Source organism: Suricata suricatta, chromosome 3, assembly GCF_006229205.1.
Source record: "Suricata suricatta isolate VVHF042 chromosome 3, meerkat_22Aug2017_6uvM2_HiC, whole genome shotgun sequence".
Lineage (NCBI taxonomy): Eukaryota > Metazoa > Chordata > Mammalia > Carnivora > Herpestidae > Suricata > Suricata suricatta.
In genome coordinates, this window is record NC_043702.1 from 154,816,772 (window position 1) to 154,888,860 (window position 72,089).

The following is a 72,089-nucleotide window of genomic DNA, read 5'->3' on the forward strand; positions in this document are numbered from 1 at the left end:
CTCCATACCCGGCTCCCATCCATCCCATTCACACCCAACCTACTATTAAAATAGAGGAAGGTGGACCAGGCTCTTGATGGTATCCTCCAGATTACATTGTTCCACACATAATTGCCCCCAGGCCTAGCCCCACTCACTGCTGGCACAGCTCACTAGTACAGGTAGTCTGCGACAGCTTTAGTTTAAATGAGTCACTTGCAAATCTCTTTATTCCTAAAGAGAACATGCACAGCCTTCGGCTGCTAATTTCTAGTAAGAGGACAGACTTTTACCCTCTTGATTATATTCTTTTCATAAATCTCACTTTTCCACACAGATCCAAATCTCCCACAAAACTGTGCTTTGAGGATTATGTTACTACAAACAAGCTGTTTTGTTTCATTTCAATTAACTTATTAATCGGGTTTCACTTCCTCACTCTTCCTGGCTACACTGGTCCTCTGAGCTATGCCTCCTCCCTTTCACCCCAGTGGACTAAGAACAGTTTCCTTATGAGCATCATTCACAGAGGACCTCATGAGAATCTCACACCAATCCTTTTTTTTAAAATCTTTATTTATTTTTGAGAGAGAGAGAAGGAGAAAGAGAATGTGTAAGTGGGAGAGGAACAGAGAGAAAGGGAGACACAGAATTCAAAGCAGGTTCCAGGCTCTGAGCTGTCAGCACAGAGCCCGACGTGGGGCTCGAACTCACAAACCACAAGACCTGAGCAGAAGTTGGATGCCCAACTGACTGAGCCACCCAGGCGCCCCAATCTCACACCAATCCTACGAGGCAGACTCACTAGTCATCTTCCCAAGGTGTTTTGTCTCTTGCTTCATAGACTATCTTCTGTTGAGATTATGATTTTTTAAAAGAAAGTTATAATAAATACAGACGAAGACCTTTTACACATCAAAAATCTAGAGTGTCCTCAACAGAACGTATCCCTTGCAATCCAAAGATTTCATATTTTAAAATTAGTGCAGCGACTTCTTGCTCTCAGCTCCTTACCCTAGAAAATGCTCAACCAATGTGATGTCATTAGTAATGAGCGGTGTTGAAATAATTTTAACAGTAATAATTAGAATGTCAATCATACAAATGATTTACTTTCTCTTCTAAATTAGAATAGATTCAAGGTTATCCCCTGAATAGTACCACTCTCTCACTCCCAGACTTTCCTATCTGCTTTCTAAGATTGGGAGAAATAGTTGTAGTTGCAGGTAGAGAGAATTAGATGTAACCTGCAATTTCTTTTTCCTCTGCCGCATCCCTTAGTGAGCCATCATTAATGATAGCCATTAATAACTACAGCAACTATGAATCATTATAGTGCTCTTGGTGCTGATTTTGTGTTTGGTTCCATTTTCATTTTAGTTTTACCCATGGATAAATTTTTATGAAGGAAAGAGAGATAAAAAGAACATAGCAGGGCACCTATAGCAGAAGTTTTCAAGTATCTTCTTTGCAAAGGAACTTTTTTCAAAGCAAGACTTTTATCAAATCCCAAAATATAAAACAGATAAATGTGAAATCGCTCTGACTCAAACCCTGGGCAGGGGACGAGGCTGCCTACTTAACCCTCTAGCCGGTAGTCTTTGCTGACATCAGAGGCACATCCACAGAACCCCAGGATCCCCAAGGACCATCATTTTAAAACCAGTGATCTCCACTGACTTAATAAGTGAGTCACAGCAATGCTGTTGACATTGATTCACAGTTCAAATGATCAAATCAAATGAAACCCAAATGATGGTGACGATGATACTAGCCATGATGGTTTTCATGTGATGAGTTAAAAATACATAAAGATTCTTAATGAGCAAGAAGATATATTTGATAATAGTGCCTTCTTAAAAAAGGTGTGCACCCCCATAATTATTACAGAATTATTCACAAGAGCTAAGATATGGAAACGACCTAAATGACCATCAACAGAATGAATAAAGAAAATGTTCACATATCATGCATACATTTATACAAATACATACACACACACATGCAATGATACACACACAGTGATACACACGCACAGTGATACACACACCCAAACACACACTGGAATATTATTCAGCCTATTTTTCAACCTTAAGGGGAAAAAAAGGAAATTCTGCTATATGCAACAAAATGGATGAACCTGGAAGACATTATACTAAGTAAAATAAGCCAGACACAAAAAGAAAAATACATCATGATCTCACCTAACCTATATGTGGAATGTAAAGGAGTCAAACTCATAAAAACAAAATAGAAGGGTGATTGCAGGGGCAGGGATTGGGTAGGAGAAAATGGGGAGACATTGGTCAAAGGTGCAATGGAATAATTGCGAATAGTATTTGTTGCTTTATATCTCTATAACTTTCTCAGAAGGTCAACATCCAGATGTGCCTATTTGAGTGTGTTGGGGCAAGAAGCGAACATGTTGAAATAACACATTTCCATTGTTTGAAGCACTTATTCTTAATGCACTTTGTCTTTTATTATCCTTTCTTTCAGGCCTTGATTTAATTGTTGCAAAATTGAATCAGTGAGTTAGCAAAATAGAAAAATGTTATACTTTAGACAATTTACAAAATTAACCACAAAGCAAAATGTATCAGGAAAGAAAATTTGTCAGAGAAGGATTTGTTCTAAAATAAAATCTTTTGCATTTAGAAGTCAGCAGATCAGAAAAAGAGTATTGAATTCAGTACAGATCTACCTTAATTTATCATGGGATTACATTCCAATATCCCAATAAATCCATCATAAGTCAAAAACGCATTTAATACATCTGACCTACCTATCATCCTAGCTTAGCCTAGCCTACCTTAGATGAGTTTGGCACACTTACATTAACCTACAGTTGGACAAAATTGTCTAACACAAAATCTATTTTATAATGAAGTGTTGACTACGTCAGGTACTTTACTGAATACTGTGAAAGACAGTGAAAGTGAAACACGGTACGTTGCTATCTGTACAGAACAGTCATAGTTTACCCTCATGATCATGCGGCTGACTGAGAGCTGCCCAGTGTCACAGGAGAATATTTTACCACATATGACTAGCCCAAGAAAAGATCAAAATTCAAAATTCAACGCATGGTTTCTACAGAACGTGTGTTGCTTTTGCATCATTGTAAAGTCTAAAAGTTGTAAGTTGAACCATCATAAGCCAAGGATGTATTCTTCATTAAATTATCTAAGATCATTTTTTTCTCCAAATTACATGGTTAAAACTTGGAAACAATATCAACATGCTTCCAACTTTACTTTTTTCTTCTGCAGTACATCTTTCCTATAGCCTACTTTGGGCCACACTCTGGGATGTGTACGTAATCCCCATGGAAAAAAAAGAGATTCACTTATGCTCTGTACTCTTTAATTTTATAATACAACTGCTTCAATACATATAAGATTAAAAAAGAGGAAGAAAAATATTCCCCTCTTAGTTTAGACTTGCTAGAAAAGTGGGCAGGGTAGCAATCGTAAATTATGAAGAAAATTTAACCTACAGATGGTAATTTTGTCAAGGTCTATAAAAATCTTCCTAAAGGTTATCTTTCTTAAACTAAGGACTTGCTATCTTTTTTCTGTATTTACTTTTCATGTGGCTAAAGCAAGAATTATTCATGGTATAAAGGAAAATTGCCTTTTATTTTAATTTCCAATTCATCCTTGTTAGGGTTTGTCTTCTTGACCCCAAAGAAAAATTCAATTTAAGAAGAAACAAACCATTGCTAGTTAGTAAGCCTCTAAAAAGTAGATTCCGAATTTTGCTAGCAAAGTGATAACTGAACAGTAAGTGCTTAGTATATACATTTGTTTAACTAATTAAGTAATATATTAGACTCTTAAGAATTTCCCTAATTGGCCTTATGACAATACATTATATGGGAAAGAAGATACAAAATACCCAAAACTAAGCCTTTGTCCTCTTCCTTCTAAGAAGCAAAGAGGCAAATTTTCTTTATCTTTAGAGTTACTAGAGAGATTCTCTTTTCCAATTTATTCATTACTCACTCTCTTTGTATTCTTGCTGGTCCACATACACAATAAACTCTCAACATGTACAGAGATAAATTTTAGATTAAGATATAGACTATTTTTCTTGCTCAAAATTGGACTGTTAGCCTTTTCAATATTGCTTTTTAACCGATGTATTTATTTATATCCCAATTCATCCAAATAAAGTTTGAAATTTCTCACTTTCCTGTCCTTCGTGTACCTCATTTAATTAATCATATCCAACTGTGAAGCTTAAAAACATGAAGAACAAGGTGTTCCTGCCTTCCAAGAACTAAAAATCTAGCAGAATAGAAAGATATAAACACAAACCACTCAAATAACTGATATACTAGGTCTAAGATAAAATGTGCACTATGAAAGTACTAGGAAGAAAAGAGATATTCTATCAGGAAGTCGGCTAAAATGAAGAGCCATTCTACCTCCTTAACCCTGACAGCATTTCCCAGTACTGATTCATTTCAATGTCTCATATTATCTACATCAGTATATAAGTGTTTGTGTGTATAGGGATGATTTTGAATCATCAAGGTGTGCTTAAATTATTTAAATATAGTTTTTTATACTAAAGTTAGGAAGCATATCATAAATTTTCAGGATTTTGATTAGGTTGAGTTCAAATAATTTTTTAGCTCATTTTTTAACCATTCAGATGTCCATAAATGGAGTTTATACAGAACACCCAATTCCCCTAGGACTCTGGATAAACTGAATGTGGCTGTATAGTCTTGTTATTTCACTTTATGCTCTAATTCTTTTAAGTATCATGTCTTTAAATAAGAATTCTCAATAGGATTGTACACATTGCTTAATACAACTCTGGCCAAGTACTAGGCATTCAGTTTTGCTGGTATGTGTACAATTATAAGTATCTCAGTAAGTATTCACTGTTCGTGCAAAATTCAGTGCAATTCAGATAATATTGAGAACACGCATCACATCTCATTTGTAAAGAAAACAAAATGGAACATCCTAAATACCCTTCAAGAAAAAATAGTGAATAAATTACAGCACAAAAATACAAAATCTAGTGCTTCTTTTAATAAAAATGGAAACACTTTAATACATTCTTATGTAGGAAGATATCTTCATGTTTTAGCTTCTAACCAAGATGGAGTAAGAGAAACCAGATTTACATTGCCCCCTGCCAAAGAAAACAACTAAAAAATAAAATAGGAAACAAATATTTTCAAGACATTGGACATTAGGCAATGAAGGACAATGATCCCGGAGAGACAGGTAACAAAACTTATGACTTTATTGCAAAACATTTCCAGGCTGTGGTACAGAGTGGGGGTACCCAAATAGAGTCCATTAGTTCCCCTGAGTTAAGAAGAGAGATCTGAAAGCCTGGGAAGTCAAAGAGCCTAGAGCTCAAAGGGTAGAGAAATGCACTGAAAAAGCTCTGAAGATTGCAGAGGGTCCTCCTCAAGTCTTCAGCTGCATACTAACCAATACTGCCATGATAGTCTACGTAGAAAGTCCAGTGAGTTCTACATAAAAGCTACTAGAACTAATAGATCAGGTTAGCAAGATTTCAGGATCAAAATACAAGATCCACACACAAGAGTCAAATGTATTTTCATATATATCCACCAAACAATAGAAACTGAAATTTATCATTAAAAAAAAAAATAGCATCATCCCCCATGACCAAATAGAATTTATGTCAAGAATGCAAAGCCAGTTCAACATTCAAAAATCAATTAATAAGCCAAATCATGGAATCAGCCTAAATGTCTATTAACTCTGATGAATGGATCAAGAAGATGTGGTTTATATATACAATGGAATACTACATGGCAATGAGAAAGAATGAAATCTGGCCATTTGTACCAACGTGGCTAGAACTTAAGTGAAATAAGTCAGGCAGAGAAAGACAGTTATCATATTTTTTCACTCATATGTGGAACAAGAGAAACTTAACAGAGGACCATACAGGAGGGGAGGGGGAAAAACCTGTTGAGAGAGAGGGACGCAAATCATGAGACTCTTATATACTGAGGACAAACTGAGGATTGATGGGGGAAGGGAGAGGGGAAAATGGGTGATGGGCATGGAGAAGGACACTGGTTGGGATGAGCACTGGGTGTTGTATGGAAACCAACTTGACAATAAACTATAACTTTAAAAACTATATAAAAAAAAGAAATAAAATAGCAAAAGGAAATCAATTAATATATATGATACCAAAAGTACACACAATGAATGTAAAAATCAAGCAGTGGGACTATATCAAACTAAAGAACTTTGCACAGCAAAGGAAACGATTAGGAAAACAAAAAGGCAACTAACATAACAGGAGAAAATATTTGCAAACCATATATCTGATAAGAAGTTAATATCCAAAATATATAAGGAACTCATTCATATAACTCAAAAGCAAGAAAAGAACAAAAAAACCCACAAAAACACAAAAACACCAGATAACCTGATTTAAAAATAGACAAATAATCTGAATACACATTTTTCCAAAGAAGACACACAAATGACCAATGGGTACATGAAAAGGTGCTCAAAATTACTAATCATTAGGGAAATGCAAATCAAAACCACAATGAAGTATCACTTTATAATGTTAGCATGGCTGTTATCAAAAAGAGAAAACATAACAAGTGTTGGCAAGTGTATTTAGAAAAACTGCTGTACACTGCTGATGGAAATGTAAATTGGTACAGGCATTATGGAAAACAATGTGGAAAATCCTCAAAAAATAAAAATAGAACTACTATGTGATCCAAAACTCTGTTTCTGGGAATATATCCAAAGGAAATGAAATCAATATCTCAAAGAAATATCTGCACTCCATGTTCATCTGCAACATTAGTCATAATAACCAAGATAATGGAAAAAACCTAAATGTTCATCTATAGATAAATGGATTTTTAAAATGTTTCCCTCTCTCTCTCTCTCTTTCTCGCTCTCTCTCACTCTCACTCTCGCTCTCTCACACACACACACACACACACACACACACACACACACACACACCCAACACACAGAGGCACACATGCACTCACACATACACACACAACAAAATATTATTATTTAGCCACTAAAAAGAAGGAAATTCTGCTATTTGGGGGAACCTGAGTGGCTCAGTTGATTGAATATCTGACTTGATTTTGACAAAGCCCTGCATCAGGCTCCACAGTGAGCATCTGGGGTCTGCTTGAGATTCTCTCTGTCTCCCCTCTGCACCCCTCCCCCACTCACTCTCTCTCTCAAATTAAAAAAAAATAATTACTTAAAAAATACATGCTCTGCAAAAGATACTACAGAGAGAATGAGAAGACAAGCTACAGATTGGGGAAAATGTTTGCCAAACACATATCTAATAGACGACTTTTATACAATATGTACAAAGAACTCTTAAAGCTCAATAATAGAAAACTAATAACCCAATTGAAAAATGGGCAAAAGAAGGGTACCTGGGTGGCTCAGTTGATTAAGCATCCAATACTTGATTTTGGCTTAGTTCATGATTTCAATGTTCATGACTTTGAGCTCTACACTGGGCTTGTAAGGAGCCCACTTGGAATTCTCCTTCTCTGTTCCTCCCTCTCCCACTTTATGTGTGTGTGTGTGTGTGTGTGTGTGTGTGTGTGTGTGTGTGTGTGTTTCTCTCTCTTGCAAGAATAAATTTTTTCCAATGGGCAAAAGATCTGAACAGACACTTAACCAAAGAAGATATACAGATGGGAAATTAGCATATGAAAAGATGTCCCACATGATATATTTTTAGGGAATTGCAAATTAAAACATGAAAACATTGCACATCTATTAGAATGGCAAAAATCCAGAACACTTAGAACAACAAACGCTGGAGAACGTGTGGAGCAACAGGAACTCCCGTTCACTGCTGACGGGGATGCAAAATGGTGAGGCCACAATGGAAGACAGTTTATAGTTTCTTAGAAAACTAAACATACTCTTCCAGCATTATCCAGAAACCATGCTCCTTAGTATTTAACCAAAGAAATTGAAAACATATGTCCTTTGTCAAGATGTTTAAAGCAGTTTATTTATAATTGCCAAAACTTAGAGGCAAACAAGATGTCCTTTGGTAAGTTAATGGATTAAAAAAACTGTGGCACATCCAGACAATAAAATATTAGTCATTTCTAAAAAGAAATGAGTGATTTTTTCTCCTACTTCAGCTGGGATTTCCCTACAAAGATCTTCTGAGAAAGAAATCAAGAGGAGCAGGCGAAAGAAGAAATGGCCAGTTCTCAGCCAACTTAGATCAGAAAATGCACTCCCACCGCCCTGTCTGAAGCTGGCCAGGCAGCACATCCCTGTGGGAAGTCACGGAGTCACTGTCTCCCGGAACCCGGAGTGCCTGACTAAAACTGGTCATTTCAAGACCTTCTTAAGACAGAGAACTTTAAAACTGATACGGTCCTGCCAGAACTACTGTCGGTTTGTAAAAATGTGACTGGGTGTCCTGAAATGCTGTGAACTTTAATTGGTTAACTGAATGATGATGTTTGATGCATTGCTGAGGTCCATATAAGCTCACTGCCACCTTTGTTCAGGGCCATTGTCTGTACTTTTCTCCTTAAGATCAGGGGATCAGGTTTGGCCTGGCCCTGAATAAAACCTTGCCTACCTTCTATTAGGAAAAAATAAAATAAAAAGAAATGAGCTGTCAAGCCATGAAAAGATACAGAGGAAACTTAAATGTGTATTACTAAGTGAAAGAAGCCAATCTTACAAGGCTATATGCTGTACACTTCCAATATCTTTGACTATGCATCCAAAAATATGTCCAATATATTTGACAAGGCAAAACTTACAGACAGTGAAAAGGTCAATGTTTGCCAAGGGTTAGAAGGAAGGGAGAGATGAATTGTGGTGCACAGGGTATTTGGAGGGTAGTGAAACTTACTGTATGATACTATAATGGTGAATAAATGTCATTATACATGTGCTAAAATCCATAGAATGTACACCAATAAAGAACTCTAGTATAAACGGTGAACCATAAGTAGTTATGAGGTATCAGTGGAGGTTCATCAGTTGTAAGAAATGTACCCCTCTAGCATGGGATGTTGATGGTGACGAAGGATATGTGTAGGTAGGGACAGAGAGTACATAGGAACTCCTGTACTTTATGTTCAATTTTGCTATGAACCTAAAATGTTCATTAAAAAACAAAAACAAAACAAAACTTCTTTTTAAAGGTTGAATCAAAGGGCACCTGGGTGGCTCAGTCAGTTAAGCATCTGACTCAGTTTCAGCTCAGATCGTAAATTACCGGTTGTGAGATCGAGCCCTGCATTGGGCTCCATGCTGAGTGTGGAGCCTGCTTGAATTCTTTCTCTCCCTCTCTCTCTGCCCATCCCCACCCTCATTCTCTCTCAAATTAAATAAATAAAAACTTAAAAAAAAAAAAACCTGCAAAACACCACTGAGAGGAATTAAAAATCAAGGTAAACAGAGAGTTATACCATGTAACAGGGTGGAACATTCAATATTGTTAATATTTCAGTTCTCCTAAATTGATGTATTAGCCCATCACAATCAAAACCAAATCTCAGCATAAGCTTTTGTAGATATTGATAAACTTGTTCCAGAATTCATATGAAAATGTAAAGGACCTAGAATAGCCAAAATAACTTCTAAAAAGAATAAGGTAGACGATTAACATTGTCTCATTTCAAGATCTATTTAGAAAACTACAGGAATCAAGATAGTGTGGTGATGACATAACCACAGACAGATAAATGAAAGGAACTAATTATAAAGTCCAGAAATAGATCCACACATATATGGACAAGTGAATTTTGACAGAGGTACCTGCAAAGGCAGTTAAGTGGAACGTAGGAGTGCAGGTAATGCTGACTGCATCCTTGGTCGTCCATCTTGTTCATACTCACTGGATGACCTCTCTTGGGGCCATGTCTTCCTGGTCCCTTGAAAATGAATATACATAACTTAGAAATTCCTACCATGGCTGGAATGTAGAGAGGCTTGCTTTGGCCTCCTGTGAATCTGTTCAAGAGAACACAGTCTTACCCCTTCCTGATGCCCAGGTAGCACCATAAGGTCTGGTTAAATGTTAGCTGTCAATTAAGATCATGTAAACCCTTTGAAATGCATGGGAACCCTCTGTTCTCACTACAGTGCCCTCCTGGCATCCCCTTTCTCTATCAAATCTGTCGACTAAGGTCTAAACTTAGTGGAGAATAGCTGCACAGCTCCAGATTGACATCCATCTGATCCATCCTGTGAGTAAGTTACCCTGAATAAAACTCTGTATAAACTGAATGGAATTGCCTGCCCTGTTTCGCCAGTCTCCGAGTGTCTTATCAGTTTGGAGGATACTGTATGGTCCCTCCTCTCTTCCACCTTCTAACAATTACCAAGCCAGGAAGGAGATGGAAGAAGAAATAGGCCTGGGGAAAGGGACTATGCGGAGAAAGCCCACTATCTGGGGGGAAACCCCAAGCTAACCAGCCACCTTCGTGTCAGGAGGGTTGGCCAAGTCTTTGAGTGTTTGAGACCAGCAAGTAAGCTCCCTGAAAACACCCAAGCGATTGCTGGATATCCCAAAGGTGGGGAAAAGGAAATGGAAAAGGGAAAGTGATTAAGCTATTGCCGCAGTAACCCCGGCCTTTGCTCTCTGCATTACGAGATTCCACAAGAGTGAAGAGCGCTTTGAGACATATCTCCCTATCTCCCTGCTTGTAACGAGTAATAAACTATTCTTTGCTTTCAGCACTCCTTTGGGTTATGTTCAATTTAATGTACCCCAAACGACGAACCCTTTAAGTCGGATTATAAATTTTGGCGACCCTGGTGAGACCTGAGGGTGGTCTGTACGCCTGAGTGGTCTGAGAGCAGGAGCAAAGCAGTTGGCAGCGGTGGCTCATGGGGTGCTTACTCACTCTGGCCAACTAGTCACTGTGTATCTCAACTAGGACCATCCCATTTGGTCCCTGGAGACTCTTAGCTCACCGACCCCATGACCTGAGGGATGAAGTAACCGCCTGAACACCCTCTGTTCAGCACCTGAAGGGACTAACAGGTAAGCGGGCTTGGCTCCGCCATGATAATGAGTGCTCTCCACTTTGTTAATCCAAAGACCAAAGGAAAACTCAGGGGGTGTTTTAAGAGAAAGACCCGTTCAGTAAAGGCTCTGTGGGATTAACTGCTTATTCATGTTGAGCCGAGAAATCCCCAAGGAAGGAGGTCATAGGAAATGTCTTAAAAGGATTATACTATAGATGATTTTAATTCTCAAATGACCTAAATGAGGGTCCTTTAAAATACCTAATTCTTGTATTTGTGGACCCAACTCAAGAAAGCGAGACTCTAAACTAAACAATCTGAGTGGGATGCATATTTTGATTGATATTCTGAAGCTTCTAAAAAACACTTCAGGATACTATCCATGCAGGAAACTAATAAATAAGATGTACCCAGAGGGAAAGAAGCAATGGAGGAAAGTAGAATCAGATGAGTAGATCAACCTATAATGTCATTTGAGTTGCAACCCAGTTCTCTGAGGATTTGAAAGCAGCTTTGCTATCTTATAAAATTTTACAAAGCTAGAAAGGCAACTCTGGAGGCAATCCAAAGTTCACCTATTCCTTTAGTGACCTCAAAGCATCCCTTATTTATCTTAACGTCTTGTAAATTAATGGCTATGAGAAACCAAAGTTTTTTTCAAGAAAACTTGCATTCTTTCTCCATCCCTTTAAATTCTACAACTTGTCCTGTCCTGGAAATGCAAACCCAGCCTACAGTCACCTGACACTGATGAAACAAAAAGGTGGGTTGGGGTGGGGTCAGGGAGAATACTTTTAAAAATACAAACTGCTAAGACGGCTCTTGTGTCCAAACTCTAGCACAGTCACCTCAAGACTAATTCCAGGGACAAATACAGGTCTTGAAAATCTTCTCCACAAATATTAGTAACTATAGGGTCTTTACATCTGTCTCTGTGTGTATCCACATATATGGGTTGTAAATGTGAGAATTTTTTCTGCCTCCAAATGGTACTGCTAAAATTAATTTGTAAAAGAGCTCTATTTAAGTGGTTTAAAGGCAAGCACTTATAAGCAAAATTAAAGTTATAAAAAAGCATGTTTCTAGAAATTTTGAAATATATTCATAAATTTGCCAATCCAAAGAATTCTGGTATAACAAACAGTTCACCATTGCTTACTACTTAGTTTTCACTAGAAAATAAGGTTTCTAAGCATTAAGAATTCTAATAAATGTAAGTAAGACTACTAGCAATAATAAGGGGAACAATTCTGTAGGTAAGGAAAGTAAGGTATGTGTTTTTGGTCAGAAAGGTTTGAGAAGTGGGAATACATTTTTGTTGAAGGAAGATAAAGTAATTTTTTTCCTAAAATGAGACTGGTTGTTTAGAAGGAAAACTTAGGACAAAAATCTCAATAAAAAAGAAAGTTGTAGAAAGTTTGTGAAATAGGAATCTTTGGAAAAGAATTTTATGCGTGGTCAAGACTAAGATTGAAATGAAAGAGATTTAAAAGTATACTTGTATAAGATTGGAATTTGGTTTTTCACTATTAAGATAAAATTTTTTTAGATTATTAGTTACTCTTGATAAGAAGTTGTAAACAAAGATTTTTTTTTGCCCAGGAAAAAAAGTTTCTGTATTTCCTCTTTATCAGGTCTTCAATTACTTAAGAAAACTGAATCTTATCAATATTAAAAGAACGAAGTTTTGTTAACAATTATGTATTTGCCTTAAGAATCTCTTATTGCCACCTTGGTTAATTAGGTAATTAAGTTTTAACTTTTATAATAATGATCTGTGCTCCTATTTAGGCATGTGCTTTAAAATCTTCTAACATTTTTAACAAACTTCCACAAATTCAAAGTCTAAGTGAAGTTCTCAACTCATTAGGGTTGGTATTGTTATGCCCAAGATTTCATTATCATCCCCAAAACCAGAGACCACTGGGGAGACCAAGTCATGCATGCAAAAGCAAAGGGCTTTATTATTATGGGCTTAGGCTCACTGGGGCCTAAACTCGGGCTCACAGACTTCACCAGCGCAGTGGGTGGATCTGTGCTGAGAGCCCCAAACAAAGGCAGGGTAGGGGCTTTATGGGTTTGGGAAGGGGGAGTTACAGAAAATTGTGACACAGGTATAATGACCCAATCACTATCGCCTATCAGTATTGGCAGTAACTTTAGCCATATACATTGTTACTTTTGGCGAGACCCAATCACAACATTTAGAGTATTGACCAATTACAGAGTTGACCCAGGACCCTCACATACATAGCTTCTATCTCTAGGCCTGCCCTTAAAAATGTTAGGGTTGTTAGCTGGCCTTTCCTGATTGGGTGTTACAAGGGTGGTCCCTCCTGCCTTGGGCAACGTGTGCCCTTCTATTGTCTAATGATTCTGAGAAACTGACACTTAGGCCTTCAAGGTCAGAGGGAAACTTGAAACCTGTCATAGAGTCAGTTTGGTTCATACCTGCAACCTTACAGTATGTTAACTCACATGGGAAGCGATGTCAAATAAGTGATGATAAACTTTTTTTGGTTATATTATCTTAGGTTATATTATAGTTATACTATAACTATTCTAGGATCATATAAAATTCTAAGATTTTGATATGTCCTGGTAGAATGTCATCGTCACTTGTAATTCTAATTATTGAAGTCTTGTATGTCCCAGAAATAACCAATTGTTCCTGTCAATTGCATTATAATGAATTTTCATCAGATCTTTTTTTTTTTTTTTAAATTACCCATTTCGAGACAGTGTTGTCTTTATAGTCTTTTTTTTAATTTTTTTTAATGTTTTATTTATTTTTGATACAGAAGGGACAGAGCATGAGAGGAGGCGGGTCAGAGAGAGGGAGACACATAATCTGAAACAGGCTCCAGGCTCTGAGCTAGCTGTCAGCACAGAGCCTGATGCGGGGCTCGAACCCACGAACGTGAGATCTGACCTGAGCCGAAGTCGGAGGCTTAACCAACTGAGCCACCCAGGCGCCCCTCATCAGATCTTTAACCATGGCCACTTTCTTCTGTCATTCACAGTTATTATTCTGATGCTTTTGCTAACTGTGTTTTGATTTCCCAAGAAGATTCATGGAGAGAACTTTTGACAAATACAGGTTTCTTATACTTATTCTTAGCTGAGTAAGAATTTTTGGAACTAATGAAAAAACTACATTCAAGCAGAGCAATAATTATTAACATGAGTCTGAATGAATTGAGAAAAATGATTATGGTTTTCATCATTCTTTTTTAAAGCATTACCAGTTCTCTAAGGTTTAGTCTTCCAGATTTAAGGGAAACAGTTATCTTTTTCTCCCTACTTGATTCCTCCAAAATTTAGAAACTCCCAGTGAGCATATTTACACTCATGGCAATTATAGGTATTTGCATATGTTCAGTAAGAATCTGTGATCCTTGTAACAGGACACCATTGGAAACATTGGTCATGTTACCAAGGCTTTGATTAGAATGTCATATTTGAGAGAGATATGCATAGACTCAGATAGGACCAGATGGCTTTAAGGAGCTATGGTTGAGTTTATGGAGCTAATGAAACCCTTTGGAAAAATCAGCCTGGTAACTTGCTTATAGAGCTCCTAAGAGCCTTAGCAGCTGAGTAAGGAAAATCATTTCCCGGCAGGCTCAGGAATCTCAGAATATTTGGGGGACCTCAAGAAGAAAGGAATTAACCCAAAAGTATAGTTGTTGCAGGCAAGTCTGATGGCAAGTATTTTGTTTGGTTCTTAGCCTTAAAAAGCTTTTGAACCCTCAATCTGAAATTCCTTATAGAACGTTCCAGCAAAGCAGATTTAAAAGAACCTATATGGCCAGCCCCTACTCCTGCTGTACTTATGTAAATTATTAGGTCAAGTTTGTTAAGACTGGACTTGTCTCGGAAACAGATTAGTCTTAGTTTGGCTATCTTTGATGGAAATGAGGGTGATTTTAGAGAGGAAAAAAAATTGTGTAACACATCTTTATGGATGTTAGATTCTAGTTCTGATTAATTTTACTTGAACGTTTTTTATTTACAATCGTCCTTGAATGTTTCCTGTTTACCTGTAACACTGGGCTGGATCCTGAATTCTTCTGGTTTCCTTGCCTATTTGGCTAATTTTCTACCTGTAGGCCTAACTATGAAAGCCCTCCTGTGGGAGTGGCTCCTGAAATGAGACCACTGCTTAACGGAAGTGACCTTGTTATAAAATGTGAAATGAGATGCTCTCTAAAATGATGTACCAGAGTTCTAAAACAGGGGCTCTTTGAAGGATAGGAGAGCTCAACCTAGTACTAGGAAATATGGATAATTGGATGCAAGCCAGTGTCAATCCACCAATCCTGAACTATGCCCCCTTTCAGTAGGAAGTAGCTAGAGTGGTTGTTACCCCATCCCTCCAGAATGACTGGTGAAAGCCAAGGGTGGTATTGGTGAAAGCCAAGGTTTTGTTCGTGGGGACCAAACAGCTACTACGTTGTTACTAAATGAAGATTTACCATATCTATTGCCTTTAAAATGTTTGTCTTATTGCCCCTGGCCTCACACTGGTGATGTCCCTCCCTGGTACCTCAGGTAACAATCTCCCTGTCCTGGGGCACCACTTACGTTGAAATTCACCATCACTCTGACTGCTGGGTGTACAGAATTCTGAACTTAGTGTCCCATATGCAAAAGATTATTGATCATGTAAAGATCTCTTATGCTGATGCCTTCACTAGATGGCTCACTTCTTTTTTTTTTAATAATTTTTAAACCACTTATTTATTTTTGAGAGGGTGCAAGTTGGGGAGAGGTAGAGAGAGAGAGGGGGACAGAGGATCCAAAGCAGGCTCTAAACTGACTGGCACAAGCCAGATGTGGGGCTCAAAATCTTAAACCTAAGTATTTTGACCTATAGGTATATTAATCTCACTTTGCTGTCTTCTGCATTGTTGCGGTGGCATAGGGATGCAAGTCACCTGTGATATGAGTCTCTAGGGTCATTGCAGAAGAATGACATGTAAAAGATTATACTGGCCATAAAGATGTCAGAGGTAGGGGGTAGGAATGCTGACAATACTGACTCCATTCTTGGCTTTCCATCCTTTTCTTGTCCACTCAATGACCTCTCTTGGGGCTACATGTTCTGGGTCCCTTGGAGATTAATATATATATATATACCTTAGAAATGCCAACCAGGACTAGAATGCAGGAAGGCTTGTGTGAATCCATTAGAGATACATAGTTTTTCCCCTTCCTGATGCAGAGGTGGGGCACCACAAGACCTAACTAAATGTTAGCCATCAATTAGGTACAAACCCTTTGATCTCACTACAGTGCCCTCCTGGGCATCCCTTCACTCCATAAAATCTGCAGACTAAGGTCCAGACTTGTGCATAATAGCTGCACAGGTCTGGATTGTCATCTGCCCAATCCTCCCTGTCAGTAAGTTACCCTGAATAAACTGTGTAAACTCTATGAGGTTATCTCTTTCATTTTTTGGTCTCAAAGTGCCTTCTCAGTTTGGAGGATACTTGACAGTCCCTCCCCTCTTCTACCTTATAACATGGAGAAAGGATGATCTTTCCAATAAATAGGGCAAAAAACAATCGTATATCTAATGGGGAAAAAAAATTCAATCCATACCTCAACAAACAAAAAAACTAATTCAAAATAGATCACAAGCCTAACCTTAAAACCTAAACCTATAAAACTTTTAGAAGACAAGATAAGGTAAAACTCCTGTAATCTTGCTTAGGCAAACTTTTTCTTACATACACAAAAAGCATAATCCTTAAAAAAACAAACTTGCAGCAGTTACGGAAAACAGTACGAAGAATACTCAAAAACTTAAAAATAGAACTTCCTTACCCAGCAATTCCACTTCCAGGTATACATCTAAAATTATTGAAATCAGTACCTTGAAGAGATACATGCATTTCCGTTTCACTGCAACATTATTCACAAGCACCAAGATACGAAAGCAACCTAAATGTTCACTGATGAATGAATGGATAGAGAAAATACAATATATTCATACAGCGGTATATTATTCAGCCTTAAGAAAGCAGTAAATCCTGCCATTTGTGACAGGGATGAACCTGAAGAACACAAACTAAGTGAAATAACCTAGTCACAGATATAACCCCATGATTCCATTTATATGAGGAATTTAATATAGTCAACGTCATGGAAGCAGAGATTACAATAGTGGTTGCCGGGGGCTGGAAAGGGGGTGAAAAGGGGAGCTGTTGTACAATGGGTATAAAGTTTCAAAGATGCTACATGAATAAGTTGTAGAGATCTGCTGTCCAACACACTGCCTGTACTCAACAATAACACATCGTGGGCTTCAAAACGTGTTAAGAGGATAGATCTACTGTTAAGTGTTCTTATCACAAATAAGACAACATAAAACAAAGGGACACAAGGAAACTCTCGGAGGTGTTAAATATGCCCATCACCTTGATTGTGGTGATAGTATCAACAGATGTTTGCATGTGTCCAAAGTCATCAAATGTACATATTAAACATGTGCAACTCTGTCAGTTATACCTCAATAAAGCTGTTTTTAAAGAAGAACAAACTGATAAATTCAATTTGATCAAAACTAAAACCTTCTGCTCTTTGAGGGGCACTTGGGTGGTCCCCTTGGTTAAGCATTCGACTCTTGATTTCAGCTCCAGTCACGATCTCATGGTGTGTGTGATTGAGCCCACATCAGGCTCTGTGCTGACAGCATGAGGCTGCTTCAGATTCTTGCTCCCTAGCTCCCTTGCTCTCTGCCCTGCCCCCAGTTGCATGCATGCGCGCACTCTTTCAATCTCTTTCTCACAAAATAAATAAACATTTAAAAAATCTGCTTTTTGAAAGACACTGTTAAGACAATGAAAAGTCACAAACCAGGAAAAACTATTTGCAAATCATATGTCTGATAAAAGACATATCCCAGAATAGATAAAGCCCTCTTTAAGCCCAATAATAAGAAATAAGAAATAACCTATCTCTTTAATAGGTAAAAAAATTTGAACAGGCACTTCAACAAAGGAGATGTATGAATGGATTAGTACATGAAAAGATACTCATGTCTCTAGGCATTAAGAAAATGAAAAATAGAACTACAATGAGAAACTACTACTTGTCCATTGGAATAGCTAAAATTTTTTAAAAGATTAACCATAATAAGTGTTGGCAAGGATATGGAGGAACTAAAAGTCTCAAGCAATGCTAGTAGGAATGTAAAAAGGTAGAACCACTTTGTAAAACAACGTGGCAATATCTTTAAAAATTAAGCCTAGGGGCACCTGGATGGCTCAGTCAATTAAAAGTCTGACTTCAGCTCAGTTCATGATCTGGTAGTTCATGGGTTCGAGCCCCACATCAGGCTCTGCACTGACAGTTCAGAGCCTGGAGCCTGCTTCAGATTCTGTGTCTCCTCTCTCTCTCCCTCCCCCACTTGTGCTCTGTCTGTCTCTCTCTCAAAAATAAATAAAAATTGTTAAAATTAGGCTTATATATACCTTCTGATCTTCTGAATCCACTTCCAGGTATTTACCCAAGAGAAATAAAAGTATATGTCCTTATAAAAGTTTATATGGGACTATTCACAATAACTGTAGATTCAATAGCCAAAGACTGGAGACAACCCAAATCTCCATCAATAAGTAGATGGATAAACAAAGTGTGTATATCCATAGCGTAAAACTACCAAGGAAGAAGAAGAAGAAGGAGGAGGAGGAGGAGGAGGAGGAGGAGGAGGAGGAGGGGGAGGAGGAGGGGGAGGAGGAGGGGGAGGAAAAGAAACAGCAGCAGCAGAGAAAGGAGAGGAGAGGAGAGGAGAGGGGAGGGGAGGGGAAGAACAGAGAGAGGGAAGAAGGAAGGAAGGATGGAACAATGGAAGGAAGGATGGAAGGAAGAAAAAGGAAGTATAAAATGAAATACTGACACACATAATGGCATGGATGAATATCAAAATAATTATGTGAGTGAAAGAAGCCAGCAGAAAAATGAGGGCATACTGTATGATGCTCTTTCTATAAAATTCTAGAAAATACAAACTAATCTAAAGTGACAGAAAGCAGATCTGATTCCCTAAGAAGGGGAGACAAAAGGGACAAAAGGGAAGGCTTAGAAAGGGACATGAGGAAATGTGTGGGGTGGTGGGCTGTTCCTTATCTTGATGGTGGTGATGATTTGACAAGTACATAAATATGTCCAAAAATACCTAGATATGTGCAGTTTATTACATGTCAGTTTTACTCCATTCAAGCTGTAAGGAAAAATGAATACAGATTAAAGCTCAACAACAACAGGGCTCTTGGGTGGTTCAGTCCGTTAAGCGTCCAACTTCGGCTCACATCATGATCTCGCGTTTCGTGGGTTCAAGCCCCACATCAGGTTCTGTGCTGACAGTTTAGAGCCTGGAGCCTGTTTCTGATTCTGTGTGTGTGTCTTTCTCTCTCTGCCCTCTCCCACTCGTGCTCTGTGTCTCTCTGTCTCAAAAACAAATAAACAATAAAAAACTTTTAAAGAAGTAATAAAAGCTCAACAATGAAATACGTCCTCGTGGTTACACTGCCCTTCTGGGCTCCCCTACTTGTATTAGTGCCAGTAGCTGCCAACTTGCTGCAAACTCTGATCTGACAAGCAGGGTGTGAGATGCCACCATGTAATTCCTGCAACTGACCACCGGCCATCTCTGCTCCCTCACAAGGTTCCTGGGACGCTCCTTTCTGCCCCCACCAGACTGTATACACAACTCCAGCTGACGCCATCCCAATTGTGGTTATTTTCCCACATGCCAAAGTTCATGAAGAACAGTATAATACTGGGGCACCTGGGTGGCTCCGTTGGTTGAGTGACCGACTCTTGATTTTGGCTCAAATTTGGGTCACGATCTCACAATTCATGTGTTCAAACCCCATATCAGGCTCTGTACAGACAGTATGGAGCCTTCTTGGGATTCTTTCACTCCCTCTCCCTCTCTGCTCACTCTCTCTCTCTCTCAAAGTAAATATAAATAAACTTAAAAGTAAAAGAAAAAGAATATAATGCCTTGCTTGTCTTTACTCCCCAGGTCTAGAATGATACTTAGTTGAGGAATAAATCTTTAAATCAGAGAACAAACTATAAAAATCTTGGTGGAGTTTTTCCTTCTAAGGTGCTTACATTCTTATTGGGAATCTACAATTCTTGGAAAAGGTCCTTTTTTACTTGGCCCCACATACTATGCCAAAAATAAATTCAAAAGCTGAAGAATAAACTCAATCAGAATTTAAGGGTTTATGTTTAAAGCTCAGACTCCAAAAGATCTTTTGCAGTCTATGTACTCAAAATAAAATTTAAAAAAAAAATTTAACTTTTGATTCTGTTGATACTACTGTGCTCAAAACACAACACAGTTTGAAAAAGCCCTATCTGACACTAGGTTTCTAAACAGTCTTTTTTCCTCCTTCTGTAAATGGGCCTTAAGTGGTTACCATTTTACCTCGATGAAAACAAAGAGCAGGCAATTTTTCTAGACAGAAAATTGCTGAGAGATATGGTTAAAGGATGTGAGATGAAGAACACAGAGCTGACAGGCCGCACAGCAGGTGGTAAGGAATGAAAACAAGATCCGAGGTAGAATGTCCAAAGAGAGCCGGGAAAGGGCTCTTAGCTTTTAAACGGGGAGGAGTGATTTGCCTTGTAATCTAAAAACGTATTTACCATGTTAGTGCAATTCAGTTCAATAAACACTTCTTTGAGACAGTGCCCTTCCTAAGCAGTCAAAGAACATTTCACAGCGCCCACCTTAAAGGGAAGCATCCTGGACACAGAGAGACCATCTTCTGAAAAGATTTTATACTTAGTTTTTATGATAACATACCTTGTAACTTTAAGGGTGCTTTAACAGGCTTTATTTCAAATGATCTTCACCCCAAAGTCGTGGAGGAGATAAGGATGGTATTTCATAGGGATCTGGAGGGACGAAGGATAGCGCCCAAGGTAACACTGTGAATTAGTGATTGAGCTTGACCTTGAAACAGACCTGATTATTATATCTATACTCTTTTCCACTCTCTTCCTCTTTATTCTTGCTGACCTTCAAAAAATTTAAGGATGTTACCTCCTCCTAATCTGGAGGGGAAAAATCCTTTGCCTAAACCCTTCAGACTTCTGCCTTATCTCTCTCTCTCTCTTCTCCACTTTTTTTGGGGGGGACAGAGAATTGGCAGGGAATGGGCGGAGAAAGGGGGGACAGAGAAACTGAAGCAGGCTCTGTGCTGACAGGAGCGAGCCTGATGTGGGGCTTGAACTCAAGAACCTACAAGATCATGACCTGAGCTGAAACCAGACACTTAACTCACAGAGCCACCCAGGCGCCCCTCTGCCCGACTTCTTGAAGGAATTTCTTATTGATACTCACATCCCTGCCATCGGGCCTCCACCCTTACAACACAAAAACTACCAACAATTGTCAAGTCCTCCCCACCTCCTTCAGTGTTCGGCCCTGTTAACTATAGTTTGCTTTTTCTAAAAACTCAAAACCTGCTGAATCATCAGCACATAAAAGCTGAGGAAAATGAAATGATTCTGAGGTTTTTCAGATTTCAAATAACAATAGTAAATTATCTTTAAAGAACCTTTATTATAGCCTCCTGTTCTGTAAGCAAATACTAGATGACTTCATGTATTGGGTCTCATTTTATTTTCACAGTAATCCTGGGAAGCGGACTTCACCATCTCTCCTTCACATCTGAGAAAACTTGGATTTAGAGAAATTTAAAAGTTGTATCTAATGTAACAAAGTTGCTAAGGGGCCTCAGTGTCCTGATCACAGTGTCTTTTCCTTCAAGTCATAGCTACATTTTCCTTCCTTGACCTGGCACTGAGATGTTTTGTATAAATTAATTTTCCAGGTAACAGAAGTTTACCAATAAAACAAAAATTTTAAACAAAGGGTTTTTTTAAATCATTTTTTACAGATATCTTGCCAAAAATGTGTTCTTATGCAAAGATCATAAACATAATTTAATTTCTCCTTAATGTCATAGTCACACTATGAACATCTGCTATATTTTCTGTGCAGAAATTAAGTTTTATCTCCATTTTTTGTATTTCTGCTTCCTCATTCAGATTCAGAGTCTTGTTAAGACTTGCTGATAGTTTGGCTTTTTATAATTATTTCAAACTAACATCTATCCTACATTGCTCTTTTTAAAAACTATTAACTAGGTAGGAAAATAGCCAATGCACTAATGACTGCTTAGAAAATACAAGTCAGAGTCTTTCTGTGTGACATCAAGAGTATGTTGTTTGCCTTTGGTTAAGGGCTACTTTGAGACATGTTTTGGGGGAGGGCTCATTTGTTTGCCTGTTTGTTACTTGGGATTTTGTTTGCCCTGTTTTGTGTTCCTTGCAGCATTAATAAGTATTTACTGAGAAAGAATTACATGGATAAATACATTTGGAAAATGCTGCATGTTCCTTAACCTTGGATATTCTGAAGCTTCCTTTGTCTTTAACTACGAAAAGTACTCCAGTATTTTCCAAGTATATCTGACTTCAGGACCCTTTTCCATCTCACAAGAACTGCGTAAGAAACGCTCTTCTTCAAGTATGAACTTGTTGCAAAACCAACCTCTGGATACAAAGGATATAAAAAGTTCAAATAGTAGTGAATGTTTTTAATGTTATGTTCTTCATGTAGGAAAATAAAAACAAACCTTACTACCATGCCTTAAAAACTTTTTATAGAACATATAAAAGTCTTTTCAAAGAACATATGTCTGTCACTGAACATATGTCTTCACTGAATATGAAGTAACATATTTTCATTATTATCAACAATGAGCTTTATACAATTCTTTCATACTTTGTTCATCCTATTGGTCTTTATATACATAGTTGTTTATAACTATCTAGCTGTTGATAGTGAAATAGATGAGAGATACAGATATAAACATAGATCTAGTTGTAGATGTAGATACAGATACTAGGTTTCTGTCATGCTCTATTTTGGGAATAGAGTCTTACATATAACTTACAGTTAATAAATATTAGCTACAAATTTATACTTAGTCAGCATTGAATAACAAGTATTTGGACCATATTTTGTAAAAAAATATATTTTTTTAAGCAGTGAAAACAGGATAGAAACATGTTCGAGCCACAAAATTTTACCAGTTTGTGGCATTTTCACCATGTCTTTCAAAATTTTCCACCATCAGAATGATGCTGTGATTACTATTCCTTGCAGGCTTCAGTGACCTAAATAATCATAATACTTCTAATAATGTGAGTAATAACACCAAATGAATCAGAATGTTGACTTTCCCACAAGATGACTTTTTATATCTGATCTAAATGAAGTTCAGTATTTTTTAATTTAAATTAGAAAAGCATGGTGGACAGGAGGCAGGGGAGAGAAAGAGTGTAGAGATAAGGGAAAAAAATGTATCTTTCATCCAAGAAAGACTTTGGTGCCAAATGACTCCTAAGCAAGTAGACCAAGGCCAGATAAAACAGGTTCAAGGAGGTTAGGAATTTCCTAAAGTCAAACAACTAATCAACAACAAAGCAAGGACTAGAATCCAAAGATCCTGGCAGCCAATCTGTTAGTGTAGGTTTCACTCTACATAGTTTCCAAGATAGTTCATTGGCAAAAATTATAGCTCATGATGTTTTCTAAGATTTAAAGAAAAAGACCTAAAAGAAAAACAACACAAAGAATACAGCAAAAATCATTTTGTTCAGTGCCGTTATGTTTAAAAGATATCAATATTCAGTAAACATATGAATTTTGTTTTGTCATCTTCACAAAGTGGGGTGAGAATACATTACTTATTTAGCAAACAGTGTTTCCTATGTGCGGGCAATATTCTAGGTGCTTTTTGGACATTAACTCTTTTAGCGCTTGTCTGTCTGACAGAGCATTCAGCTGATCTCTGCCCCTGGTTCTTGGGAAACAGCCACCAAATCCTGGGTATTATCCCCAGTGAGAAGCATGCCCTTATTATTTATGGCAGGCCTTGGTAGTTTATGGTAATGAGGTGACTCATGGTGGACCCTAGAATAGTTTCCACTGAAGAGATGACTCAGAACTGGGGCTGGCCATGTCACAAAGACCATGTGACTAGAGGGTTGGGGCTTTGAGCCAGGTAATAGTAGTCCAATTCTGAGAAGCAGAGAAGAGCTGGAGATTGAGTTCAACTTAATCAGTCATGCCTCTGTAATGAAACCCCTATTAAAGCTGTGGCCAGCAAAGCAGCTCAGGTGAGCTTCCCCAACTGGCCATCATTTTGAGTACTGTCACACATGGGTGTGCACAGTGGAGGTAACAATGCCTGGGGCTCCACAGGGAGAAGATGCCTGGAATCTGCCTTGTATTTGGACTCTTCCCAGACCTGTGCATCTCTCCCTTCAGCACGTTCTGATTTGTATCCTTCTGCTATAATAAGAGTATAGTCATAAGGGTAGCTCTTTCTTGAGTTTTGTGAGTCATTCTAGCAAACTATCAACCTTGAGAGAAACTTAAGCAGAAATCCTCAATTTCTAGCTAGCTACTCAGAAGTGACGATGGTCTGGGGCTCCCACACTTGAGGCTGGTATCTGAGGTAGGAGATGGGGTCTTATGAAAACTGTGCCATTGGTCTACGACCTTTGGCCTAACTCCAGTAGTGTTCAGTATCACCGCAGCCACAAAGTAACCTAATGAAATTGAAGCTATTTACTATCCCTATTTTTATAGATGAGGAAACAGGCACTGAGCATTACCCACCTGTCTAGTGGGTGAAGTAGATTTCAACTCAGACAAGTTTGGTTTCAGAGTCCAGAGCTGTATCCCCATCATGGTACTGCCTTGTGCAAAAACAAACAAAACAAACACAAAGGCACAATGTTTCAATATATTTTTTCAGTTCTTTATGTTTCTCTCACCCACACCTACTTGGAGAGCAATCTTCTTCAGTAATTAAATTTTATTGCATCTCTACACATCATTCAACTTAAATTTTCATGGAAATGATATCTCATCTTTTTGCCTTTATATTTCATCAGTTTATGTTGTATTTAAGTAACTTACATATTTAAATAAGTGGCATAAACAGATACGGGGGAACACAATACCCTCTGTTAGTAGATAGTTCAAATGGGGAAACCAAATATGACACAGCTTGCCAGAAAGTCATCTTCTAACAATGAGTGTGAGTATGGCCAGGCATCAGATTTATACACAGTAAGAATTATGGAGAGAATGAAAAGCATTAGTGAAAAGGAGGAGCTAGGTTGCAAGAGGTCTAATGTATAAAAGAAAAAGTCTGAAAGGATCACACCTTCTATCGATCCTTTCTACTAGCTCACTTGTGAACCCTATCCTCACTCATCATGGCATGTATTTCTTTGGTTTTCTCTATTTTTTCACTCTCTTAACCCTTTCCCTATTCCAACATTGACTGAGAGCCAATTCTTTATTAATTGATGCATGATTCCATCATTAAGCATGGCAATTAGACCAGCCTTATGCCAGTTGCTTTCACATCCGTCACCTTCATTAGACCCATTTGACAGATGGAGGCATGGTTGGGAGCTAAGTAGCTTTCTGAACTTGTTTCCTATCCACCACAACCTCTGAGACCCTTTACCTCTCTACCCACTGTGGATCTCAACTGTTTTAGTGATGTTGTCACTAGTGCTCTGGAATCTGTAGTTCTTGAACTTCACCTTACTGACTTTATCCAACCTTGGGAAATATCCTAGGTTCAAAAGGGCAAGGATGTATATCAATGCTTTTAGCTATGGAATATTACTGGAGAAATATTCCACATGCCCAAGCTATCTGAATCATTCCCAGATTTCTCCAATGGAAAGAAATAATTTCTTCTGGGAAATTATCATAAAGGTTTATAATTATCTTTTAGCACATTGAAGTATTTTTGCACATCTCTTATTTGCCTTTTTTAGACAACTGTTGCTCTAAAGCTCATATCCATTCATTCAACAAATATTTAACTCATGCAGTTTCTTGTCTATTAGCATATGTGACCTTGACCAAATTACCTGCAGGTACAGGTGAGAGAGCTCCTGTTTGCCACTCTTCTACTTTATCAATATGCTCTAAGAATCACTAAGCTGACGTTTTCTGAAAATTATACAAATATCTTAGCCACAAGACAGGCAGTAAATTCTTCAAAGAGGGAGTTGGTTTCCCATTAGAATTTAAGAGGCATGTTTGAGTTATTTTATCAATAAAGGGATAAAAACAGGTATGAATTTCTGTATAATAATTTGAAGTTAAAGCAAATTTAGTTGCAGCTCTGCTTTTCAGAATCAATACAAGCAGAGTCACTGGAGTGTTAGTGATTTAGTTAAGCCTGCTTTTCCCCCTAGATAGCCCATTTTATATTTCCCTTCTTCTTGATTTATTCCTCAGGTGGTAAAATCAAACTGTTCTCAAATATAACTAGCACTTAAGTCCTCTGACAGAACAAAAAGCTACAATAAGACCATAAGCAAGATTCCTTTCTAAATTTCAAAAGAGTACTCCTTAATCTTCAGTAACATAAAGGCTAGCAATGACCTCAGAAAACAGCCCCCAAACACTCTCATGTTAATTAATTTCTTTCTCTGGATCCAGAAGGATGGAATTCACCCTGTTTGAAAGATCATACATGCCCACAATTACTGGAGGTGACTCCCATGTTTACAGAATGTGGCCCCACAGACCTGTAGGAAAGAGCCGCTAGACAGAGACTAGAGAATTAGGTCTAATACTGACCATTTTGATTTCCCCTATGTACTTCATGTCTTTATTAACCATTGATGGGACACCCAAAAGGCGTCTTGTTAAGTTCACAATCTATATTAATCCTAAACTTACAATTTGGCACAAGTTGTCTTAGAACTGAGTCATGATTGAACAAGGAAAGGCATTTTTGGAAGCCCTCAAAAAGAAAGAAGGGAAATGGAACACTTTTGAAAGGGTTATGATACTCCTTGTACATAAATACTTTTCATAGATGAGCCTTTTATAGATTGTATGGATTAAGAAGAGATGGAGTAATTATTTTCCATGAACCAAAGGCTTAATCCTCATGGGGACAAATTCTTGACTAAAAGCAACTGATACCTTGCCAAATTCAATCAAATGAAAATATATCCATTAACTATTCTGCTGAACCCCAACATTACCTGGTCCTACCATCCATTAAAGCTGACTCACAGTGAGACCTAAAGTTCATGATTTAGAGGTCACTATGTTAAAAATGGAAGTAAAAGCTCACAGGCACTATTCCTCTTTGTGGCTAAAGTGATGTTATCGACAACTGTATTCCAAGACCTCACTGTGTCTCAATCTTAGTTAGCGACTGAGCAGATCACTGACAAACCTCTAAAGCAGCATCCTAGAGTGATGGATATTAAGCAAACTTTGTGTGCTAATCATTTCACAAAATGTGCATGTATCAAATCAATATGTTGTATATATTAAAATTTTACACTGTTATATGGCTATTATATCTCAATAAAACTGAGAAAAAAATAAAGAAGCATGCTTGGTGGTGATAGTGATGGCAATGATAGTTTTAATGGAATTTATAATCTCCAGGAGGACATTTAATTTAAGAAATAGTTTTTATTATTGTGATAGCCAGCCTCCATGGGGGCCCCCCAACAATCTCTGCTTCCTAATATTCACACTCTTATATAGTCTCCAATATTTTGCATTCTATTGGTAACCAATAGAATGTTGCAGACATGACAGAATATGACCTCCGAACTAGGTCATAAAAGACAATAAGGCCTCTATCTTGCTTTCCTTGATCACTCAATTTGGAGGAAGCTAGCAGCTGTGTCATGATGATACTCAAGAAATCCTATAAAGAAATTCACTTGACAAGAAGCTAGCCATGCAAATCAGCTATCTTAGAATCAGTTCTCTAGGCCCTGCAAAGCCGTCAGATGGCTGCAGCCCCAACCTGCATCTTATCTGCAACCTCACAAGAAACCTCAAGCCAGAAACACCTAAGCCATTCCTGACCAAAGGAAACTATGCGATAACTATTTGTTTTAAAACCCTAGGCTTGGGACTATTTGTTATACAGCAGCAGAAAGCTAATACAGTTACCAACACAGGGATAATCGATCCGAGTAGAAACACAATATTTAAACTATTTTTAATTTTTTTTTAATTTATTTTGAGAGAGAGAAAGTGAGCCAGGGAGGGGCACAAAGAGAAAGGGAGAGAGAGAACCCCAAATAGGCTCCACACTGTCAGTGTAGAGTCCAACACAGGGTTCAATCCCACAAACATGAGATCATGACCTGAGCAGAGATCAAGAGCGAGACACAACCAACTGAGGGACCCAGGCACCCCCCCTCTTTTTTAAACTATTTTTATTCTTTTATTTATTTTGAGAAATAGAGAAATGTAATATTTAACCAATGAGTAAATACTCCACTCAGAAAATTATTGGAGGTAGAGAGTCCTATGCTTTCTCTTTCCTGATTACCAGTAGCTTTCATTTTTTAGCACTCTGCAACAAAGTTCCTGAATTTCTGCCCTAAAAAGAAACTATAAAGAAGAGTAACAAATCAAACTATGAGGACAAAGTTAAAGTGTTACTAGCGTAAGTGTTTTAAAAAAAAAAAATAAGACACAGGATCAAGCTTGAATTGTTCTTAGTCCAATTGGTGTGAAAACCTTTCAAAATATAATGTATTTGCAGAGAAAATGAATTAAAAATGAATATTCTATTTGTACTTCAAAAGACATTTGATCCTTTATCTTCATTTTACTAGGTGAAGCCAATGCTATACTCTGCTTTCATCTTATTCCATATAGCCTGATGAATAAAAAGCAATTACATGTTTTATGGACAAGAATTCTTTACACTGAAAGGATTATATTTATTAATTTTCTTTACTGAAGGTGTAATTGGATATTTCCAGGTTTCAGAAAAGTCTAAGAATAGTGCTTCCAAAAACCCCTAGGCCTGAAGCCCAACTAAACACTCATTAGTCCTCTCCCTTCTAATTTGTTATTTCTACCCCCAAACCTTATCAGTGTCTGTGGACCAGTCTTCCAGATGCCAGAACTTTCTTTTCCCGGAATCACACTAGGAAAAATGCAGCAGAATAAAAAAGCAGTGGAAGGGGCGCCTGGGTGGCTTAGTGGGTGGAGCGCCTGACTCTTGATTTCAGGTTGAGTCCTGATCCCAGCATCATGGGGTCAGGCCCTGTGTCAGGCTCTGTGCTGAGCAGAGATCCTGCTGAAGTTTCCCTCCCTCCCTCTCTCTCTCTTTTCCCTTCTTCCACCTCCCTCTCTCTAAATACATACATGCGTCCACATACATGGATACATACATATGTCCATAAATATTTTGTTTTAAAAATACAGCTGAAGCTTCAGGGCCCAGGAATGCCTGATGCGATTTCCCTTGTGTTGGCACCCCCAGAGTCCCGTTCTGGGATTTGATTCTGCTCTTTCACAACCTTTTCTATGGTGTCTCAGGTTCCAACCTAATCTCTTGTCACACTCCATCCTGACAGTTCTTAAACTTTTCAGGGTACAGTTTCATAAAACTTCAGAATTACTATCCCCAGAAAAACACATATAAAGTTAATTTTTTTAACAGAGAGATAAATCAAGAAACAGACCCTTAACTATAGAGAACAAACTGGTGGTTTGTATGCTGAGTCAAAACACCACATTCTCTGAGAACTGTACTTCAGTTTGAGGATTTTCAATGAAATCTGGCCTTGAACATCACAAGGACTACATGGCTCTAGTAGAAAGCAGAACCACTTAAATCAGCAACTGTCAACTTTTGCTTTCATCAAGGAAAGTGATTTCTCTCCAAAAAAACAATTGAAAGCTAACTATGAAATCATCAATACCTTAAGTAGGACAAACTTCAGAACAAAGCAACTCTGAGTATATGTGTTTTCTAATAAACACCTAGGCAAATTGGAAAACATGGCAATCAAAAGTTTGTTTTTCGTTCCATTACTGTGCTAACCTAGATAATTTTTCCAAACTTTGGATCCTAAATGTTCTCACCTGTAAAATGAGAATAAAGACTGTCTACTTCCTACAGTTATTGTGAGGGTAACATAAAATATATAGTTCCTGGCACATAAGAGGCACTTGATATAGGGTAGCTTCTCATAAATATGATTATTTTATTTAATGTTCTCAGAATCTTCACTAGCTCCTTTAAAACATGGGCCTAATCTCAGATAACAGATTAATCTAATAAAACACAGAAGTTGAGCCTGGGCATAAACACTGTAAAGATTTTAGATACCCACATCCCTTTCCCTCCCTTCCACGCCCATTTCCTTGGTATGTTCACTACACCCTATAAACATTTCCATCAAGATAGCACTTCACTCTTACTGTATTTATTTTTTTGAGGCATATGTTTCTTCTCCCTTCCTCCTACCCATTCTCTAAAGCCAGGAGCTTAAGACTTTTTCTCTGGAGAAACCCCCACATCTAACACAATTCCTGACATACTGACATACTGAGTAGTCAGTAAATGAGGAATAAGTTAATGAATAAACACCAAACCCTCTAGAAACTTCCTTTAGGAATGATCATTAACTCCCTATTGCTCTGTCTTTGGCAGAAAATCATTACTGGGGCACCTGGGTGGCTCAGTCCATTAAGCAGCCAATTTCAGCTCAGGTCATGATCTCATGGTTCATGGGTTTGAGTTCCATGTCAGGCTCTGTGCTGACAGCTCAGAGCCTGAAGCCTGCTTCAGAATCTATGTCTCCCTCTCTCCCTGCCCCTCCCCTGCTCACACTCTGCCTCTTTCTCTCTGAAAAATAAACATTAAAAAATTTTTAAATCATTACCAAATTCTTTGTTTTTCTCCTGCAACAACCTCTTTGCAAAGTCTCTACCTTCTTCACCTACACTCCCTACCCCTTTTCCCACCCCAATCCCACCCCCTGCAGAAACACACCTCTCCACTTCCTTTTTCTTTAATTGAGGTATAACTGACATAAAACATCATATTAGTTTCAGGTGTAAAATATAAGGATTCAATATTTGTATATATTGTGAAATGATTACCACAATAAATCTAGTTAATATCTGTCACCATACATAGTTACAGAATTTTTTTTAATTTTTTAATGTTTTTATTTATTATTGATATAGAGACAGAGCATGAGTAGGGGAGGGGCAGAGAGAGAGGGAGACACAGAATCTGAAGCAGGCTCTAGGCTCTGACCTGTCAGCACAGAGCCTGACGCGGGGCTTGAACCCATGAACCGTGAGATCATGACCTGAGCCACAGTGGGCAGCTTAACCAACTAAGCCATTAATTTTAGAGAGCAAGAAACAGCACGAGAGGGGGAGGGGGCAAAGGAAGAAAGAGAGAATCTTAAGCAGGCTCCATGCTCCACCCCACAATCCTCAGATCATGACCTGAGCCGAAATCAAGAATCAGACGCTAAACCAATTAAGCCACCTAGGGGCTCCCAGAATATTTTTTTTCTTATAATGAGAACTTCTAAGATTTAGTCTCATCAATTTTCAAATATGCAATACAGTGTTAACTATAGTTGCCATACTGTATATTATATCCTGATAAATCATTTATTTTAGCTTTTTATTTATTTTTAAGTAATCTCTACACCCATTATGGGACTTGAACTCATGATCCCAAGATCAAAAGTCACATGGTCTTCTGAGTTATTTTATAACTGGAGATTTGTTACTTTAGACTTATTTTACTCATTTCACAACCAAACCCCCGAACCCTGGTAACCACCAGTCTGTTCTTTGTATTTCTAAGCTTGGTGTTTCTTTGGTTTGGTTCGGTGTAGTTTAAATTCCACATATAAATGAAATCATATGGTATTTGTCTTTCTCTGTTTGACTTATTTCACTTAGCATTATACCCTCTAGATCTATCCATGTTGTTGCAGATGGTGATATTTCATTTTGTTATAGCTGAATAATATTCCATTATAAACATATACCATATTTTCTTTACCCATTTACCCACTGACAGATTGTTTCTATATCTTGGCTACTACAAATAATGCTGCAGTGAACATGGGGGTGCAGATACCTTTTCAAGGGAAAATTTTTGTTTTCTTCAGATAAAGACCCAGAAGTAGAACTACTGAATCATATGGCAGTTCTAGTTTTAGAGGTTTTTTTAAGTAATCCTATACCTAACCTGGGGCTTGAACTCACAACCCTGAGATCAAGAGTCACATGCTCTACCAACTGAGTCAGCCATGCACCTCTCTATTTTTAGTTTTTTTGAGGAACATCCATACTCATTTCCATACTCCCTGCACCAGTTTACATTCCCACCAAGAGCACACAAGAATTCCCTTTTCTCCACATTTTTACCAACACTTGATATTTCTGTCATTTGGGTGACAGTCATTCTAACAGGTGTGAAGTAGTATCTCATTGTGGTTTTGACTTGCATTTCCCTAATGATGAGTGATGTTAAGCATCTTTTCATGTACTGTTGGCCATCTATATGTGTTCTTTAGAAAAATGTCTATTCAAATCCTCTGCTAATTTTTAACTGAATTTTTTGTTTTTTATTTTTCTTATTTTTTTCTTAAGTTGTGTAAGTTCCTTATACATTCTACATATTAACCCCAAATCAGATCTATGATTTGCAAATATTTTCTCCCGTTCAGGAGGCTGACTTTTGATTTTGTTGATGGTTCCCCTGCTCTGCAGAAGCTTTTTAATTTTATGTAGTCCCATTTGTTTATTTTTGCTTTCGTTCCTTTACTTTTGGTATCAAATTCAAAAAAATCATCAAGACCAATGTGAAAGAGCTTACTGCCTATGTTTTCTTCTAGGAGTTTTACAGTTTCGGGTTTTGTGTCTAAGTCTTTAATCCATTTTGAGTTCATTTTTAAGACAGTGGTCCAATTATATTCTTTTGAATGTGGCTGTCCAGTTTTCCCAACATCATTTATTGAAGACACTGTCCTTTCCACATTGTATATTCTTGTCTTTGTCATAAATTAACATCATGTGTGTGGGTTTATTTCTGGGCTGCCTATTCTGCTCTATTGATCTATGTGTCTGTTTTTATTCCAATACCATACTGTTTTAATGATTATAGTTGTATAATATAGTTTGAAATCAGGGACTGTGATGCCTCCGCGTTGTTCTTCTTTCTCAAGATGACTTTGGCTATTCAGTTTCATTTGTGCTTCTTTCTAAATTTTAAAATTGTTTCTGGTTCTGTGAAAAATGTCATTGAAATTTTGATAGGAAGGCATTGAATCTGTAGATTGCTTCGTGTAGTATGGACACTTTAACAATATTTATTCTTCCAATTAATGAGCAGGGAATATCTTTCCATTTATTTGTGTCTTCTTCAGTTTCTTTCATCCATATCTTAGAGATTTTAGTATACAAATCCTTTATCTCCTTAAATTTATTTCTAGGTATTATTGATGCAATTGTAAATGAAATTGTTTTCTTAATTTTTCTTTCTGATAGTTCATTATTAGTGTATAGAAGTGACACATATTTCTGTACATTGATTTTGTATCCTGAAACTTTACTTATTTTATTTATTCTAAAGGTTTTTTAGTGGGGTCTCTATGCAACATCATATCTGCAAATAGTGACAGTTTTTCTTCTTTTCCAATTTGGATGTGTTTTATTTCTTTTTCTTGCCTAATTGCTCTGGCTAGGCCTTCCAAAACTATGTTGAATGAAAGTGGTGAGAGTGAACATCCTGATCATATTCCTTTTTTAAAATATTTTTCAAGTTTATTTGTTTAAATAATCTCTACCCCAATGTGACTCCAAGATCAAGCATGCTCTTCTGACTGAGCCAGCCAGGTACCCCTGACTTACTCTTTTTTTTTTTTAAGGTTATTTATTTATTTTGAGAGAGTGTGTGTACACGTGAGCAAAGGAGGGGCAGAGAGATAGGGAGAGAGAATCCTAAGCAGGCTCAGAGTTCGATCTTAAAACCGTGAGATCATGACTTGAGCCAAAATCAAGAGCTGGACACAACCAGCTGAGCTACCCAGGCACCCCCCAGTCTTATTCATCTTTTCACTGTTGAGTATGTTAGCTTTGAGCTTGTCATATATGGCCTCTATTATGTTGGCCTTTATACTTAACTTTGTTGAGAGCTTTTATCATGAAAGGATGTTGAATTTTGTAAGCCAGTATTTCTGCATCTTCTGAGATGATAACGTGATGTTTACCTTTCCGTTAATGCAGTATATCAGGATGATTGATTAGCAGTTGCTGAACCATCCTTGCAACCCTGGAATAAATCCCATTTGACCATGGTATCTGACTCTTTCAATGTATGTTTGACTTTAGTTTGATAGTATTTTTTTGAGGATTTTTGCATCTAGGTTTATCATGGATATTGGCCTGTAATTGTCCTTTCTTGTGTCTTTGCCTGGTCTTGCTATCAGAGTAAAGCTGCTCATGTAAATGAGTTTTTAAGTATTCCCTCTTCTACTTTTTGGCAGAGTTTAAGAAGGATTAATATTAACTCTTCTTTGAATGGTAGAATTCACCACTGACGTAGTCTGGTCCTGGACTTTTGTTTTTAGGGAGTTCTTAAATTACTAATTCAACCTCCTTACTAATTGGTCATTTCAGATTTTCTGTTTCTTCATAATTCAGTATTAGAAGGGTATATGTTTCTAGGAATTTACCCATTTCTTCTAGGTTGTCAAATTTGTTGGCATATAATTGTTCTCAGTAGTTGCTTATGATCCTTTCTATTTCTGTTTTCAGTTATAACACCTCTTTTTTAATTTCTGATTTATTTAAGCTCTGTCTCTTTTTTTCCTGATGAGTAGGCTGAAGGTTTGTCAATTTTGCTTATCTCTTCAAAGAACCAGCTCTTAGTTTTACTGGTCTTTCTATTAAATTTTTTAGTCTTTATTTCATTTATTTCTGTGCTGATCTTTGTTATTTCCTTCCTTCTACTAACATGGGGCTTTCTTGTTTGCTCTTCTTTTTCTAGTTCATCTTTTAAAACAATTCCTTTTATTTTTCTTGTATAAAAATTATTTGGTAGCCACAGATGTAGCCTAGTTTCCCTACACAGGATTCTGGTGTGGGTCCTTAGACATAGTCAGTGAATTTTGATAGGGAGGCATGGTAAACATATTTTTCCAGAGTTCAGGGGTGAGAATGCTATAGGTCTTGGACCTGGCATCAAAGGCGGCCTTGGTGAGGTCACACAGGACAGTAGTATAGCCCCAGGCCAAAGTATAACAGTTGATGCTAGCCATCAGGTACAATGGCCTAGATGATGACAGTGCCTCTGGATAGTGAGGTGCAGGGTACCAGCACAGAGCCACAGCAGCAGGTCTCCTTGCAAGGTATGGTATAGCACTTGCTGATCTTGTTCTCCCAGTAGCCTTGATGTTCAGGATGATGGAGAGTGTAGCCAGATGTTGGCACCATGAATGGAATAGCTAACTCCTGGGTGCACCTAACATCCAGACCAACATGTCCATTGTAATCCCTGATGGTGATAAATGCCTTGATCCGGGTCCACTGGCCAACACAGGTCTGCTTTTCCACAGGCATAGTCTTCAAAACTTTATCCTAGAAGGATGCCCCAGGAAAAAGTCAATGATCTCAAATTCCTTGGTGGGCAGGGAGAAGAGATAAACCTCCTCCACAGACTTGATCTTCCTGTCCTTAACCAGGCAACCCAGTAAATGTTGGGAATCCACTCCTTGTCCTTAGCCTTGACTCTAAGAGCTCTGTGGCCTCATCCCTAGTTCCAGATGCTACTGCTGAAGCCTCTAGAATCCAGCACAGCCTCCCACCAGAACCCCCTAGAAACTCTGGGACCTCCAGCAGCACCCACATTCATCCACTATTTGGTGCTTTCTCAGTTTTTCTTCTCTCCCTCTCCATTACTATTTCCTTCCTAAAGAGTCTTAATTCTTCACTTACAACAGGGGAGGTGAAGTTGTCTCTTACTCATATCATTCAGCACACTCTAGTCAGAAATAAAGCTAGTAGAAGAAAATCTTTACATAAGGCTCTTTTTACCTGATTTGTCCACCATGGGAAATGATTCTCATTTGTAAGAGACATGAAATCTACCCAGTTCACTTAGTCTTTCATTAAATAAAACAGAGATGTGGGGCATTTCAGTTCTTTGTTCTTATTCTCTTTTTCTTTCCCTCCACTGCTGCCCCCATTCCATTTCTCTATTCCACAAATCTTGAAATGAGTTTAATTGCTTATTTAATAGCTTGCTTGATATTCGTGCTTAAAAACTCACAAGGGAAAAAAAGAAGGTGAGTATAAACATTAAGAATACAAAATTTAAACAGAGGAAACCAGAATTTTGCCTCATGAGTGGTATTAGCTTCTCCTGAGGCATGTGAAGAAAAAAATGGGCTTGTAGAGGTTCCTCACTCATTGCTGGACCCACCCACATGCCCCCAGGGAAGACCACCTCTCAAGGTGCTCCACTGAAGGTTATTTTCAGTCTAAGTCTTTTAAATTCCTGTGCTTTAATCTACCTGTTTTCAAGCTGAATCTAATAAACTGTTGGTAGAAGAAATAAGAGGCAGTTGTTAACTCAATCTTAATTTCCCTGAGAAATAAAAAATTAAGTCAGGATCAGATGGAATTTAGTTCTTACTTTTTATACTCTTAAGTAACAAATTAGCAATGCCTGAGATAGTTTTAGATCAGATTTAGAATATCAGAAATCTTTTATATTTCCAAGCATTTTGCTTAGTTACTTTTTTGGGCAAAATTTCAGGATTTTGTAGCATATTTAAAACTCCTTTCTGACACCAATTTCATTTTCTTTTTGTTACTTAATAGTCTTTAAAAAATTTTTTGACGCCAGTTCTTACTGGCAGAATCTATATATCATTCCCAGCCAAGTCTTCATTTTCACAAATTCTTGGGATTAGAGTAAAATTGCCAGATTTAGCAAATAAAAATGCAGAATTCCCAGTTAAATTAGAATTTCAGATAAGTAACAAATAATTTTTTAGTATAAGTATGTCCCAGGCAATATTTGGGTCATACTTATACTAAGAAATCATTCAGGTGACTTGAAACAACAGAAATCTTCTCTCTTCTGGAAGCCAGAACTCTGAATCAGGTTGACAGCATGGTCACACTCACCCCAAAGGCTCTGGAAGAAAAACCTTCCTTGCCTCCTCCAAGTTCTGGTGACTCAGGCATTCCTTGGAATATAACTGCATTACTCCAATCTCTGCCTCTTTTTTCACATCACATTGTCTAGTTTTTCAAATCTACCTCTACCTTTGCCAGGCATTAGTCATTGGATTTAGGGCCCACTCAATTAATCTAAGATGATCTCACCTCGAGACCCTTAACTTAACCACATCTGCAAAGACTCATTTTCAACTAACTGTTGCATTCATGGGACCCAGGTATTAAGACATGAACATAACTTCTGGAGGCCTACCATTCAACCTGCTACAGAGGAAAATAGCTAAAACTCCAAACACCACCTAAGGTTGATAAATTCATGGCTCAGGTATAACACCCAAGTCAGAAATGAAACTAATAGAGGTAAATTTGTATAAGGTTCTTTGTACCTAATTTTCCCACCATGTGCAGGCATAATCTTCAAAACCTCATCCTATTTGTAAGAAGCATATAAAATCCACCAACTCATTTAGTCATTCATTTGACAGACATTTGTTATGCTCTATTTATGTGCCAGTGTCAAGAATCAGAGGTAAATCAAACAGACTGTGCTCTTCAAGATCCCTTTCTAGAGGAAGAGCACTGGGTGTTGTATGGAAAACAATGTGACAATAAAATATTATGGAGAAAAAAAAAAAGATCCCTTTCTAATGAAAAAACAGTTGATCAGTCTATAAGTAAGCAAATAGGGTTGTTATATAATTTAATAAGTTCTATAAAGGGAATAAACAAGGTGACTGATAAGGAGTAACTGGAAATAAGACATCTACTTAGAAAGAGCAGTCAGGAGAGGTTCTCAGAAGAGATGACATTTGTGCTGAATGTCAAGAGATGAGGGTAAGGCAGCCATACAGAGATCCTTGCAAAAAAATTTCTTAGACAAGGAACAGTGAGTTTAAAGGTCTGAGGTTGGGAATACGCTCTAGAAAAAGGCAGAAGCCAGAGTGGCCAGAACCTGGTGACCAGAAAAAAGCATAGTAGAAGAATGGGGCTCTATAGACTAGAGCCTGGTTGTTGCTGGGTCTTAATGAATCACGGTGGGAAGTTTGTACTTTACTCTCTAGAAATGAATAGACACCAAAAGACTTAAAAAGTTATAAACTTTGGTTTACATATTTAAAATTCTACTACTCTGTGAGAAATGACTTAATGAGGCAAGAGTGGAAGCAAACAGACCAGTTAGGTTACTACAGTGGGTCAGGCAAGGGATGTAGAGTATTATTAGGAATATGAAAAATAATGGAAATCATTTGGAAGTCAAACTATCAGAACTCATTTATAGATGACATGCTGGTGGTGGGAGACAGAAGAGGAAACACTGACACCACCAATTACAGGCATAACCTTTCCCAGCCAGAAAGTACATCCCCCAGCCTTTCTTGCAGTTAACTGTGACCATGTAAATTCTGGACAGGAGATGTGAATGGTAGCAATACAGACAATCTCTGGGTCACATCCACAAAAAGAGAGGCTCACCTTCATTTCCTCTTTCACTCTTCTCGACAGCTGGACCCTTAAAGGAACTGCCTTAAATCTACAGAAAAAAGTCACCTGATGATGGCAAAGATGTCCTGCCATCCAGTGTACTTGGCTGGATGGTTTCACTGATCAGAGCTACCTGCCCTGGACTACCTGCATACTCTACTCTCTGTTATGTGAGAGAGAAGTGAGACCCTACCTCACTTAACTCCCCACACTTCAGAGTTTGGGTTGCAGTAGACCTGCATATACCCTAATGTCTCAGAAATGCTGCAAGAATTCCAAACTCTCTTTATTTCTAACCTGAATGTTCTCCGTGCATATGCTCTCTTTCTTGATTCCTGCCAAAACCTGGGTTCTGTTCTCCTTGATAATGTGGGCCAGAGCATCGAGGATCACTTAAAGCTATGTTAATGGAAAGAATTCCTTCCTTCACAGAGTCTAAAGTGAAAGGATTTCCTGTTGCACAGTGTCATGACAAGTCTTGTACAATACATTAACTATCACCTCAGGTGCAGAAAATTATGATTGTTAACTGTTCAAATATTTAATACTAAATATCGTGTTGATTACATATGGCTTAACATTCAAGTTAAGATTGGTTAATTAGGGGTAGATATTTAACATCTGCCTAGGAATTCTATTAAGAGCCTGAATCTCTGAACTTACAATATTAACTATAAAAACTAAATTAACATTTAGTGAAAGGATATTATATAAAGTATGTTATTTTCCACGTGTATATTGCACTTATTTTTCCTTTATTCCTGGCTGAAAGTCTAACATAAAATGAATCCTTTTGGTTAACTTCAGCTGTATTCAGAGTATATACAATTTAGAGTAACTCTTGTATGTCTAGGATTTTATTTTATTGAAAGTAAGTAAATTAAACACACACACACACAAATCTACTCAACCTCTGCTGTTAGTGGGGAGAACCATAAGAATTATCCGTTTGAAAACAAAAGAAATCACAACATTTAAAGAGCATTCAGAGACTTTTTAAATCTGTGTTTTGGTTTTGGTTTACATGAGATTAAATTATATGTAACTATCTATCAAATATTCATAATTAATAATCACAAATTACAAATAATTAATTAATACAAGTTATGACTAAAATTAATGAACATAATTAAGATATTTTAACCTCATTATGCCATTGTCATACTAAAAATGAACTCCTAAGTATCTTTTTCAAGTAAAATGTTCCTTGAAGGAAAATATTGTGTTTAGTTAATACTTGTTAAATATTACCAAATATTTAAGTTTCACAGTTGAAAAGTGCTCCTGTATATTTCATCAAATTTTTACAATAATCCTAACTATTATCATTCTTTTGTAAAACAAAACCTTAATGAGGTTACATGACTTGCCCAAGTTCACTCATTTAACAAATAGAAAAACCTTGTTCCAAGGTCTTCTAATTCCAAGTTCAGTGCTCTTAATACTCAACACCCTGACTGGAGTCTAAAAAGGTCCCACACCTAATGAAGTATTCTGTCTCTCTAGCTAATGTTTCATTATTAAAGTAGGTAATGCTGTCCAATTACTGACTATATTTTCTATTTGTCAGAACCTTCTTAAATTATATACTAAGAAATTAAAATATGTATAAATAGCAAAATTAAAATAGCAAGAATAAAGTATAAATTATTTATTAAAGAATTACAATATGTATAAATAGCAAAATAACATTATATTCTTTGAAGAATACCAATCTTCTTTTCTAGGGTTTTTTTTCTTTTGAGAGACAGAGAAAGCACACATGCAAATGGCAGAAGAGCAGAGAGAGGGAGAGCGGGAGGGAGAGAATCCCAAGCATTCTACATGCTCAGTGTGGAGACTGACACGGGGTTAGATCTCATAATCGTGAGATCATCACCTGAGCCAATATCAAGAGTTAGTCAATTGAGCCACCCAGGCTCCCCTCAATAATATTGGTCTTTATTTTACCCCTACTTTGGCCACTCAAGAATATCTGACCACCATGATCCTGAGAATTATGAAGCTGATAGACAAATACTCCCTTTCTTCCCATCTCTCTAGATTTCCTGTCCCATTAAACACCTTCCCTATCTCCATTAAGTCATATAATCCTTTGGCTCCTTCCAGTGTCCTCAGACCAATCATCTCAATCTGTCTTCTTTTACTTTTCTACCCAGCCTGGGTCTCACTGTGCCATTTTCATGATATATAGTTCATTTACTGTCATACTGGTTGTCCTTGATCTCTTGACCCTCAGTATGTCTCCATGTGCTGATTCCCATAGTTCCCTTTTTCTGATGAAACTTCCAGAGAACCAATGTTATTATAAAAAATGACAAAGCTGTCACAATTTATTCACCATGAGTTTGTAGCATCTAATCTTAGCTGAGCCCTTCATAGCCTTTTTCTTCAGCTTATTTGACAAACAACAAGCATTTGTTGAGTACTTTCATAATGCCAACTATTGTGCTATGATTTTAGGATACAAAATGAATAAAATAAGCTTCCTGTTCTGGAAGACTTCATAGTTTCATGTACTCCCTAACAATTCTTTGAAAACTTGTCTACTTTCAAGCCGCCTCCTCATTTCCATTACATATCTTAGTCCCCATTTTACAAAAAAAGATTGACATCACGAACCTGAGCATCTTCAAAACCTTTCCACATCTTCCTGAATCTATGTATTGGTCAGGGTTCTTCAGAGAAACAGCCAGTAGGATATATATACATTGTTGAAGGAGGTCATTCAGAGGACATGACTGCTGCTTGACCCTCAAGTTGGAACTGAGCAATCCAAGTCTCCCTATCTACCCCCCTCATTCTGGAATGTTCCTGCCACTCACCATTCCTGTACTAGGAGCCACTTCAAGGATGCAGCCTTGAGAGCGTATGTGCTATTGAGACCATCTGGACTTAATGCGTGATTGACACACACCCCACTAAGCTTTCTGTATAGATTCTTATGATTCTGGCAAGTAAGTGAAATCTACTTATTGTATGTCCTCCCAAGATAAATCTCTCTGTAAGTCCCCTTGCCTAATAAAACTGCTACCTACCAATCTGGAGTATCTCTTTCTTAGGTTTCTCCTTGTCCTCCATGTACAGAGGCCAGTTTCAGATTTCACCCAGAAGACTCCTGATATTGCAAACCAACACATATGCAGAAAAAGAGATTTATTTTAAGAATTGGTTCACACAAATGTGGGCCTGGCAAATGCAATAGGTTGGAGACTAGGGGACACTTTGATACTTCAGCTCAAGTCCAAAAGCCATCTAGAGGCAGAATTCCTTTTTTTTCACAGTAACCTCAGACTTTGCTCTTAGGGCCTGAAACTGATTAGATGAGGCCTACCCACTTTATGGAAAATAATCTGTTTGCCCAGAGCCCACTAATGTAAATGTTAATCACATATAAAAGAATACCTTCACAGCAAAGCCCAGACTTTTGTTTGACCATAGCCTAAACAAGTTGACACATAAAATTAACCATCACACTCTGTATCTCCATAATTCTTTCTCCCCTCATTTTATTCTCTCAACAAGTTACAGTCTGCTTCCTTGTAATTGCTAACCCCTTCACATGAGCTCCTGACGTTTCTCCTATCTTCCTCCAAGAATTGTTAACAATCTATCCATTTTCACTGGCTCTTCTTCTAGGCAAATATGCTCAAATCTATTCTACCTTTAGAGAAAGTATCCTCATTCTAATCCATTCTTTGGTCTACTTAACTTCATGATCAAATTTCTTACAAAATTAGTCAATCTGCATTTGTTGCTTTTACTTATCATTGACTCATTCCTCACTTGAAGGTCTCTGGTTTCGTTCCCATGACTTTTTGAATCTGCTACCTCTTCCCTTTTGGCTGTTCTCAAGCCATTCTTAGGAAAGTACAATTCTACGTTCTGAGTCTCCACCCCCACCTGTCGCCAAGTCTCATCACAAGGTCATGCAAGGGACTTTCTGCACCGAAGGGAAAGGAAAGGAAAAGGAAAAATGACTCAGAACTCAAAACCCAACAAAGTTTGATAATATTACACTAAGTAGCACCATTTTTACTAAATAATATTTGTTTTCAGGAGTAGCAGCAATATTTCAGTCACTGAGTTAATCTTTCAAGGAGATTACAGAACACAAATTTTGTAGAATTACTTATAAATTGTATCTATGACAAGTTGAGTATCTCTGCATATGAGGTTTTTCCAAAGCATAATTAGAGATGATTGATTACCAGCTGAGCATCTGTGTCCAATAATGGAGAGGGTTGATTCAGACTAACAGAAATCTACCCGGAAAATACCTAGAAATGATCCTGGACTACAGAAGGAAAAAAAGAAATATTCCTGGAGTGCCTGACTGGCTCAGTCAGTGGAGTACACGACTTTTGCTCTCAGAGTTGTCAGTTCAAGTCCCACGCTGGGCACAGAGATTACTTAAAAATGAAATCTCTAAAAGAAACAAACAAAGAAAAGAAATATTCCTAATTAATGTACTGTCATTCTAACTGTAACAAAAATACACAGATAAGAGGATCTCAGAGGATAAGTATATTACAGTTGAAATCTACATAACAGGAAAACACAAAAAGAAAGCAGCTCTTGCTTCTCCTTCAAGATCACAAATGTTAAGGGAAAGGCTGACTTGCTAGGAAGATGCAAGAATTGCTGAAATTCGCAGAGATGCAGTTAATTTTTCTCTGAGTTTAGAGTTAGTGAGAAAATCAGAACCAGAAAAAGCTCATCCTCAGGTTGTTGTAGAGAGGGGAACTACTGGATGAGATAACCTGGTGGTGGCAAATAAGCATCCTGTGAGCTAACAGACATCCAAATTCATTTCGGAAGTATGGCAAAGAGATATTTATGAATGCTTCGGCAAAATGAAACCATCTTACCCAGCCCCTTCTGTTTCAGGGGATGTGGCTTGAAATAGCTAGATCTTTGCAAATGAATAATTTATAAAAGCTCCAGTAGCCTTTGAATAACATAATTTAAAATGAAGTCGTTACCGAATAAAAGGAAAAAGAGGAACTCACTTCAAATTCCTCTAATTTCAACATGGATTATCATATTGTTTCAATTTAAAATAATCTAATAACCGCTTTAGTTTATTGCACCGGTCTTAGAGAAATCCCTGCTTATGCAGCAGCCAAAGGGCAGGGAAGTTAAAATGCAAAGGAGCTCAGCTTGAACAGACTAATCTCAGCCAAGTCCTGGTTGAAGTCCATTTATAAAATGAATTTTATCATATATTGGTGAATTTTTCTCTAAAACACATTCTGATTCTAGCTTAAAAAAAAGATCTAAGTAGAAACAAGAATTAAACCTGACAAACCAGGCAAAAATCCAGAGTCTCATTTTTCTTTATTGTGTCAAAAAGAACCTGTCTTATGTCACTGACACTCTTATTTAAAAGCTCATGTTCTGATTAATTATACTGGAGTTACATAAATATGACATTATCATTGATTTCTATTAACAAGTCTAGATCTAAGAAATGAATAAACAGAGCTAGGCTAAAGTAGCCTTTCTCCCCTCTGATAAAGAAAATCATGCCCAGAATAGTCCAGTGATCAATCAGCTGGCTAGCCCCTCCACAGTCCTCTTCCTAAATACATCTTAACATCTTGCACACCTCACATGGGCTTCACCATTGTTTTTGCATCCGTGCTCTCTGTACCCCTTGAACATTATCTATATTATTATATGTAAAATACTGTATACAATTAAATTTGTGTGCATGTATATTTACCTACCTAAGATAATTTAAATATCTTGAAGTCCAGATTATTTTGTTCATCACCTTCTCCCTAGTACATAGCAAATCACAGACTCAAAAATCATTTGGGAATTGAAGAGCTATTCCTAGATCTGGGGAAGGGTGGGGAAGGAGGGGTAGAGGAAAGGGCCGCTGAAGTAAAGTTCCTGAGGAAGGGAGAGGTAGCCAATGCATATGCGAATAATAAAACAAAAGCATTTCTAGACCTCTATTAGTTGCTTTTAGTGGTTTATTATCTTTGCGCTGTGTTTTTTTATTATGTGCTCCTCCCACATTAAAGTTAATGCTGGGTTTCTTTTTTTTTTTCTTTCTTCTTCTTTTTTAGTTGTTTCCCCCCAGCTTTATTTATAAGTGACTAATAAAAATTGTATGTATTTAAGGTATACAATTTTTGTTTTAATGTACATATATATTATGAAATGACCACAGCAATGAACTATTAACAAAAGCTAACATTCCAAAAGCTAATACATGGTGTATATGTGTATGTGTACATACATATGCCATTTTCTTTATTCATTTATTAGTTGAGAGACATTTAGGTTGTTTCCCTATCTTGGCTATTGTAAATAATACTGCAGTGAGCCCAGGAGTATAGATATCATTTCAAGGTCCTGATTTTCATTTCCTTTTGAATATATACTCTGAGGTGGGATCAAAACAGTATGGTACTGGCATAAAAACAGACGTATAGACCAAGAGAACAGAATAAGAAAACTATAAATGAATTAAACTATTTAGGGTCAGCTAAGCTTTGATAAGGGTGCCAAGAACAAACAATAAGGAAAAGATAGTCTCCTCCATCAATGGTGTTGGGAAAACTGGATGACCACATGAAGAAGAATGAAATTGGACCCTTATACATATACAAAAGTCAGCTCAAAATGGATTAAAAGCTTAAATGTAAAAAAAAAAAAAAAAAAAAAAAAAAAAAACCTTAAATGTAAGACCCCAAACTATAAAACTACTAGAAGAAAATAGAGAAAAAGCTTCTTGACTTGGTCTTGGATATGATATCAAAAGCATAGGCGACAAAAGCAAAAACAGACAAATAGGATTATATCCAACCAAATGCTTCTACTTAGCAAAAGAAACAATCAAGAGTGAAAAAGCAATCTTAGAATAGGAGAAAACATTTGCAAACCATGTATCTGGTAAGGGTTTAGTATCAAAATATATAAGGTACTCAGACTCCGTATCAGAAAACCAACAACCTGATTAAAAAATGGGCAAAGGATCCAAACAGACATTTCTCAAAAGAAGACACACAAATGACCAACAGACACATGAAAAGGTACTCAGCATCACTTACCATCAGGGAAATGCAAATCAAAACCACAATGAGATATCACCTCACACCTGCTAGAGGTGCTATTATGAAAAAGACAAAAGATGAAAAGTGTTGGCAAGGACATGGAGAAAAGAGCTCTCGCACACACCATTGATGAGAATGCAAACTGGAGTCGCTACTAGGGAAAATAATATAAAGGTTCCTCAAAAAATTAAAAATAGAACTATTATATATTAGTACTGAGTTTAAGAATAGACATCCATTCATCCCTCAGAACTTCTAACTCAGTTTCAATCTTTCCATCCTCGCCGGGAATGCGGCCAGGCTTGGTCCCGGTCCCATTCCATCTGATCCACTTCCCTGTGCACAGCTCCATGTCAGTGTTAATTAACAATGTACAACTCATAACTCATAACTCATAACCAAGTTATTTTAGCAGAGGTGTCCTTCAGGGGTCCCAAATAAATACGAACAGTGGCTCATATGATCCTCCATAAAACCTTCTTTTCTTCATTATCCTGACTTTTTAGTAAAAAGCCAACCAACCTAACAGAATAGGAAACAAATCCTGGGAAAGAAGGAGAACAAAGCCGATTTTAAAAGTGAGGCTTTTGGTTCAGGCTTGCGATACAAACCTCTATTCAGACCTCTTGCAAACTTGGGGCTCTCCCCCTTTTCATCTGTAGGTAAGAGCCACAAAGGCGAGGCCCTTATAATGGAGGGGAGAAAAGACTGGAAAGGCCTCCATTCCACTAGAATTCAGACAAAAAGCTCTTAAGTGAAAGAATCTGAAAATTAAAACCTTGGCCTATTATACACCCTAAGAATGTAATCTCACCAACCCACACTGCCTCTCTAAGGGCTTGATTTAGTCGGCTTTCCACTTCCACACCTTCTAATTGTGGAATTTCCTTTCGTTTTAATTCTCCTCAGGGCCAAACTCTGATTAAACTAACACATATGGTTTCTAGGATTCTGAAACTGAGCTCTCTCGGCAAGAAGCTGCTTAGAGAGTAAACCAGTCAGCCCTCTCCAGTTTTCCCTGCCCGAAATAGATAGGGCAGCACCCCAGCAGGCAATTAATTGACCTGGGCTCCCTTGCATTTTCTCTCCTGTGCAAAGAAACAAGACAAAAATCCTCTGGCAACTGCAGGCTGGATATCAATTTACCACCAGCTCAGCACATTCCAAGTTAATGTACTTAGCTTTTTAGAGATGAGTACAATGTTAACATATTACTTACATCTCAAAGAGAACCTTACTTTCTAAAACTTAATTGAAACTTTCCCTGTTTTAGAGAAAAAGCGCTGATTGCTGCTTAAGTAAGATTTACAGAAAGTAGCCTTTTCAAGTTGACACCCTAATGCCTCAGAGAAATGGCAGCTGGCAGGAAGGCACAGTAATATGGAGACTTGCACGTTCATACTAATAACAGAACCTCTCACACTGGCACTTGACTTCTCTGGTCTCTTGAACACACAGGCTTCTCCCTGTCTCTGCTTTTCTCCCAATAAGCCTAGAGCTCACAAACCTATTTGTCTTTTGCTTCCTACCTTATCTTTGTGTCAGTAGGTAGTTTTAGCAAGTCTGAAACTTTTCCATATCTAAGGAAAGAGAGGTAAGAATAGCTTAGCTGTCTCTCTAAGTCCTGTGCTCTGCATGTTCGTATGCGTATCCACTCACTGTAGTTTACTGAGCACCTGTACACGGTATGTTAGGCACGCCCTAGACCCTGGGATGTAAGAAGGACAAAGTCCTTGTTCTCGGCTCTCATGCGTTTCTGTTCCAGAAGGAAAGTTCACAACCACCTTATAGAGTGCAAGTTCTACAAAGAAAATAAATCAGAGAATGTGATGGAACATGATTTGGGCTACTTTTGTAGACTGGAGTTGACGTCCGAATGAAAAAAAATGAGCTAGAAATGACAAGATTGGGAGCAAAACATTGTACACAGAGGGTATGGCAAGTTCAACAGGTCGTACGTTCAAGAGTGACCATGGCCTGGCTGATGGACGGGGAGAATGGCGTTGTGGCTGGAGGGCAGTGAGAGACGTGGAACAAGGTCAGGGGGAGGAGGAGGCAGAACTCAGAGTATAGAAGTCCTTCAAACCGCAATAAAGAGTCCAGAATTTATTCTAATAGTAAAGGGAAAGCATTCCGAATTGGTTTAGGAATTTTAAACAGCACTTTTGCTGCTGTGTGGAGAACAGATGATAGAGGGCCATTTAGAGAAACCATTTAGAGGCCACTGCAGATGCTCACATGAAAGAGAGCGGTAGCTTGTCCAAGTGAAAAATGGGAAGGTGAGGAAAAGTAGACAGATTTGGAAAAATGTTTTGAAGGTAGAGCTGTCTGAACTTACTGGTAGATTGTATACAGAGAGGAAAGGAAAAAAAGAAATCAAGTAGCCATTTACTTGAGATGATCAAAACATGGATTTGACCTAGAATGCATTTGGTTTGCAAAAGAGGTGGCATGCTGTGGACATGTTAAATGTGAGACTCCTGTCAGACGGCCGAGTGGAAAAGTCAAGTAGGCAGTTGGACATTCAGACGTGGATTTCCACAAACAGTGGTTAGAATTTTCTGCAAAGCTAAGGGCACTCTTCTACTTCAGAAGACATCTGCCTTGGGTGGTTCATTTATCCATTTATTCAACCAACATTTAACATGGGCTGTGTGTCCGACACTCTCTAGGTAACAGGAATATAGGTTTATTAAATGAACATTCCCCCTCATAAAAGTTACCATCTAATGGGAAGACACAAACAATAAGCAAATAAGTAAACAAGAATATACCAGATAGTGATCAATGTCATATAAAAAATAAATCTCAGTGGTAACACACAGGATGTGATGATTTTATAATTATGTTCCTTTTATGTGAATATACTTTAATTATTGGCATATATATTTGAGGGGAGGAGGAACAGAAGAAGGATTAATGTTCTGGCCATGAAAGAACCAGCAATCTGTTCAGTTATCTGGCTTGGGCTTTCAGGTGAAACACAGATGCTCAAAATTCAGAAAGAACTTAGAAATATATTTACAAGTAGAAGAGGTAAACAGAAAAAAGACATTTGGTAACAATCTAAATTCAGCCTAATGAGATTATCAGAGCCCTTTTTTTTCAAGTAAGACTTTATGGCTATCCATCTCTTCAACTTCTTTTATGTTTCTAGACAAAAGAACTAAAACAATAAAACATTTTTATCTGCTTCTATAACCTGATTCTATGTGAAAATACCCACAGGGAATTTCCATTCTTTTTTGCCTTAAAATTCACTGATATTGCTTCCCTCTAGTTTACTTCTCTTGATCCTTGATGTTCAATTTCCTTCTCCGTGACTAGTGGTATCAAGTTATCTCTATCCCTGAGAGAAGGACAAAGGTCAGCACTAAAGTAGTTGAATCTGTGAGTAAGAGAAATCATAAAAGGTCTCAAACCAACCTTGGCAGCTGTTTTTCCAAAGTCAGAGAAGAAAGTGAGAGGAAACTAAAACTACGGAAGCTGATACAGATCTGATACTAACATTTTATCAACCTCAGAAAGAACTGTATAGCCAGGCATTGGAATATTGGGACTCAAAAATCACATTTTTAGGATAAGCTTAAAATAGAAGAGTAATATTCTGAAGACTAACAAAGAAAGCTTGACTGTGGGAGTTCCTGTTTGATTTGTGGCAATAACATTGTTATAATAACAAATTTAAAATTTTCATATCAAAAAAAAAGCCTAACACGTGACCAATCTCTTCCAAAGTGCAGTTGCAAACACCTCTTATCTCAGTGCTATGTATTCGATGCAATGAATTAAAAAATAACACTCCTCTTACTTTACTAATCCTCTACAAATCTCACTTCTGCTAAAACACCAGCAACAAATCAACAGTCTACCTAACACACAAAGTACAGTTTAACTCTCAAAACAAAGTTACTGAAAATGATCTTTCTGGTCAAAAATTAAGGGGTAGTGATAGAGCTCCTACTCCAGTTTCTAGGACTAAATCTTCCCTTATAAAACTGCAACACATTCCCTCTTGGGAACAGGCTTCCCATAGATAATCCAAATTAGAGACATGGGTTTAAAAATAATTAGAATCAGAGTTTGATCATTATGATAGAAACTGTTCTCAGAACATGATGGAAATGGAGTGATAACAAAAGAGTTTATAAAACTCTAATAATATCCCACTTAACTAAGATTAGATATCTTCTTCAAGTGAAATTTACACTTAAGGGTATATATATATCAGTATTTTCATTTTCAAGATTATATTTCCATTAAAAGTCAGCAAGATATATTCTCTATAATACATCCTCTAATATATTCTCTAATACTCCCAGACACAATGAGAAAGTAAGAAAATTTCATTCTATTAAATATCTGTCCTTTGGCAAACATCTGTGTATTTCTCATTTCTCAGGTGTATCCCCTAAAATGGCAGTGCTCTTTTATTTACTTCTGGGCTAAGTATACCAGCCTTAAGATAACACCAAAGCATCACTCTTAGAAGATATTAGTCAAATGTGGCTGTAGGAATATGAAATAGATACGTGCCTAATGGATAACAAGGTAAGAAGATGTGACAATAAATTTGAATGACCATTAATCTGTCACTTCATAATATTAGCATACTTAAAAGCCAAGATGTTCAATAATCTACCAACACTAAGTAGATTAGAAAATCATGTTTCTGCATCTACTTTCCTTTACTTGAAAAGAGGTAAAATCCTACAGAGAAGATAGACTCTTCAATCTACCTATGATGACTTCTAATAGAATTATCTGCCTATTAATAACATTTCTGAGTTTTTGCTTTTTTATTTACCTTAATTTTATTTCAAATAATGTTACTGCAAAATTGGACCTGATTTTTCCTGAAAAACTTATAAGATCAATGAGATAATTAGCAAAATTATTTTTTAGAATCCATAGTTTATAGTTAAAACTTGCCGACAGTAAACTTGACTGTCCAGATATCTGTAAAAGTGGATTGTGGGCAATGGGAAATACCAGTCCAAGGTTCCCTGAAGGGATCCCATCTCAGTGTATGTGGAGCCAGTAGAGGCTTTGGGGCAAAGAATGACTAATCTTTTTTTCCCCCCTTTTCAAATTCCTGCTTAAATTCTAGTTGGTTAACATAACAGTGGAATATTGGTTGCAAGAGTAGAATTCAGCGAATCATCATTTACGTACAACACCGGTCTTCATCATAACAAGTGCCCTCCCTAATACCCATTCCCCATCTTGTCCATCCCCCAACCATCTTCCTTCATCTACCCTCAGGTTGTTCTCTTTTTGTTGTTGTTGTTGCTTGTTTGTTTATTTTGAGAGACTGAGAAAGAGAGAGAATCTTAATAGGCTCCACAGGGATCTTTACATGGGGCTCGATCCCACAAACTGCAAGATCATGACCAAAGCAGAAATCAAGTTAGACGCTTGACTGAGCTATTCACGTATCCCAGTTTGTTCTCTATTTTTTAGAGTCTTTTATGGTTTGTTTCCCTCTCTCTTTCTTCCCTCCCCATATGTTCATCTGATTTGTTTCTTAAATTCCACATATGAGTGAAATCATATGGTATTTGTCTTTCTCTGACTGACTCATTTCTAGCTCTATTCACATTGTTGCAAATGGCAAGATTTCACTTTTTATTTATGGCTGGGTAACATTTCATTGTATGCATGTACCATGTCAAGAATGACCAGTTCTGACTAACTTGTAAGGGGATCATCCTGACTAAAGAGTACTCTTAGAAATCAGAGTTCCTATGAGTACTTGCCCTATATCGTTAGATCATATCAAAATCTAAACAATTTTAAGTGACCACTAGGAGACAACTTTTATTATCTTTTAAAATATATTAATATAAGCAAAAATAATCTATATTTGACAGTGGAAACTTAGTCACATGTCATTTACAATTTATAATTATCTAAAAGTTACCTTGTTAACACTGCTTTCGCCAGCAGTAGTGCCATGCTTATTGAAAAGTTAACATGTTTACATTTTGTTAATTCAACAAATATTTATTGAATACACCATTATGTGCCATGCAGAGTATGAGATGTGGAAAATACAAAAGTGAGCAAAAAAAAAAAAAAAAAAAGAACTTTATCTTTCTTGTCACAAAATGTGTCCTGGTAGTAGTTACAGTAAAGCCTCCTGGAGAGAAGAGAGGTTTTACTCACTTTTTATGAGTTTCAAGCTAAAATCTTCTGGTTGGAAAGCACATTGTCTGAGGCTTTTCAGGCTTTTATCAATATCATGTTGATATTCACACAACCATTTCTTCTTCAGCTATGTAGATGAGAAGAGAAATATCCAAGGCTGCCAGTTGGAGCTATAAAACAAAACAAAACAAAACAAAAACCTCATTATTTATCATCACATTCAGTTTCATTTCCTTCAAAATAATTACAATACTTAGCATTCTTAGCCACTTTATTTGCCATAGTTCACAACAAATAACTCTTGGCTATTTCCAAAAATCAAACTCACCAAGAAATGATAAAGAAAAAAAAAACATCACTGTTGAAAATATGCAAAAGAACTTGTTAAAACTTCTAAAGGCAATTTCTATAAAGAAGATTTTAAAACATTTTAAGTAAAGGTAGCAACATCAGAATTCTTTTTCAGTGAATACAATATTTATTTGAATATAAAGTTCATGTTATATGTACTAAAAAATAAGTCTCATCAGAAACACATTTTATGTAGTTTATTGGCCACATTTATAATGCAACATGTGGTAGACAAGGATACTAACAAATTCTGTTCATTAGTTTTCAGTATAACAATTTATTTAGCTACTAGTTGTTCCCTGAATACACACAATGGGTGCACGTGCTTGCGCGCATGTGCACACGCACACACACTATTAAATATATCAGTAGTTGGAATTACCAGCAGGAGGAACAAGAAAGTCCATCAGATGCTAACAGCTTCAGTAATGGTTTATAAAGTTGTCTCCCTCCCATTTCATATGACCAATCCAGACCTTGTGCCAGCATACGGGCACTATCATATCGGTTCACCAAGTTTACCACAGTAATGACACACAACACAGGCAACTGTGCCAGACACTGATATTTTTCTTGGTGAACTTGGGCAAAAGCTGAACCTTCCTTTATTCTGTGAATACTGCTCTACTGTATGCTTAGGAGCCACAGTAAGTCTGAAATAAGTAAAATCCTATCCCTCTCTCGTATTCTATGAATAAATCTTACAAGGCTTCACAAATAACGTGTGGCTGATCATCCAAACCTAAGAAGCTCCATCATCAATGGATAGAAATATCAGTTATCAATAGGGCTGCAAATCTACTGAAAGAGAAGACTGTCTTTCATATGTCAAAAGAGAGTGAATGGTCCCAAGGTTACAAGAAAATAGACTTAATGATTTAAAAGGAAGTCTTTCACAGTAGTCTAGATCACAAGAAGATGGGTCATTAGAAAAGCTTTTGGGAGTCAGTACAAAAAGTGACTGGTCCTCAGGAAGTGTCCTACCTACTAGAGCAGAGACTGGTGTCTGATAAAGGTGTAGATGAAGAGGGGAGCCCTACAAGGCACCAGGAGGAGTATATGACCCCTTAGTGTAGCTATCTCAGAATTAGAAGCCAAGCTAAAAAAATTTTTTTCAATATTTTTTAAAGTCTTCCCTGTTGGGAATGCAACTGGTGCAGCCATTCTGGAAAAGAGTATGGAGGTTCCTCAGAAAGTTAAAAATAGACATCCGTATGACCCAGCAAATGCACTACTAGTTATTTATCCAAGGAATACAGGTGTGCTGTTTCAAAAAGGCACATGCACCCCAATGTTTATAGCAGCGCTATCAGCAATAGCCAAAGTATGGAAAGAACCCAAATGTCCATCAACAGATGAATGGATAAAGAAGATGTGATATATATTTACAATAGAGTATTACTCAGCAATCAAAGAAAATAAAATAAAATCTTGCCATTTTCAACTATGTGGATGGAACTAGAGTGCATTACGCTAAGTGAAATTAGTCAGTTAGAGAAAGAGAAATATCAAATTACTTCACCTATATGTGGAATTTAAGATACAAAACAGATGAACATAAGGGGAGGGAAGCAAAAATAATATAAAAGCAAGGAAGGGGACAAAACATAAGAGACTCTTAAATACAGAGAACAAACTGAGAGTTGCTGGAGGGCTTGTGGGTGGGGGGATGGGCTAAATGGGCAGGGGGCATTAAGGAAGACACTTGTGGGGATGAGCGCTGGGAGTTACATGTAGGGGATGAATCACTGGATTCTACTCCTAAAATCATTATTGCACTACATGCTAACTAACTTGGATGTAAATTTAAAAATAAATAAATAGGAAAAAAATACAACCTCAAAAAAATAGTCTTCCCTGTTTATATATATATATACACATTCTTCCTTACTATATAAGAGAGATATATACCTCTATGCATCTCAGGTGTGTTGAAGGAGAAAACACAAAGGAGTTCCATCTAAATAGGGGTTGGAGTTTCCTAGGGAGAGAAACACGGCCTTAGGGGCTGAGGTAGGTCCTCAGTGCAGGAGACAAAAGGACAGGAATCAAGGGAGTGGTACAATTCTGGAGAAGAGCACTGGGGTCTCTTGGAATCACCCCCACTGCCCCTCTGGAGATTCTGTTCCTAGATCTCCCTTACTTAAATCTCAGAGGGCTTCTCATTCTGCTTCTGTCAAGGATAGCAGTTCCCCCCAAATAACTCTGTTGTGTTGTTGTTTTATTAACACTGTTTTCCCTCCCACAAGCAGGATACTGTGCAATACAACAATTTCTTTGCCGACTTCAGTAACTGCATTCCTGAAGTCACTGCTGAGGCATGTGTCTGAGCTACTTTCTAGGCCCCTGTAATTTAAACCCTTCTGGCTGGGTAATTGGACTAATGCCCAATAATCCATCCATTAAAGCAGACACTGTGTATTATACTGTCCAAAGTAACAGAATTTTCTCAGACTCAAACATAATAACACAAAGCAGCACAACTTCTGAAATCAACTTTAATCCAATTGTTTATTCATGCTGTGTCTTATGCTGGAAAGAATTTTCAAATGATACAAAACTAATCTCCAGACCGAGGATTGCACACTAAAATACCTTTTGGGGGTCAGCGAGAAAACCTAAGTGTGTGAAGTACACACACAGAGCAATAAAGATATGTGGAAGTTGTTGCAAACAGGTAAGTACATTAAAACTTCAAAGGAATTTTTTAAATGATTGTGCTCGCCAATAAAACATGTCCACAACCAAATTCTTTAAATTTGTAGTTGTACCCATAAGCATAGCTACATAGCATAGGTTGGTTACTACTAATCTTTAAGTGGTTGGTAATTAGCAAGAGTTAAATAGCACTACCAGTAATACACAACTGCACAAAGGCGTACTTTGCACTAGAATCAATAATCACTGAAGAACGTTAATTTCAGGAAGTTGATTTATATTTACATTTGCCTTGTCACCATCTTATTTTCTAAGACATTAGCTCTGTTCTTTTCCTTCTACTCCTCCCTCCATTTCTTCTTCACAGCTGCAACCTCATTATCTGATTGTTTAAAAAGATCTTTGACCTTGTTTCTAATTCACAAGTCACTTCCTCCCAGGTACACTCCCTATTTCTTTTCACGCAAACTTAAACATTCTTCCCTAGGATTTTTATAGATTATATGTCAATATTTACATATTTCAGAGCAAGTTACAGTTTTCTGTGAGGCTTGGTGGGTGGGACTATGTCTTTTTTTTTAATGTTTATTTACTAATTTTGAGAGAGAGTGAGCAGGGGAGTGGCAGAGAAAGAAGGAGAGAGGATCTCAAGCAGGATCCATGCGTAGCAAGAAGCCAGATACGGGGCTCAATTTCAGGACAGCAAGATCACAACCTAAGCCAATATCAAGAGTCAGGTGCTTTACTGACTGAGCCACCCAGCCACCCACCACCCTGGGAGGGACTATCTTATTCATCTATTTGTAACTAAGACTTAGCACCACACTTAGCATGCAGTATGTGTATAAAAAATGTGCATAAAGGAATAAATGAAAGAATAAATAGGCTTATTAGTTAATGTTACAAGAAAATTTAAGAATGCAAAACAATTAGATTCAATCTCATTCAGTCTATGGATGAGCAGAAAGTTCCAGAGCTTGTCCTAAAATTTCTTTTCACTATCTCAGTCACCTTTCTTTCCAAAAGAAAAAGCAGACCTTTTGTTAATATTAGACTTTAATGTTATTTTGCCAGAATTTTCTTTATAAATTGGTGCAGGTCTCTTCCTTGGCAAAATAGAGCTTTCATTGTACATTAAAGTTTAACCTACGTCACAGAAAGTGACATAAAACCACTGCCACTCTTCTGAAATGCATTAGTGCAGTAATACTTTTCTAGAGTCTGGTCCTGAGTTAGTGAAAAATTAGAGCAGATGAACAAAAGATTAATTAGAGCAGAAGATTTAATCTTCTTCTTCCCTATTGCCCTGCCTCTTGAACTTCTAACTGCTGGAATCAATGACCTAGAGCCTTCCTCTGCCTTTCAGTTGTATAAAATTACATATATTTTTCAATGTAAATATTTTATGCGTGTTAAAATGACTAAACCCAAAATACTAACAACTTGTGACAAAATTCAGTATAGGAAAATCAAAGACCCCTGTAAAAATGAAGTTTCACAAAAATCTCAGTGATCATTTCAAATCTCAGAAATCAAATTTCCATTTCAAATATTTCCATTTTGTTTAATTCTTCCATTCATTTATTCATTTCTCAATATATTTGTATGTTCAGTGAGTACTAAGGGCCAAATCATGAGCCAGATATAGACCAGGTAAAGCCCTCATGTCCCCCATAGCCAAAAGGGTATATAAACAAGTAAATTAATTATCACAACATAGTGTAAAGAGTACTGTGATCAGGAAAAGTACCAAGTAAAAGTTGGAAATGAGAGAGGAATAAAATGCTTTGGGCTCAAAATGTTGAGACATGCATAAAAACAAGTGCTAAACATAATCTCCGGGGAAAGGGAAAACAAAATGAGGCCAGAGAAAAGGAAAACATATTTGTAAATATTTGTCTAATCACTTAAATCTCATACTTCGTTATTTATACAATACAAAACATTCAGTTTGAAACTCATTTGACTTCACTTTTAGTAATGGAGAAGTAGTTTATTTTGACTCAGCCCCTGAAAGAAAATAACCGTAACTCTCAAGAAAATATGGGGCACCTGGGTGACTATTTGGTTAGGGGTCCAACTTCGGATCAGGTCATGATCTCTCAAAGTCTGTGGGTTTGGGCCCCACATCAGGCTCTGTGCTGACAGCTCAGAGCCTGGAGGTCTATCTCCCTCTCTCTATGCCTCTCCCCTGCTTGCACTCTGCCTTTCCCTCTTCAAAAATAAACATTCAAACAAATTTTTTTAAACTCTAAACAAAATAAATTAAAAAACAAACAAAAAGACAGACAAAACACCTGTTGAAGGCACCAGAGAGCAATCATAAGCAGGCAGAAACTGTAGATTAGACCCTAAAGAGCAAGAAAACCAAATTCACTGGGTAAGGTCCACATTCTCATGGCTTTTGCCCTGGGGGGGCACTTCCAGTCCACCCTTGATGCAGGGTGGAGAAGACTCAAGCAAAAAAACAGTATAATTGGATTAAGAAGTCACTTAGTAGATAGAGTTCGTGGATCCCAGAGTAGCTGGTATTTGATGGGGGAATCAAAACAAAAACAAAACAAAACAAAACAAAACAAAAAAAAACACAAGGCAAAAGCCCCTAAAATCTGCATATAAATTCTCTTAAAACTCTTGGCTAAACTCTGAACCAGTAATCAAGAGCAATCCGAAGAGATCAGAAGTAACTCCTGGAAGTCTGAAATTGCAAAAAAGTTATTTGCTGCACACCTCTTGGGGAGACAAAGTTTAGAGTCTGAGTCTTACAAAATTAGAGGGACTTAAGAGATATCAGAGCTTTTCAGTATTAAAAAGAAACAACAGATTTCAAAATAGAGCCACTTACATGCGAAGACCCACCAAGACTTAATACTAACCTAACTGCGGTTTTAGCTCCTCAGGTGGAGTTTTCAACCAGTCTGGAATTTCCTGATCAGCAAGTGTGAGGTAATATGCATGATAAGACCCCCTGCCTGCCTTTTCTCCCTAAGGGACCTTGCCCATAACAATCCTTTCTTTTCTTTAGCTAATATGTTGCTAGTCCTGCCCTGTTTCTGCCTGCAAAAGCCTTTGATTTTATACAACTCCTTGGAATGTCCACCCCCATGTATTTGCCAGATAGGATACTGCCTAAGTCATAAACTCTTAAATAAAACCAGATAGATCTTTTAGTTTACTCAGTTGAATGTTTGTTTTTAACACCAGAGATATGCTATAACAAAGCATAAGACCAAGTATACCTAAAATCAAGGTGACAAATTCAAGAGGGAAACCTGAGGGGGGGGGGGTCTGTTACATTCTTAAGAGGAACCTTAAGTCTGAGGGAGTTTGCTGTGGTCAGACATTCCCAGTAGTGTTTCAGAATAGGTGTTTTTCCTCACCCAGGGACCTCAGGTCCTAATCCTTCCCTCTCTGCCTATTTTATCCTATCCTTTCCTATCATAATAATGTGTTTAAGGACTTAAGAAAAAACTAAATCATAATAATCTCAACAGAGAAATAGAAACTATGAAAAAAAAATTCTAGAACTGAAAAATATAATACCTGAAATGAAATTTTACTGGATGAATGTAAGAGCAGATTAGAGAATAAAAGTTAGTGAACTTGAGGAAATATCAATAGAAATCTCTTCTGAGGAAAAGAGAAAAAGAGAACTGGAAAAAGTGAGCAAAACTGTGACATTAATGATAATATCAAACAGTCTAATCACACAATCAAAGTCCCAAAAAGAGAGAAGAAAGAATTATAACAGGGTGATGATAAAGACCACCAAACGGCGAATAGAAGCAAGGCATGATTTTATTTACGGCCTATTTACAGCCAGGCCAAACCTGATCTCCCTGGTGTCAAGGAGCAGAGAATGGCCCCGAACAAAGGTAGCAGTGAGCTTATATCGACCTTAGCAAGACATCAAACATCATCATTTAGTTAACCAATTAAAGTTTACAGCATTTCTAGGACACTCAGTCACATCTTTACAAACAGACAGTAGTTAACAGGCGGGACCCTATCAGTTTTAAAATTCTTTGTCTTAAGAGGGTCTAAGAATGACCAATCACAGCCAGGCACTTCGGGTTCTGTGAGACACGTGACTTCCCACACTACGCTTTGTCTGGCCAGCTCCAAGCAGGGGCGTGGGAGTGCAATTTATGACCTAAATTGTCTGTTTAGAAAGCAGGCAAATTTACAGGCGAGGTTAGCACCTTCTGATAATCCCAACAGAGAGCCACATAGCGGGCACCACATAGTCAGAACCGTGAAAAGAGAGATACATTTGCAAAGCAATTTACAGAAGTCAAAGCAGCAAGTTAATGATTTTCAAATTTTTACTCACTTCACTAACCTACAACAGGAATGATATGGAAAAAAAAAAAAGAAAAAAAAAACACTCAAGGAATAATGGCCGAAATTTCCCACTTTGGGTGAAAAAAATTAACTTATGGATACACAGGCTCAGAGAACTGTTATCAAATTCAGCTCTAGGCTAAAAGTGTGAGCATAGATCATTCTGAGAGTTAAAAACCAACATCTGAGATAACGGGAGAAAACGTTGCTTTTGCTATAAGTTATGCTGTCCTTGCTGAAAGGTTTATCCACTTTGGACCTAGTATCTTTCATTAGAATACACAACAGTTCTATCAAACGAGTTCCTAGAATAATAAAGAATATCATTCCAAACATCTCTGAAATAACTCATAAGACCTTGAGAATTCCTTAGTAATATGAAGAAAACAAACTGAACTATGGAATGGCAGCTGCTGTCTAGCAGAACATGGTAGTAGCATCTCGAGTTAAAACTAAGCCGCTTCCCTTTGAAAGGACGGCATTCATAATGCTCTAGAATCACTGCATCTCCCTTTTCCACTGAGCTTGCCCTGTAAGTAACCTCTGATGAACTGAGTGTCTTTTAGTAATGCTGACCAACTGGAAACTGAATAAAATGCCTGCTCAAAATAGAGAACTAAAGCCATATTCTAAAAATGACATACAGCTGGCATAGCACATGCAAAGTTCTTAATAGCTACTTTTCCCAAATGGTCAAACTTGAGTCATGCTGGAGTTTCAGCAGAATGAACTCCAATGAGGCTTACGAAATTCGTGGGGCTTCAAGGCAATGGCTGCACTTACAGCTTCTCATCATGGCCCATGGAATTTTTCATGTCTATTGCTTGTCGTTTCATTTTCCACAATCAAGAACATCCCTAATCTGAAGTTGTAGAAGAGAGCATCCATATGCTATGAGAACCTACTAGCATTCAAATGGGATCCTGACCACTTCCCTAAATTGAAAAATAAAGATTGAGAGACAGGTGAACTTCCATGGGGACCCAAGTTAGGTGTCCTAGGACCTTACCTGCTGTGTCCGATTACTATAGAATTACTTTGATTTCAGTCTAAGTGCTCTGTCTTGGAACCCTACGTCTGCGAGAGCAAAGGCACTGAGGTCTAATTAAAGAGGGGGCACATCCATGAATGTCCTAGTAGAATCTCTGCCCTTATTCCAACATCTGAAGCTGAGCCTCACTTACCGGGGTTAGATCCCTATTCTGCCTCCTGGGACCTTAGGCCAATTACATATGGAATGCAGGCAGATATGAAAGGGAAACAAACATACATAATCAGAACCCCAAACATGCCTTTTGAGGGATATGTCTTCCCTATCCTTCTCATTTCTAAATAAAGATACGAAATGTTTATCTAAAAGGGCAAAGCGAGATGAGAAATCCTTAAATTTCTATCTATTCTCTTTGAACTTCTATTATAGCATTTTTCATTTTATACTTTGACATATCAGCACAAATTCATGTAAGAGAATGTCAAGTGAGGTTATCTTATTTTGGAATTGAGGTTAATGTCCAAAGCAAATACTGACTACCTCACGTTCTATGTAGATCCCAGCCCCAGTAGATGGGCTACTCATACTCCCGCAGGAATTCCTGAGAAGCATCAGATGCGAACAGCCCCAACCAAGAAACAAACATTCTTAATTCCCAGCAATATAAAAGGAAGCATGAGGAGAAATAAAGTCAACAGTATTTTAGGGCATCCAGTGCCTGTTGAGAAAGGCTACTCTTTCCTTCCTTTGTAACTGGAGAGGGAAGGGAGATGTGTTCTCTTACCACAAGCTAAGAGAACTCCAAGAGAACCCAATCAGAGCACTTGTAAAAAATGAAAACTGGCATCCCCCTCATCAAGTAGAAGCCTACTGAACTGCAGAACCTCCTTCCCCCTCAATAGCTTTGCTGTTTTTTCTTTAATGTGACAAAATATATGTAATATAGAACTTACATTCTAGCCACTTGTAAGTACAGTTCTGGGGCATTAAGTACATTCACACTGTTCTGCAACCATCACCACTATCCATCTCCAGTCATATTTAAATGTATTCCTCAATTTCTGGATCACTCAGGTAACATCACTGACATTGTAAGACAGATGTTAGGAGAGGTCTTATGAGTCTAGGAACTGATGCTCTATTCAGCCCCTGTATGCCACTGAAAGGAAGAAAGCACTGTTTGCCATAAGTTCTCTCAAAGTTGGCAAAGTACTTGGACAAAAAGATGAATGCTGAATTCTGGTTTAGGTTTTTCCAGAGGCAATAGGTTTTCTGGAGTAGTCCATATTGGGAGAGACTGAAGGGACTGCATTATAGGATGTCTCTGAGGATTCGGGGAGCAAAACTTTACAAAATTGGGAGAGTATGAAAGAAGACTTGGAAACTTTGGTAGATTCACAGGAAAAGATGTAGAGATTAATGTATGGACAGAGCCATAAAGCCACTAGGGCAAGCATAAGACCAAGCAATGGCATTCCCAAGCTAGAGAAAGTAATGCTTGGAATATCAGAATAAGGCATGGCTGCTCCTCAAGAGGAGCTCCTCCAAGACAGAGGGGTGAGGCAAGACCTACACGGATACCACGTCAGCAAAGGTCAACAGCAAACTAAGTCAGATTAACCTCTGCTTCTCCATCCCTCTTCCCTACTCCAAACTCCTACTTCCAAGCTAGTGCTTTGAAGAGATATAAAAATGAGATGTCTCAGAGCCAGGCCATCCCTTTCTCCAGCTGACACAAAGTGAGAGTTTGAAGCAAACTCTGAACTGATTTTGAGGCAAAAAGATTTTAAATAGCCTAGACTGATTCTTACGTAAGGATTGGGCTGCTCTAATAAAGATGACCAGAAAGTTGTGAATTGATAAGAAAACTCATAAGAACGATTATCCAATGGAAAAAGGTCACTTAACAGGATGGGTTTTAAGAAAATATCCAAGAATTCATATATATACCTCAACAAGTTTTAATTCCTCAGCAAACTTGTCTCCTACACAAGGGGGAGTTTGCTATGAAAGTGAGAGATAAGACTGGAGGAAGACAACAGCAACCAAGAAAGGAATGAAAGTTGTGTATCAATCCAGGGCAACAGTAAACCTCGAAAGGGTTTGAGGTAAATCACAGTGTTAGAATTATAGTAATGCAAAGCATTGCAAAGGAGGGTGAGAAAAAAGAAAAACTAATTAGGAGGTACTATTTTCATTCCAGTAAGAACTAAGGATCTGAATCACAGAAATGACATAGTGAATAGGAGGTGGTAAGAAATTCAAGAGGAAGGAGAAATGACAGGACTTCAAAACAAATTAGAATTAGGAGTTTAGACAGAATGTGTGGTCTAAGGAAATGCCTAGGTTATGGTTTGGTTGAGTGGAGGGATCTCTCTGACAAAAAAAATACAGAACAAAGAGAAAGCTTCCTTGTGTAACAAGCTGATGACCATAAGCTCCATGAATGTAGGAATGTATATTTTGGGCACATAGTGGATACCATTTACTGGACAAATAACTTTAGTTTGCAGCAAGTTTGGAAAGAGATGCTCATGGAATAGCCAGGAGGCTATGGTTGGCAGAGTTGGATACGCTGGTCTTCGAGTTTAGGAAAGGAAGATGATAAGACAAAATAGATTTGGAACCATCAGTATATAAGTGTTTAGGGATGAAAGAGCACCAAGGTCAGAAACTTGGGGAAAAAATATTTCAAGAGGTGGGCAAAAGAAGCTATCAAGTAGAAGAGATGAGAGAAAATCCAGGAAAACCAGTGAAAAGTGGTATCTGCAAATCCAAGAGAAGTCCAAGGTTTCAGGAAGGAGTGACCAGCAGTGGTAACTGCTGCAGAAAGATCAAGTGAGATGAAAACCAGAAATTTCTAACTATAGAAACTAGAAAGCAATTGGTAACATTGGAAACACCTAGTGAAGGCAGGTGCAGATGCCAAACTGCCATGAGTTAAGATGTGAACAGGAGGTAGGGAAGTGAAGGCTCTCAGTGTTGACTTTTTAAAGAAGTTTAAATTCAAAGGGAGACATGAAGACAAAGTGATAGCATAGTGGTTAATGAGAATATTGTTTCAGAATGGTAGGAAAAGAATGTGGCACAGAAAGGCAAATCAAGGGAGACATGTTACCTGGTTTTCTGGTATTGGTAGTCACTAAGAATGTTCATAAACTGAGGGGAAGAAGCCACCAGTTGGGGAGAAATTGAAGACACTGAAGAGAAAGGATAACAAACAGAAAAAAGTAGGGAAAAGACTCAAGGTTATGAAATCAAGAACATATGTGATGGAATTAGTCTTCAATAAGAAGAATGAAGAGTAGATAGCAGAGAAAGCCACCCTCTCAAAGGGAAGGGCAATACATACCTATATTTCACTCAGGTAAAGAGTAAATTAGATCTTCTACTTTTGGCAGAGGCTAACTAGGTGCTCTGAAAAACCCTCCATAGAAGAGTAACTAAACCTTGGAAAAACCATACTGTTTTGAAACTGGGAAATGTATCAAAGTATGTCATTTTACAAAAACAAAAACCTGTACTACAGTAAGAGGAAGTCCAAAGGAGGAAGTAGAAGAGTCTGAGTCACAGCCCATGCTGCAATGTCACCTAAACTTGATGTTTCTTTCACCACTGTTATTGAAAAATTAAGTCTTGTGTCAGGGGAAGAATGGTAAGTTGTAAGATTCACATACTTCAAAAGAAAATGAAATAGTTCCAGGTCAGTGGCATCGCTTGAGTTTTCAGCATAAATAATTAGTAATTTCTCTCTGAAGCATAGCATATATAGTCACCAACTTAAATACACAGGACCACTTATTTTTACCAAAATAAACACAAAAATGTTAAACAAAGTTTAGCATACTAAATCCATAAATGCTTATAAAAGATAATATACAACTAAATAGACGACCAATAAGGAAGTAGAAGACTTGAATAACACCATAAACCAACAAAATATAATAGACACCTATGTAATACTACCTAGCAATAGCTGAATAGACATTCTTCTCACGTACACATAAAATATTCTCCAATGTTTTGAACCATATGTTAGGCCAACAGATGTATGGGGACTGAAATCATACAGGTATATTCTCTGACCACAGTGAATAAAAATAGGAATCAATAGGAAAAGGACATTTGGAAAATTCACATTATATAGAAATTAAACACACTTCTTTAAAAAAGTGAACTAAAGACGAAATTAGAAAAAAATTAGAAAATAATTTGAGACAGATGAAAAAAATGAAAATACAACATCCTAAACCATAGAGGATGGAGCTAAAGCAGTGTTGGAAGAATTTCGTAGTGATAAAGTCCTATGTTAGATGATAAGGAAGATCTCAGAAAATAACCTAAACTTCCACCATACAGAACTAGATAAAGAAGAACAAATTAAATCCAAAGCAAGCAGAAAGAAGGAGATAATCGTGATTAGAGCAGAAATACACAAAATGGAGAATGGGATATAATACAGAAAATTAATAAAACCAGTTTTGGCTATTTGAAAAGATAAAGAAAATTGACAAATATTTAGCTAGAATGACCAAGAAAAAGAAGAAAAGATTCAAATTACGAAATCAAGAATGAAAGGGGAGACATTTACTACTGATGTTACAGAAGTAAAAAATGTATTATTAATAGTTCTATACCAACAAATTAGATAACTGAGATGAAATGGACAAATTCACAGAAATAGGAAAATTACCAAAAGAGAAGATACAGAAAGTCTGAATATATCTAAAAAAAGTAAAGAGATTGAATTAATGAACAAACACCACAAATAAAAGCTAAGGATCAGATGATTTTGCTGGTGAAATCTATCAAATATTTGAAGAAGAATAATATCATTTTATCTTAAATTCTCCAAAAGAGTAGAAGATAAAGAAATAATTCTCCACTCATTCAGTGAAGCCAGTGTTCTGATACCAAAATCAGAAGAAAAAAAACCAAATAACAAAAATCAAAAAATAAAAAAATAAACTACAAACCAATATCCCCTATAAATATAGATGCTAAACTCCTCAACAAAGTACATTTAAAAAAAAATGGTGAGGCACCTCCGTGGCTTAATTGGTTAAGCCTCCAACTCTTGATTTTGGTTCAAGTCATGATGTTGGGGTCATGAGATCAAGCCCCACATCAGGCTTCACAGGGAACCTGCTTCGGATTCTCTCTCTTTCTCTTTCGTGCTCTCACTCTCTCTCAAAATAAATAAGTAAATTTTTAAAAATTGAGCTATGAGAGTTTATATACTATATCCAAATGAGATTTATCTCGGAAAAGTTATCATATTAAGCCATACTAACAGAATAAAGAACAAAAACTACATGATGATCTCAATAGATGCAGAAGCATTTGACAAAATCCAACACTTCTGCATGATAAAAATGTTCAATAGACTAAGAAAAGGAAACCACCTCAAGCTAATACAAAGTATCTATAAAAATCAAGCTAACATCATACTTAAAGGTGAAAAACTAATAATTTCCACCCAAGTTCAGGAACAAGAATATCCCCTCACATACTTCTTATAACATTGGACTAGAGGTTCTAATCAGGACAGTTAGGCAAAAAAAGTGAAATAAAAGACATTCAGATTGGAAAAGTAGAATTAAAAATTCTCTTTATTTGCATATGAAATGATCTTTTATGCAGAAAATCCCAGAAGACCCATTCAAAATTTGAATTTTCAGATTTTTTTCCAAAATGGAAAAAAGGCGAATAAAAGATTTTAGCAAGGTTGCAAAATACAAAGTCAATATTGAAAAATCAACTACAGGCCTCAGCTCTTGCAAGGCTGGTTTAGTGGTCATGAACTCTAGTTTTGGTTTGTCTGGGAGAGACTTTCTCTCTCCTATTCTGAATGACAGCCTTACCAGATAAAGGATTCTTGCCTGCACATTTTTCCTATTCAGCACATGGAATATTTCCTTCCACTCCCTTCTGGCCTGCCAAGTTTCAGTGGAAGCTACCCTCATCTACCCTTACAGGTTAAGGCCCACCTGTCCCAAGCTGCTTTCAGAATTATTTCTTTCTCTTTGTATTTTGCCAGTTTCACTATGGTATGTCATGGTGTTGGCCTGTTTTTGTGGATTTTGAAGAGTTCTCTGTGGCCCTTGGACTTGGATGTCTGTTTCCTTCCTCAGATTAGACAAGTTTTCAGCTATAATTTGTTCAAAGAAACTTTTTGCTCCTTTCTCTCTCTTCTTCTTATGGAACTCCTATGAGATAGATATTATTTCATTTCACTGAATCACTTAGGTCTCTAGTTCTCCACTTGTGGTCTTGTAACTTCCTTTCCCTCTTTTTTTCAGCTTCATCATTTTGCATAATTTTGTCTTCTGTTTCACCTATTCTCTCCTCTACTTCTTCCATCCTTGCTGTCACTGCATCTAGTTTATTTTGTGTCTCATTTACAGCATTTCTTAATTCATTGTGACTATTTTTAGGTCTTTGATCTCTGAAGCAACAGATTCTCTGTTGTCTTCTATGCTTTTTTCAGGCCCAGCTATTACTTACGGGTGTTATTCTAAATTCTAGGGGCCCCTGGGTGGCTCAGTTGGTTAAGCATCCACTTTGGTGTTATTCTAAGTTCAGGGGCCCCTGAGTGGCTCAGCTGGTTAAACGTCTGGCTTCGACTCAGGCCATCATCTTGCATTTCATGAGTTCAAGCCTTGTGTTGGGCCCTGTGCTGACAGTTCGGAGCCTGGAGCCTGTTTCACATCCTGTATCTCCCTCTGTCTCTCTCTGCTTTGTGTGTGTGTGTCTCTCTCTCTAAAAAATAAATAAACATTTAAAAAAACCCTAAGTTCCTACTCAGATATATTGTTTATATCACTTTTTGAGCAATTTCTGGCTGTCATTTCTTTCTGGAATTTCTTTCGAAGAGAATTCTTCTATTTTGTCATTTTGGCTAGGTTTTTGTCTTTTACATGTTTAAATTTTTTTTCAATGTTTATTTATTTTTTGAGAAAGAGAGAGAGACACACAGAATCCGAAGCAGGCTCCAGGCTCTGAGCTGTCAGCACAGAGCCAGATGGAGGGATGAAACTCATGATCCATGATATTATAACCTGAGCTGAAGTCAGAGGCTTAACTAACTGAGCCACCTGGGTGCCCTTTTTATGTGCTTTAATAGCTTGTCACGTGTCCTGCAGCTGAGAGTACTACGATATTAAAAAGGATCGTACACTGTCCAAGGCCCAGCCCTTCAGGAGGTGTTTTTGGAGTTTTGGAGTTGCATGCACTCTGTTGTTGCGCATTTGGATATTCTACCCTACTGCTCATGGTGGTGGGCTGTTTGGACCTTCTAGCAGGTGTGCTTTGATTCGTTTGTTAAAGTAACCCTGGAAAAAAGGAAAAGAGGGGGGACTTTATCCCATACAAAGACACAAATGAAAGAGGTGGGGGGAAAAAAGGCCAGGCAAAGAATCAAAGAAACCATAAGGCTTAATCCAAAGAAAGAGAGGAAAATAAAGAAGGCGATACAGAAAAGGTATAAAAAGAATAGACTAAAAATGCCTGATTAAACAGTCTAAAAACCGGAAGGAAGGAAGGAAGGAAGGAAGGAAGGAAGGAAGGAAGGAAGGAAGGAAGGAAGAAAAAAAGATCTTTCTTTTGGTTAAACATATATGTGTGTGTGTGTGTGTATAAATATATATTTTTTTTGACCAAAAATCAAAAACTATAAGCTTGATTCCAAAGGGAAGAAAAAGAAAGAGGAGGGTAGAAAGAAAAAGAAAGGAGAAGAGAAGGGAAAAAAAAGAACAGGAAAAAAAATAAAAATAATTTTTTAAGCCCGGACAGTTGTCCCTTGGTGCCTGGACCGGCGGCAGTGCTGGCCTGGCGGAGAGCCCGTCCATTTCCCACAGTACCAGCCCCGCTCCAGGAGATGAGCAGGTACCAAGCACAAAGGGGTGGGCTTCGTCTAAGGAGGGGCGGGGGGCGGGGGCGCTGCTGTCCTGATCCCTAAAGCCTCACTCTGTTGGTGATGGGGAGAAAACTGGCATCACCCCAATCTCTCCTCTCCTGACCGGGTGTCGCAAGTCGCACTGCTCAGGCAGCACGGGCAGGTGGCGTGCCTGCCACACAGTCCCCTGTGCCTCCCAGGTGCTTGGCTGGGGTTCAGAACCCGAAGTCCCTTTTTTTTTTTTAATATTTATTTATTTTTGAGACAGAGAGAGACAGAGCAATGAGTGGGGGAGGGGCAGAGAGAGAAAGAGGGGGGGGGGGAATCTGAAACAGGCTCTGAGCTGTCAGCACAGAGCCCGACAGGTGGCTCGAACCCACCAACCTTGAGATCATGACCTGAGCCAAAGTCGGACGCTTAACTGATTGAGCCACCCAGGCGCCCCGAAAATCTGAAGTCTTAAGGATTCCACACTCGGATCGCCCCCCGCGCTGGCGCCCCCTCCCCAGGCGTGTGTGTGCACATGGCAGAGGTTTTGGTCGGGAGAAAGTCAGTTTTCACTTTGGAAAACTCTAAAATTCAGCTCCTAAGGCCATTCGCAAGGTAGAAACTGGCCCTTTCTGTATTTCTCGTTCCCGCGTCCATGGTCCGGAGAGGTTTTTCCCTTCTACTAACAGTACTGCAATCCACTGCTTCTTTCTCTCCCTTTTGTCTCTCCACAGAAGGCTTCCCCCACCCTCCCTGCCCACACCTCCCCCAATTCACACACACACCTCTGTCCCACCAAGCTGTCTCCCTCCACCTGTGGAGGCTTTTCCGTCACTCTGCAGACCGACTTTGCGGGTGTGAGTGTTCCAGCCTCAGTACTGCTGTGTTGAGGGATGGAGGAAATCCTGGTCCCCCTACTTCTCCCCCAAGGTAACTCCTCCTCCTCAAGTTTTAAAACAGTGATAGTACACCCATGAAATATAAAACCTAACCGTTGTCAATGCCCTGCGGCTAATGCGGAACACACAGCTAGTTGGGCAGATTGGGTTTATTATTCATTGCAGCAATAAATAAAACAACCAATGAGAAACTGATGGGCCATTTCAGCAAGAAGGTATCAGAAAGGACTAACAAGAGTCAGGTTTATGTTAGGTGATTTTAAGGGGAATTTAAGGAAGCTGTGCTTTGTTCTGGATTGGATGAGAATCCTAGGAGTGGACACCTTAAACTTTATCTGGTATGAGGGAAGCCTAGACTGAGGCTAACGATGCAATTGGTATTAAAAAGAGAGAGAAGACAGAAAAGAAAGAGAATGAGAAAAGGAGGAGCTGTGGTCACTCACACCCAGGCTCTATGACTTTTCTTGTGGTATGGACGATGTTCATTTTCTTAAAATCAGGCATCATTACAGTGCGCTTGTTCTTACCTTGATCCATCACGGTCACAGACTGACTCTAATTTTGATATTCTGTGAAATTTTGAAATAGACCTGAAGAACACCACGGTCAAGCTGGGAATTCCTAAGCAGCTCACGGAAACGCAAAGACCTAGGTGATAGCACCAGAGAGTGTCTTTCCCATTAGAAAGATTAGATGATACAAAATACGCGAAGAAAAAAATACACCTGACAGAAATCACTACCAACCCATTTTTTCAATTAATGAACTAAGACTTGAAAGTAACTTCCTTAATCTGTAAAAGGGTACCTGTATCCATTTCCTTTTGCTACTGTAACAAACTACCTCAGATGTAGTGGGTGAATAACACAAATTTATTACCTTACAGTTGGAAGTCTGATATGGGTCTCACGGGGTTAGATTCAAGATGTCAGCAGATCTGCTCCTTCAGGATGCTCTGAGGGAGACTTTCTTTTCTCGCCTTTTCACTTTTTGAGGCCACCCACATTCCCTGCTCATTCCTTGCCCCTTCCTCCATTTTCAAACCCAGCAACAGAGCCTGGGAGTCCTTATGCTGTCTTCTCTCTTACCTCCTCTGCCTCCCTCTTCTTCTTACAAGGACCCTGTGATTTTAGTGAGCCTATCCAGATAACCCAGGACAATTTCCTCATCTCAAGGCCATCCGACTATCAACCTTAATTTCCCTTTCCATGTAACCTAACATAGTCACAGGTTCCAGGGATAGGATGTAGACATCTTGGAGGAAGGAGGGAAGGCAAGCAGGATTGGACATTACTCTGCCTACCACAGCACCTTAAAAAGCACACAGCGGATGACAAAAAATATATATATTTTTTTTTTTATCAGGACAAAGAATGCCTACGATCACGGCTTTGGTTCAACATTGGAATACAGGTTTTCAATTTGTCACTGCAGTGTTCCTCAGACTATACCACATTGCCATGGCTCGTTTCTACAATGCAAGCAATGGTCCTAATAATAATCTACTCTCAGTTGCACACAACCTGAGAACACAAATTTTCAGTAAGATCTAAATCAGGGCGAGCAAATGCATAGACCACACACCGCACCCCTCACTTGACGCCTTGGCCACTGGCGATGTTATTCACACAGCCCTGTGCTCTCTCCCGTGGATCAGGGGCAAAGACACGGAGTCCTCCGCGTGTACCCCTTGCAGCAACCACAACCTGTGGATAAGGGCTAACACAGGAAATGAAATCTATTTGTCCATCCTGATCCAGATGAGTAAACCCTGATATATAAAGGATGAGAAGAGTCAGTTTCTTTTGTTTTAAAAACAAAAAAAAAAAGTGGAAAATGGAAGTGGGAAGTTTTACAACCAGATTCCATTTTCTAAAGATGCCACAGACCTTCTCTAAGAGCAGTGGAATAATATTCCCTATACTCATTTTATCCTTTATGCAAAAAGAGCGACCCCAAATTTGCAGCATAGCCTACTTAAGCTAGTCTCCTTTATGTATAATATATATTAAATATATATATTTTATATATTAAACCTTTTCCCTAATGTCTAAGGATTAGACACCAGGGTAAAGGTATTACAAGACTAGTTTATTTTTTTTATTTTTTCTTTAATGTTAATTAATTCTTGAGAGAGACAGAGCACAAGTTGGGAGGGGCACAGAGAGAGAAAGAGACACAGAATTCGAAGCAGGCTCCAGGCTCCGAGCTGTTAGCATAGAGCCCAACATGAGGCTGGAACCCCATGAGATCATGACCTGAGCTGAAGCCATGTGCCCCACAAGACTAGTTTATTAAGGTAACTAGCTAATATAAGATGCTAACAGTTCAATTATGAATACTTGATTTTATTCATAAGGAAAACAAATTGAAAAATTCAGGCAGGGGCACCTAGGTGGCTAAGTCAGTTGAGTGTCCAGCTTTTGGTATTGGCTCAGGTCATGATCTCACAGTTTTGTGAGTTTGAACCCCGAGTTGGGCTCCATGCTGACAGCTCAAAGCCTGCTGGGAATTCTCTATCCCCCTTCTCTCTCTGCCCCTCCCCCACTCACGCTGTCTCTGTCTCTTTCAAAATAAACTTTAAAAGATAATAATAAGTAGAGATAACAGTATAATTCCTAGAATCTAGTTAGTTCCCCTTAAATCTGTGTATCTTCTTTCTGAGAAGCCTGAACCTCACTAATGACTTTATGAAAATAGAGACTGTGTTATTACCCAACTCTGTGGTATAGTCTTGTCTTTTCTTCTTTTCTTTCCTTTCCTCTTTCCTTTCCTTTCCTTTTTCCTTTTTCCTTTCCTTTCTCCTTTCCTTTCCTTTTCTCCTTTCTAAAGAGGCTTCACAGCCAGGGCTGTACTCATGACCCTGACCCTAAGCAGGGCTTGTACTCATGACCCTGAGATCAAGACCTGAGCTGAAATCTAGAATCAGATGCTTAACCAACTAAACCAACCAGGCACCAGTGCAGCATAGTTTTTCAATAATAACTCTCCCCAAATAGACCTATTTTCCCCTTACGTTGAAATTGTTATATTCTGAATCTTAAACTCTGATCAAGTGGGAAAAAATCCGTAGAATATCCTAGGAGGCACTCTTACACACTGACTGTCACATA

At 37.9% G+C, this 72,089-nt stretch overlaps 1 long non-coding RNA gene across 1 annotated transcript; it reads left to right on the top strand.

The window, feature by feature from the left end:
* Positions 1-24,150: 24,150 nt before the first annotated feature.
* LOC115286801 lies at positions 24,151-26,213 on the top strand. The gene is made up of 3 exons (XR_003906275.1): positions 24,151-24,224; positions 24,310-24,388; positions 26,013-26,213. It is a non-coding gene; the product is annotated as an uncharacterized LOC115286801 (long non-coding RNA).
* The last annotated feature ends 45,876 nt before the right edge of the window (positions 26,214-72,089 follow it).